Below are 72,089 nucleotides of genomic sequence, written 5' to 3'. Positions count from 1 at the left end.
TTCTGGGTGGTGGCAGATATGTGTGGGCTGGCATGAGGAAATTTAATTACATGTGGTCGTCACAGGTGTTGAATTCCTCTGAGATCCATGCCTCATTCATTTTTAGAAATGTGAAGTAGTCCACACTGTCGTGAGCTAGGCGAGTGGGCTTATCGGTCACGATATCCCCCTTGCTGCGCTGAACATCCTTTCGGACAGGACACTCGACGAGGGGCAAGCCAAGAGTTCCGTGGAAAATTGTGTCACCTCTGGCCACAGGTCAAGCCTGCACACCCAGTAGTCCAGGGGTTCCTCACTTCTCAGAGCGTCCAGATCGGCCGTTAACCAGATGTAGTTGTATACCTGTCGGTCTAGGCATTCCCTGAGGCTGGATCCAAAGGGCAGCTGTCTATGGGTTGGCTGCAAGAATGATCTCATATCCGAAGTGACCAACACATCTTCAAACCACCCTCTTCTTGCAGGCGCGGTAGGATTGGTACCCGCACCTGTTTCGCTGTGAGTGGAAATTCCTCTGCCAGCACCCTCAACAGCAGAATGCAGCATCTCTCGCAGCAAGGCCTGGAAATGCTGCATTCTGCCAGCCCTCCGTAATGCTAGTAACATGTCCTCCATTTTGTGTTTGTACCATGGGTCTAAGTACGTTGCCTCCCAGTGCTGGTCCTTGCCCTTTATGCTTTTTATACGGGGGCTCCCTCTTCAAACACTAATTTGAGTGCTAGTTAATGTTTGGTAACCTGTCTTCTGTCAGCCTTATGTAAGATTTATCTGTGTATTATATCTGCTTATGATCTGTACAAACAGTGTATTTACGTTGAAAATGCTCAATAAAAAAAGATCTGATTAAAAAAAATAAAAAAGCCCACACTGCGGAGCCATGTTCCGGCATCCTGGGAGCGCCAGATGGGACCATGCATGTTAAATGGCTCGCTCCAGAAACATTTGCAGTCTGCTTTTTGCCTTATGTGCCTTCTCCCTCTCTGCTGCTCCGTCTCTCCCTCTGCATATTTCTAAGGCCAGGCAACTCAGACTCCAATGTGCACTCCTCATGCCGCTAACATTTCTTTCAAAAGATGTACTACTCTGATTCCTGCTACTTTGTTACCAATCACAGATTCAGAAATGGGGAAAGGGGGCATAGAAGGTAGTCCTAAATGACATGATGGAACATGACCCCCAAGAAACGTGAGGAATTAATCATGTACATGAAAACCCCCTTGATAACCCTGATGTTGAATATTTTTTAGATGGAAGCAGGTTCATGGGAGGGGACGGCCGGTTCCACACTGGATAGCTGGTAGGGATAGCTGAACCACTCCAACCTCACATGTCAGCACAAGAGGCGGACCTGAAGGCACTCACTGAGGCATGTAAATTGGCCAAGGGGAAGAAGGTGAACATCTACACGGACTCAAGGTATGCTTTTGGTATTGCACATGACTATGGACCCACATGGCAGGCTAGAAACTTTCTAACATCAGCAGGCTAGCAAATTAAAAATAAAGACTCTGTACTTGAACTTATGAACTTATTACCAGAGAAGGTTGCTATTATTAAGGTAAAGGCTCATATAAGATGTACCACGGTGGAAGCAAAAGGCAATAATCGAGCACACAAGGCAGCCAAACAAGCTGAACTCCAGCCACTAAATGTTGATGCCACACCGGTGAGAACCTTGAGACTGAGTACATTTCAAAGAATGCTCAATCAAGCACCTCCTGAGGAAAAAGAACTTTGGGCAAAACAAGGGGCCAAACCTGATGAACATGGAATTTGGATAAACAAGGAAAAAATTTGTCTACCACGCCCTCTATACCCAGCTATGGCTCAGGAGGCCCACGGGCCCACTCACCTATCAAAAGGTGCCATAGTAATTGTGGTTAAGGCAGGGTGGATTGCTACAGAATTTTCTATTGTAGCCGCTCGGTTTGTACAAGGATGTATGGTCTGTGCATTGAACAATCCCGGTCAAGTGGTGAAGATTCCAATTAAGCACACCCCCAGGCCACTTTACCAGTTCCAGAGACTGCAGATAGACTATATTCAACTGCCTAAGGTAGAAGTATATGAATTTGTCCTTGTGTGTGTTGATCTATTTTCAGGGTGGCCGGAAGCCTTCCCAGTAGAAAAAAAGCAAATGCAAGAAACATAGCAAAGAAGCTGGTCAGTGAACTGGTGTGCAGAATCAGATCCAGAAAAAATACCTGAAACCCACAGCCTACAGCCAGGGGACTGGGTGTTGGTAAAGAAGCACACCAGGAAGACCCTAGAACCAAGATTTGATGGCCAATTCCAAGTGCTATTGACATATCCAACTTCAGTGAAACTATAAGGCAAACGGACCTGGATTTACACTTCACACTGCAAGTGAATGAAGATGCTGCCGCCCAAACAACCGGCTGAAGGATCTTCCCTGAATTACTCATACTAATGCCCCCTTGTGCCCCCTTGTGCCTTCCAGTGCCCCTGTTTGCCATCCAGCGCCCCTGTTTGCTATCCAGTGTTCCCTTTCGCCATCCATTGCCCCCTTGTATCATTCAGTTCCCCCATTGTGCCAACCATTGCTCTCTTGTGCCATCCAGTTCCCCCATTGTGCCATCCATTGCACCCTTGTGCCAACCAGTGCCCCCTTGTTTGCCATCCAGTGCCCCCTGGTTTGCCATCCAGTGCCCCTGTTTACCATCCATTGCCCCCTTGTTCCATCCATTGCCCCCTTGTGTCATCCTTTGCCCCCTTGTGCCATCCAGTGCCTTTATTGTGCCATCCAGTGCCCCTGTTTGCCATCCAGTGCCCATTTGCCATCCAGTGCCCCTGTTTGCCATCCAGTGTCCCCTTTTACCATCCATTGCCCCCTTGTGTTATCCATTGCCCACCTTGTGCCATCCAGTGCCCTTTATTGTGCCATCCATTGCCCCCTGTTTGCAATCCAGTGCCCCTGTTTGTCATCCAGTGCCCCTGTTTGCCATCCAGTGCCCCTGTTTACCATCCATTGCCCTCCTTGTGTCATCCATTGCCCCCCTTGTGCCATCCATTGCCCCCTTGTCCCATCTATTGCCCCCTGTTTGCAATCCAGTGCCCCCTGTTTACCGTCCGTGCCCCTGTTACCATCCATTGCCCCCTTGTGCCATCCATTGCACCCTTGTGCCATCCAGTGCCCTCATTGAGCCATCCAATGCCCCCTTGTTTGCCATCCATTGCCCTTCTTGCTATCTATTGCCCCCTTGTGCCATACATTGCCCCCTGTTTGCCATCCAGTGCCGCTGTTTGCCATCCAGTGCCCCCCTTGTGCCATCAAGTACCCCCTTGTTTGCCATCCATTGCCCCTTGTGCCATCCATTGCCCCCCTTGTGCCATCCATTGCCCCCTTGTGCCATCCATTGCCCCACTTGTGCCATCCATTTCCCCCCTTGTGCAATCCATTGCCCCTGTTTGCCATCCAGTGCCCCTGTTTACCATCCATTGCCCCCTTGTGCCATCTATTGCCCTCCTTGTGCTATACATTGCCCCCTTGTTTGCCATCTATTGCCCCCTGTTTGCCATCCAGTGCCGCTGTTTGCCATCCAGTGCCCCCCTTGTGCCATCAAGTACCCCCTTGTTTGCCATCCATTGCCCCTTGTGCCATCCATTGCCCCCCTTGTGCCATCCATTGCCCCCCTTGTGCCATCCATTGCCCCCTTGTGCCATCCATTGCCCCACTTGTGCCATCCATTTCCCCCCTTGTGCAATCCATTGCCCCTGTTTGCCATCCAGTGCCCCTGTTTACCATCCATTGCCCCCTTGTGCCATCTATTGCCCCCCTTGTGCTATACATTGCCCCCTGTTTGCCATCCAGTGCCCCTGTTTGCCATCCAGTGCCCCCTGTGACATGCACAGCATAGCAATCAGCCTCTGTGGCTGATCGATATGCTGTCATTCCTGCACAGCGCTTACAACGCACTGTGTAGTAGTCAGTACAGGCTTCATATAGAAGCCTGTACGATACAGAGACTGACGGCCAGCCGGCGGTCCTGCACATGCGCACTAGCATTCAGCCTAGTGCGCTCTGAAGACAGGGATGTTAGCATATGCCAGAGACTTTTGTAAGTCTTTAGTTGACACTCTAGGGTTCTTCTTCACCTTATTGAGTAGTCTGCGCTGTGCTCTCACAGTCAAAAAGCAAACCCAGAACTGGTGTGTGTTTTTTATAGGGCAGGGCAGCTGTAACCAACACCTCCAATCTCATCTCATTGATTGGACTCCAGTTGGCTGACACCTCACTCCAATTAGCTCTTGGAGATGCCATTAGTCTAGGGGTTCACATACTTTTTCCACCTGCACTGTGAATGTTTACATGGTGTGTTCAATAAAAACATGGTAACATTCAATTCTTGTGTTATTAGTTTAAGCAGACTGTGATTGTCTATTGTTGTGACTTAGATGAAGATCAGATCACATTTTATGACCAATTTGTGCAGAAATCCATATCATTCCAAAGGGTTCACATACTTTTTCTTGCAACTGTATAGGCCGATGTATTAATCTCCAATTGGAGGAGTCCATGTATGACCCTCCCCTCAACTAAGGGTATAGAATGCTTGTAACTTCATAATAAAGTTAAGCTTTGACCTGATACAGTGTCAGTGTAGTACTTCCGTGCACATATTACATATTACCTATTTGGAGCAGGTGAACAAAATTAAGCTCTGCTTGTGAGCATCGATATCACTGGCTAGATTCATTTTTCCATCACATTATACACTGCTCGTTTTCATGGTTATGACCACTCTGCTATCCATCAGCGGTGGCAGTGCTTGCACACCAAAGGAAAATGAACCGGCCTCTTTGGTGGCCAGGACTGTGGGAGCACGCATAGGAAAGTGCTTTTTCCTATAGCATGCAAGCACAGCCACCTCTGATGGATTGCAAGGTGGTCATAACCATGGAAATGAGCAGTGTATAATGTGATGGAAAAATGAATCTAGCCAGCAAAGGAAGCAATATGGACACAGTAACTTAGTAAGTGTCCTGTATTAACTTTGTATACATGATAAATGCCATTTGCTGAAGTGGACAACCCTTTTAAATGACATCAAATTATCTGATGTCATGAATCATAACTAGCTCCATGACAAGGAAAATACTGTTTGCCTGTTGACCTTTGGTGATAACATTGAGCGTGCCGTCAGCGTATACACAAGACAGACATATATTACTGCAATTTCTCTACCACTTATAGTTAAATAGTTTTTTCAATGCTGCAGTAAATCAAACCTGTTAGACTGGAAATCACATGTAGTAGGCCAGTTTAACATGAGCGTGTTCGGTCTGGGAAACACGGTCCTTGTGATGCCCACATTTTCCAGCCCTAGCACTGCTCTTCTGACCCAAACTGAAAGCATCATTATTTAAGTGGTAGACTGTAGAGAAAAAGATATGGGTCGCACACCCACGTCATGCATTTACCTATTGTTTCTCAGCATCATTTGTGAAGATCTCTATTGAGGCACTTAAGTATACGTTTTGATCAAAATGCGTAGCTTCTTACTTGGCGTAGTGCCACATGGCAACCACTGAAACACCTGCAGCCGGTGAGACCCAGCAGCCCAACAAAACAACTGCTATTAGACTAAGGCCTCATGCACACCACCGTTGTGTGCACCCGTGGCCGTTGTGCCGTTTTCCGTTTTTTTTCGCGGACCCATTGACTTTCAATGGGTCCGTGGAAAAATCGGAAAATGCACCGTTTTGCAGCCGCATCCGTGATCCGTGTTTCCTGGCCGTGAAAAAAATATGACCTGTCCTATTTTTTTCACGGCCAACGGTTCACGGACCCATTCAAGTCAATGGGTCCGTGAAAGAACACGGATGCACACAAGATTGGCATCCGTGTCCGTGATCCGTGGCCGTAGGTTAGTTTTTATACAGACGGATCCGAAGATCCGTCTGCATAAAGCTTTTTCAAAGCTGAGTTTTCACTTCGTGAAAACTCAGAACCGACAGTATATTCTAACACAGAAGCGTTCCAATGGTGATGGGGACGCTTCTAGTTAGAATACACTACAAACTGTGTACAAGACTGCCCCCTGCTGCCTGGCAGCACCCGATCTCTTACAGGGGGCCGTGATCAGCACAATTAACCCCTTCAGGTGCGGCACCTGAAAGGGTTAATTGTACTATCATATCCCCCTGTAAGAGATCAGGGCTGCCAGGCAGCAGGGGGCAGACCCCCCCCTCCCCAGTTTAAATATCATTGATGGCCCCCCCCCCCCTCTATTGTAATAATTTGTTGGTGGCACAGTGTGCGCCCCCCCCTCCCTCCCTCTATTGTAATAATTCGTTGGTGGCACAGTGTGCGGCCCCCCCCCCCTTCTATTGTAATAATTAGTTGGTGGCACAGTGTGCGCCCCCCCTCCCTCCCTCTATTGTAATAATTCGTTGGTGGCACAGTGTGCGCCCCCCATCGGCCCCCCCTCCCTCTATAGCATTAACAACATTGGTGGCCAGTGTGCGGCCTCCCATCTCCCCCCCCCCCATCATTGGTGGCAGCGGAGTTCCGATCGGAGTCCCAGTTTAATCGCTGGGGCTCCGATCGGTAACCATGGCAACCAGGACGCTACTACAGTCCTGGTTGCCATGGTTACTTAGCAATAGTACAATAGTAGAAGATTCATACTTACCTGCTGCTGCGATGTTCGTGTCCGGCCGGGAGCTCCACCTACTGGTAAGTGACAGCCTCAGGTCTGTGCGGCGCATTGCTAAATGAACTGTCACTTACCAGTAGGAGGAGCTCCCGGCCGGACACGAACATCGCAGCTCCCAGGTAAGTATGAATCTTTTACTATTGTACTATTGCTAGTAACCCGCTGCCACCAATGATCAGGGGGGGGGGGGGGAGATGGGAGGCCGCACACTGTGCCACCAATGTTGTTAATGCTATAGAGGGAGGGGGGCCGATGGGGGGCGCACACTGTGCCACCAACGATTTATTACAATAGAGGGAGGAAGGCGGGGGGCGCACACTGTGCCACCAACGATTTATTACAATAGAGGGAGGAAGGGGGGGGGCGGGGGGGCGCACACTGTGCCACCAACGAATTATTACAATAGAGGGAGGAAGGGGGGGGGGGCGCACTGGCCATCAATGATATTCAAACTGGGGAGGGGGGGGGTCTGCCCCCTGCTGCCTGGCAGCCCTGATCTCTTACAGGGGGATATGATAGTACAATTAACCCCTTCAGGTGCGGCACTTGAGGGGTTAATTGTACTGATCACGGCCCCCTGTAGGAGATCGGATGCTGCTAGGCAGCAGGGGGCAGTCATGTACACAGTTTGTAGTATATTCTAACTAGAAGCGTCCCCATCACCATGGGAACGCCTCTGTGTTAGAATATACTGTCGGAAATGAGGTTTCACGATCTAACTCATATACGACAGTATATTCTAACATAGAGGCGTTCCCATGGTGATGGGGACGCTTCAAGTTAAAATATACCATCGGATTGGAGAAAACTCTGATCCGATCGTATAAAAGGGACTCCAGACTTTACATTGAAAGTCAATGGGGACGGATCCGTTTGAAATGGGACCATATTGTGTCAACGTCAAACGGATCCGTCCCCATTGACTTGCATTGTAATTCAGGACGGATCCGTTTGGCTCCGCACGGCCAGGCGGACACCAAAACGACTTTTTTTTCATGGCCGTGGATCCTCCAAAAATCAAGGAAGACCCACGGACGAAAAAACGGTCACGGATCACGGAAAAACGGGACCCATTTTTGCGGACCGCAAAAAAATACGTTCGTGTGCATGAGGCCTAAGCCCCCATGGCACTGGACCCCACCAGCCCACAAGACAGAGCAGCAAAAGCCACCATACAGCACTAAATCATGAACAGATTTCAAAAGCTCCACGTGGTCTCAGAAGCCAGACAGACTAAATAGGAGTTTATTAAGGGCTCATTCACACAACCGTATGAATGAGTCTGCATCTGTTCATTTCAATGGGACCGCAAAAGATGTGAACAGCACACCGTGTGCTGTCTGCCTCCGTAGTTCTTTAAGAGGGGGACCCGAGGGAGCCCGTTGAGATACAGTGAACCACACAAGAATGAATGCACGGACAGTGAGCTGTGTGAACCAAAATAAATTTACTGACTCTAGAGGAGAAAACTATATACAATATAACGTACACCGAGATCCAGCCGGACCACACGGAGTGAGGTGCGCTCCGGTGTACTGAAGTGGTGGTACAATATTGTCCAAAGTGGGACCCCCAGCTAGGAATTCCCTAATTTAGGTACCGTACCTTTAAGGATTTATATTTTGCCTAAATGCCGCTAAATACAGCAGGATCTCCTAACCAAACACGGAGAACCGGAACCACTGGGAATCAACACCAAATTTGGGGTCTGTGTACCTGGGATCCCGGCTGCCCCAAAACTTGTCCTCACCATGATTGCAGGGAGGGACCTGAGCTCAGGAATTAAGCCTCATTCAAAGTGCGCACTAAAGCCTCATGCACACGTCCGTGGAACACGGACCATGAGATACCGGCCTGGATTCCTGCTGAGTGCAGGAACGCACAGCCTCATTAGTTGCTATGATGCCGTGCGCTTCGTGCTGCTGCTGTACAGTAATAGATAGATAATAGATAATACGAGTGTATTACTGTACAGCAGCGGGCGCACAGCGTCATAGCAACCAATGACGCCGTGCGCTCCTGCACTCCTCGGGAATCCAGGCCGGTATCTCACAGTCCGTGTTCCACAGACGTGTGCATGAGGCTTAACCAAGTGGACAATGCTTCAGGCTGAGATCTCCTGTGCAGGCCTGAATGGCAGCTTGGTTTTCTTGATGGATGATCCAACGCTGGCCTCAGGGCAGGCCTCTGATCTCCTCAGCTCCTAATTATAAATGAAGACTACAGATCCTCTTTAGCAGGCAGCAGATCTTCAACAAGCATCCCTTGCTCACTGTGGATGAAGCCTTGGATCTCTGGCTGATCATAGGACACCTCAGGTAAACAACTTAGCAGACACGTCTGAATCCTGCCACTTCCTCTCCCCAGCCCATCTAGCTTTTCCCAAGAAGTCAGGCAACAAAATAACACAATGCACAAAATAAATAAATAGCTACTTTTAAGGCCCCATTCACACGTCCGCAATTCTGTTCCGCATTTTGCGCAACGGAATTGCGGACCCATTCATTTCTATGGGGCCGCACAAGTGCTGCCCGTATACGGAATTCCGTTCCCGAAAAAAATAGAACATGTCCTATTCTTGTCCGCAATTGCGGACAAGAATAGGCATATTCTATTAGTGCCGGCGATGTGTGGTCTGCAAAATGCGGAACGCACATTGCCGGTGTTCGTGTTTTGTGGATCCGCAAAACACATTACAGATGTGTGAATGGACCCTTACAGACCATTTCAATAAGAAAGCAAATCCTGTGCAGCTATAAGATTACTTTTCTTTTTATATTAATTCAGTGGGGGGATGTGTACCAGGTCAATACACAAATGTGATACCTCTTGGCGCAAACACGACTTCAATGGATGTTTATAAAATCTTTTTTTATTTAGTAATAAGCGACAACGTGTTTTGGAGTAAGTGTACTCCTTTCTCAAGTCTGTGGGGTCCATGCTGATGCAGATAGCGTGGTTTTTCACATGTGGATAGTCAAAGCTGTGGGATCCATGCAGATACAGGCAGCGCGGCCAGTATCTACATGGATCCCACAGCTTTGACTATCCACGTGTGAGAATCCACGGATCGCAGCTGGGTCAAACAGTTGTAGCACACTCTGACAGTGTTACTTCACACTGTCTGCCTTTTCTCCAGACTGAGACACACCTAAGATCTAGCAGCAGGATTAAATAGTATCCCTGGACATGAGCATGCCTCAAGTCCCGGACTGAAACGTGGGAAACAGGCACCTACCCAACACATTGCATGTTCCCAGTAAAAGCCCACCCTGAACTTGCTGAACCAGCTACACTATCTATTTTCTGTGTCCACCAGCTAACTTAGTGGACACCTGAACTAGGGCTTTTACTCCACCAAGGCCGGGAACCTTGGTGGCACATTCCTGGTAAGCAAGCCGCTTTAGAATGCTTCCTGCAACATTCTGGGTGACACATATTGCCCCTCATAGATGACTCCTGTCACCACCTCACAGGCCCTATAAGATCTGTGTATGTCGCTGGTTGGAGGACAACCCCTTTAAGGGCTCTTGTACTCAACCATACAGAGTTGTTTTTTGTCTGATTCATATTGAAAATCCAGTGGAAAAATACTGGCTTTATCTGATGTGATACTATGGACATACTGGGGCACATTTATTAAGACTGGCGTTTTAGACGCTGGTCTTAATAACCCCTATACATGGTGGTGGTGGATCTGCCAGAGTTTACAAGACGTTCCGGCTTCTACACAACTTTGGCAGATTCACCGCCACTTCTTAATTTGCACCTTTGTAAGTTGCAACACCATAGGGGTCGTATATTTTGCACAATGTATATGTGGATTAAAATACGTGGGGAAGACATGTAGAATGTTCAAGAAGAGAATTTTGGAGCATATTGGCGACATATGTAATAAACGGGATAAACCACTCGTAAGACATATATGGCAACACCATGCTGGTAATATCAAATCAGTACATTTTTCTATGATTGAAACAATCAAACACTCGATTAGAGGCGGTGATCTGGATAAAATCCTAAAACAAAAAGAATCAAGATGGATCTATACTCTTAGTACAGTAGCACCTTTGAGATTAAATGAATGTAATGATTTTGCATGCTTCTCATTATTTACCAGCCAACTAACCTTTTTAGGGGGGGGCCTTATTTTCTTCCATTTTTTTCATCTTTTATTTTTTATTTTTCCTTTAGTAGATAGGCAGTTTCTAGCCACTCCCCGTAAGAATTTAATTTTGGCCCCCATCATACAATTAATAACTCCATGATTTTTGATACATATATTTATTTTCTGATTTCTTTCTACCACCAGTTTTATATCTTTGCTTACCCTGAGGATTATGCTGGCTTTTTTTTTTTTTGCCTATTTGTTCCTTTTTGTCCACCCTATTCTTTGTTTACCTTTCGTTTATTCATCTATTTAATAGATCATGTGACTACCTCCATTATCCATTATCTGGATGTGCTGCTCAAGGACCTTTCTGTCACGTGATCGGGTCTCCGAGTCACATGACCACTGACGTGTTCTTTACGTGACCGGCTGTATCCCGATCACGTTCACATGGCGGTCACGTGACACGCCGCTCGCCCGGGCGGGCGCCATAAATCGAGCGTGCCTCTCATTCTGAGGAGGGACACCATCGTGAACGCCAGCCGTATCTGGGCCCCCTCCTCCTTCTGATGAGCTGGCCGCCACACGCTATCCTTGGGCAGATAAAGTCATTTATCTATAATGTAATCTATGGACATTGCATGTCCGTTTATAAGGCATGCATCTGCTATTCAACCTTTGGATACTATTATCTGCCTCTAATTCCTGAGAATCAAACCCATTTGGATATAAGCATTTTCCAGGAACGGGGGAGAACTATATTTGGCACTATTTATATTTAGATCTACATCAAATAGCTGGCATCTATCTGCCTCATTGTATCACCGTATTTTGCTGATTGATATTCCACCCAAAGGACAATTATATTGTAAAGAATTGGAGACACTTTTATGTATACTCTCCTATCAAGTAAAAACAATGTCCCCTGATGAGCCCTGTAATTAAATGGGCGAAACGCATTGAGACAGGGTTATCATTATAAACCATCTAACATATTGAAATTATCTGATATTTCAATAAGGCATTACTGTGTGATACTGTTTTGTGGTGGACTGTATACTCTTTGAGGTCAAATACCTAATTTTGTTTATTATTTTTGGTATTTATGGTAGTCTTTTTGCCAACTTATATTAGCTGGTTCTTCATCCCTTTATCAGGGCCATCCTAGGGGCTTATAGGAGGTTCCTGATACGGGATCGCCCCTATCGGGGCGGCCATTCCGTTTTGTAGGCAGGGCGTCAATACATAGGGCAAGACTTAGGGATAGAGACCCACAAAGAAACCAGTCTATACCCATGAATTACTGCCCCCTTCTTTGTTATTTTTTGTTATTCTATGTGTTGAGGAACGGTTGAGACGTATGCATATATCCATGCATGCCTGCAAACACGTGCGGGCATGTATGGTATATATCTGCATACATTAACCACAGCATCATGGGACGATGTGCGCAGATGTGCCCAGCATCTGCGCACGTCTGCCCATGGTGATCCCCAGGGGCTCATGGTGGCCCTTGTGGGAAATATGTGGTCCCTGGAAGCTGTGCCCCCTTATAATCCCCCTTATATTAGTATATATATGTGCCCCCTTATATGTGTCCCCTTATAGTTAGTATATATTTCCTGTATGACCGTGTATATATTGGCCCTGTATGGCAAGTGGGGACATATGCATGTCACCTGTATGTGATGCCCCAGATATATGCGAGGGTGTGTGTATATATAGATATGTGTGTATGTACTTGCACAGTGTCTATGTATATACACTTATGTCAGCATGACAGTATGTATGTGGGCTTATTGCTGCCCATTCATACCCCCAGTTTTGTATGTGTTTATAGATGTGCCCCAAGCATCTGTGGATATATATATGCATATATGCAATTCCAACTGTTATCAACAGAGTTATTTAGAGAAAAACTTGTGTTGATAGCCTGTAGGATAACAGCTGATTAGCATCTAGTCCCCTTTTGTTCAGGCCCCTTACAATCAGACTCTCTGGCACCGTTAGGGCCTTCTAACCAGAGACATCATAACCGGTTTTCCACACCTCTGCCCCATGGCCATGCCCATTACTCCCAGCATTTTTGGGACTAGGAGGGGGGACTAAGGCACACTATGATGTCACATGCCTGAGGAAGGAGGAGGGGGTTGCTTTTGGGCTATAAAACCCCAAACCGGACAGAGGTGCCCTCTCTTGCAACCAGACTAGATTCAGAGAAGCATGGGAGAGAGGAGCTCCATGATGACCGCCTGGAAGAGGCCTACTCTGGAAGGATTAAGTATATCCCCTGACCCCCGACCGCTATATCTCTCCCCTGGTTAACCCACACCCCTGGTCCTGTAACCCCTATCCCCCAAACCCTTGCCTTATTGTATCCTTGTTTGTACCCCTGATCCTGTGCCACTGGTTGTATTTGTGGTTCAGTTACACCCCCCTGATGACCCCCACTGTATCTCCACCGTGTAACCCTTTCCCTACCCTGATTAACCCCTGGTGGTAACCCCTGCTCAAACCCTGCCACACACCCCCCCCCCCCACCTCACTGTACACTTGCAGGGTATTCACCCTTGCATTGCTGTACAGTTCTGATATAATCCCCATTGTGAACCCTTTGTGTTTGTGGTCGGTTTACACCCCCGTAGGGACAGTGAATAGTCAGGTGGGGTGGGCGGTTATTACTTGTATGTGTGAATTGTCTAGTTAGTTGATGCGTGGAATTGGGAACGTGTAGTGTAGTTTAGGACTGTATATTTAGTGCTGTATTGTTAGTATTGCGTGCATAGTGTATTGTTAGTAATAAATACTGTGTTTGGTTTATAACTATCTGTGTGGCGTGTAGTTATTGGCGATAGTTAGTTTAGTAAGGCGCATGCAGCTAGCGTAGTGATTTAGTGTAAAGCATAGCGAAGGTATTGTTATTATTATATAAAGGCATAAATAGGCGGAGTTATCACTAGATGGCTCCTCCCATTTATGAATATTAATTATCGATATTTGCATAAATATTGGTGATTAATATTCCCCCTTTACATTGGCGAGCCAGGCCCACTGCTTAGATTTTGAAATCTGTGTTTGGTTTTGGGGTTAGAGGTCGGTCATCCTGTGAATTGTCAGGCAAGAGAGACGTGGTCAGCGGTCTGAGCGTCTAGGACCTGATAATTCGGACAGGTAACGTGACTCTTCCTTACGGCACCAAGCGCAGATCAAAATCTTTAGCAGAGAATCTATAATCTGTTCTGTGAATTAATATTTTGCTATTTGCTTTGCACGGTCACTGCATCGCTCAAGTGATTGCAAGGGAGAAGCGGACACGTCACTGAAGGAGATCCATCTTCGTGGGAGCGGCGTACAAGTCCAGCTGGGGAAGAAGCGATCCGGGAAAATGGACTTCTTCCAAGCAGCTGCGAGGTACGGCGCCAAGGAGAAGATGGACACTCATCAAACGGTGAGTATGGACTTCCCCACACTGCAAAACTTGAGCAGACACAGCACATTTAACCCCATCCTCCCCACTACATACAAGTCAGCAGAAATGCTGTGGTCCGATTTGTTAGCACAGGCTTGTAGTTACGACAAGCTTTGTGTTAACAAACGGACGGTTTTGAACAAGGCCACCAAACGGCTTCGGATGCTAGCCAAACTCGTTCATACGTTTGAGGCTAGCATCTGTAAGCCAAAGGAAGTGGCGCTGGTGTCTCAGTCAACAGAGACAATTCCTCCGGCCATTCACTGCCAGTGCTGTGCCAGTAATTCGGACCAGGTTTCGGCATTGCAGGCACAGCTGGCAGAGAATGTGCAGTCTACTGTTGACCGAGATGCGCAGGTGGCTAGGATAGAGTCACAGTTGGTAGAGCTGCAGAGGCAGAAGGAGGAAATTGAGGCTAAGTTGACTCAGTCTTATACTGAGGTCAAGGCCTTCAAGGAGCGGACTGCCTCTACTGACGTGACGGTAGCCAAATTGAAGGCTCAGGTTGCTGTAAGGTCCCAGCTAATGTCTGGCATGCAACAGGTTATCACCAAGTTGGTGCCGGCCCTTTCTTTTTCCGTAAAGCCAGGGTCGGAATCTCCCAAAACGTTGCCCTGTGCAGGGCCACAAGGGGGGAGAGTAGTCTGTGACCGGTCTGATCATCAGGTCAAGCCGGTCCAGACTAACAGAGATTTTTCCCTGACTTTGGGAAAAAGAACTGTGAAGAGTGCGTCCCTGAGGATGGTACAATTCAGGAGAAGGGAGCACGGCTGCAGTGTAGATGGACCTGGGTCATGCAGAGCAGGCATCAGATGTTTTGCATGTGGTGGCCTAGGTCACATAGCGAGACACTGCAAAACACACAGGACAGGAAACCAAGTCACGTGTTTCAGGTGTGGGAACAAAGGACACATTGCAAGGAATTGCCCTTGTGCAAGTAATTGCAATGTGTCCAACAGTATCAGCCAGGTAACAAATTGTGCAGTGGGGTCTAGTCAGCTTGGCCATAAAGGGGTTACCTCTCGGCAGCATCACCAGCTGCTGAGGGGTCAGAGTGGCCAAGCTAGGCTAGGCAACATTTGACACCCCTGTACTATTTGTTACACCGTTTGTTCCCTGTGTATGTCCATGTTGTGTGTTTTTGTTATCTGTTTGTAAGTTTTTCTTGATGTTGATGGTGGTAGTCCTTGTCTACGGATGTGTTCTACCATGCTGATTTATGTAGTCTTGTAAGTCCCGTCTGCTGTCTTGTTTCATTCTGTGTCCCCTTGGAGTGGAACAGTGTTATACTGTGGATCGAGAACGTATAGGTTTGCGCGCAGATAATGTCACACGGGAAATCCTGCTGGTCGGGAGAAGGCATGGACCTTCTCCATGCAGCACACAAAGGATGATGTGATATTATTCTGGGCAACCAGGGTCTCAGATCGATACAGATAACACTGTTTTGCTCAAGGTTTTCGGTAGGGCTGTGTTGCGCTGGGGACTAGGGCGGACAGACAACATTGGTGTAATGTTGTGCTGCGCACTTAATTCTAGTCCGAGCAGGCAACACAGCTCTGATAGGGATTGGATGCAGAGTGTTTGGCAGCAGAGTGTGGACTGTGTTCTTGTGTTGTGGGGGCCTGGGGAGCCAGGGCATGCCTATGCCATTGGTTCTGCGGGCCTCCACAAGATGGGATCACAGGGGGAAATCGGCCTGGGTACACACGAGTGGACGGGGATACGGTGCCATCAATAACAAGATGGTGCTTTGTCCACAGAACTCCAGTTATCCTAACCTAGTAGGGTGGCCATCCTTATCTGTTGGTGCAGAGGGACACGCTCCTCTGAAGGTAGGATGTTCAGACACCAGTGTTGGGATGACGAGGGGTCCTGTGAGATAAAGGGCAGCCCAATACCTTTCTCTACCCATGGGTCAAAGGTATTGGTGCTGGGAATTTTCACATTTAATTGCACTGTTAGGGGAGAAATTCCCCTGGGAGCGCCTGGTGTTTTCTTCTGCCATAGGTGTGATTTTATATGGAGCGGAAGAAAAACCTAGGAGATGCCACAGAAGAGGCCAGCTATTCCCCCTGACACTGTTGTGAAGCTCCAGAGGATCCCACTGGATTTTGGCAATGAAGCGACCTCTACCTAGAGGTGTTATAGCAATGAAGACTGTGCCACAATCCAGCGGGAGCATTATTTAAGGCTCTGGAGGAAGACTTGGGAGACGTTCGTGTGGAAGAACTTATTCAATTGTTTCACCCAGTGAAACTTCTTCTGGTTCTGGTCATCGTAATCGGAGGGTCAAGGGACTTACTGACCAAATACACCAGAACCAGACAGAACTTTACAGAACTATCCGGAGGAGGAGGCTCAGGACATAACTCAAACATTGTTCCTGTAGCCAAATATTGTATGGACACACTTTGTTTCCTATGAGGGTTCGGGACGTATAACTTGTACTACCCCGAAACCCCATAGCACATTGTATTTATTGATTGATTGTGTTTGTTGTTCGATGGTGTACCCATAGACACTCTAGGTACAAATGTGTGACAGCCTATATTCGGCTGTACACATTTGCATCCTATAGTCGTTTCCCATTGACACAGGGGTCTGCGACCTACCTGTGTCTTTGGAGGTGTAGAGATATGCCAGGTTGCATGAGTCTCTATGGGTACACATACATATAATGATTTTGGTGGTGTTGGGAGGGATGTGACATGTGTTTTGTGTGAATGGGGATAAGGTTAGGTCACGATAGGGACAGGCATCATTCATTTGCCACCTTGAACCCTGGAACGGTGAGGTTCTTAAGGGAAGGGCTGGAGGTGTAGTGTGGCGGAGGTGTTCTCCGCAGTAGAATTTAGGTACTATGACATCACCGCTTAAGAGTCTGACCTGCCTTGTAAAGACCTATTAATCTGTCCACGGGAGAACCGCACCCATCAAGATGGAAACAGACATTGGATAGAAGAAAGTTGGGACAAAGACTGTAAGGGTGAACCCGCTCCAGAATTGGGGGGGGGGCGAAGATACCTGAAGATCGGCAGAATTACCGAGAGACTGTGGGGGTGTGGCCACTCCAAAGTGGGGGTGGCCAACACCAAGAGACTGTTATAGAAAGGTAAAGACTGTAAGGGTGAACCCGCTCCAGAATTGGGGGGGGGGCGAAGATACCTGAAGATCGGCAGAATTACCGAGAGACTGTGGGGGTGTAGTCACTCCAAAGTTGGGGGTGGCCGACACCAAGAGACTGTTATAGAAAGGCCAGTTAAAGACTGTAAGGGTGAACCCACTCCAGAATTGGGGGGGGGTGAAGATACCTGAAGATCGGCAGAATAACCGAGAGACTGTGGGTGTGTGGTATCCTAAAGATGTCAAGAAGTAGACGGTGTATCCTGTGGACGAAGGAGGAGGTTACGGTGAAGGGCGGGTCGGAGGAAGCTGGATGAGGGATGTCTAAGTACCTAAAGATCAGTGTGCACTACAGTTCTTCCTGAACTTCCACCAAAGATGGGGTTGAAGGGGGGCAAATATATCTCAACCCGTTCTCCCAAGATATTGTCGTATTATAGACCGACAACAGGGGGATTGTTGAGGAACGGTTGAGACGTATGCATATATCCATGCATGCCTGCAAACACGTGCGGTCATGTATGGTATATATCTGCATACATTAACCACAGCATCATGGGACGATGTGCGCAGATGTGCCCAGCATCTGCGCACGTCTGCCCATGGTGATCCCCAGGGGCTCATGGTGGCCCTTGTGGGAAATATGTGGTCCCTGGAAGCTGTGCCCCCTTATAATCCCCCTTATATTAGTATATATATGTGCCCCCTTATATGTATCCCCTTATAGTTAGTATATATTTCCTGTATGACCGTGTATATATTGGCCCTGTATGGCAAGTGGGGACATATGCATGTCACCTGTATGTGATGCCCCAGATATATGCGAGGGTGTGTGTATATATAGATATGTGTGTATGTACTTATGTACTTGCACACGTGTCTATGTATATACACTTATGTCAGCATGACAGTATGTATGTGGGCTTATTGCTGCCCATTCATACCCCCGGTTTTGTATGTGTTTATAGATGTGCCCCAAGCATCTGTGGATATATATATGCATATATGCAATTCCAACTGTTATCAACAGAGTTGTTTAGAGAAAAACTTGTGCTGATAGCCTGTAGGATAACAGCTGATTAGCATCTAGTCCCCTTTTGTTCAGGCCCCTTACAATCAGACTCTCTGGCACCGTTAGGGCCTTCTAACCAGAGACATCATAACCGGTTTTCCACACCTCTGCCCCATGGCCATGCCCATTACTCCCAGCATTTTTGGGACTAGGAGGGGGGACTAAGGCACACTATGATGTCACATGCCTGAGGAAGGAGGAGGGGGTTGCTTTTGGGCTATAAAACCCCAAACCGGACAGAGGTGCCCTCTCTTGCAACCAGACTAGATTCAGAGACGCATGGGAGAGAGGAGCTCCATGATGACCGCCTGGAAGAGGCCTACTCTGGAAGGATTAAGTATATCCCCTGACCCCCGACCGCTATATCTCTCCCCTGGTTAACCCACACCCCTGGTCCTGTAACCCCTATCCCCCAAACCCTTGCCTTATTGTATCCTTGTTTGTACCCCTGATCCTGTGCCACTGGTTGTATTTGTGGTTCAGTTACACCCCCCTGATGACCCCCACTGTATCTCCACCGTGTAACCCTTTCCCTACCCTGATTAACCCCTGGTGGTAACCCCTGCTCAAACCCTGCCACACACCCCCCCCCCCTCACTGTACACTTGCAGGGTATTCACCCTTGCATTGCTGTACAGTTCTGATATAATCCCCATTGTGAACCCTTTGTGTTTGTGGTCGGTTTACACCCCCGTAGGGACAGTGAATAGTCAGGTGGGGTGGGTGGTTATTACTTGTATGTGTGAATTGTCTAGTTAGTTGATGGGTGGAATTGGGAACGTGTAGTGTAGTTTAGGACTGTATATTTAGTGCTGTATTGTTAGTATTGCGTGCATAGTGTATTGTTAGTAATAAATACTGTGTTTGGTTTATAACTATCTGTGTGGCGTGTAGTTATTGGCGATAGTTAGTTTAGTAAGGCGCATGCAGCTAGCGTAGTGATTTAGTGTAAAGCATAGCGAAGGTATTGTTATTATTATATAAAGGCATAAATAGGCGGAGTTATCACTGGATGGCTCCTCCCATTTATGAATATTAATTATCGATATTTGCATAAATATTGGTGATTAATATTCCCCCTTTACACTATGTAAGCACAATTATTTTTCCTTTTTGGATTGGGGGTTATTTTAATTTGATATTGAATAAAGGCTATGTTTTAATGGCGGTCATCTGTGAGTATTTGTATTTTTAGACACCATTTTTGGGACCACACCTTCTGGCAGGTTATTGTCTTAGATGTGAAAATACTTCTGAATGTAAGACAGCCTCCTAGCTGTCTTACATTTAGACCATTTCTGAACCTAAAACAGGTGTAGAAAGTGGTAAAGGGTCCTCTTCCCCGCCCATGCCCCCTTTTTTAGACCTATATAGCGAAGAATGACCGGCACTCACTTTCTTGATGATATGAAGAGACATTTATTCAAGGCATGATAGCATCATCAGTGACTAGTTTTGGCTCAAGCCTGACCCTTTTTCAAAGTGCAAAAAGTTTGCTGTTTGAAAAAGGCTCAGGCTTGACCTGAAACTAGTCACTGATGACGCTATTATGCCTTGAATAAACGTCTCTTCATATCATCAAGAAAGTGAGTGCTGGTCCTTCTTCGCTATATACTAGTGGGACGCCTTCCCTGGATGCGTGCACTATGTGCAAACTGCAGTGCCAACCCATCTTCTTCAAATACCCTTTTTTAGACCTGGCGTGAGCAGGGAGAAGTCACAGATTGCGGCACAAAGGATCATTGTGCTACAATCTGTGCCAGAAATACGCCTAATTTAGGCGTATTTATGATTGATAAATGACCCCCACTATTTCCCAATAAGCAGTGAAAATCAATTTATAAGGTACTGTGCAGAGGTACTATATGGCTGGAGTTATATCCATCTCCACCTCTGTCTAATCTATATGATCTGTTAAGAACATTTATTTTTAAATATGTGCACTGGCTATTCCTCTTTCACCTTTGGACCACTGTATGTTCAACACAGGGATTTAGGTATCCTGATTAGTTGGGGCTGATCCACCTAAGTGCTTGATGGGTCTATGTTTATTGATGACATTTCATTTTTATTAACTGAAAAAATAATAATAGAACCCTTAAAAAATATACTTTTATTGATATCCTTAAAACGACCCTTATTGGTCAATATAACTAAATAATGAAAAAGAGAAAAAAAAACTTATTCAGATACACAATGGGTCCAGAAGTAGGTATATGCGAGGATACCACCATGGGAGGCAAGGTCCTTTCCCTAGAAAGGTCCTAATTAGTCCTCAGCCCGGAGGCATCCCCTGATGGTGGGAATCCTCCATCCCCGTGCCTACCCTAAAACGCCCTAAAAAAAACACAATAAGTACACTGTTACCCCAACGCATTTCCCCCACAGCATTTGGGTTCATCAGGGGGTACATACACAGGGTAAAGAAAGAACTAATCAAAGGCAGTAACTGTCCCACCCTCCACTTCTCCAAAATTGTGGCGGAAAGGAACAAGTGACGCCTGAAGGTGGGGCTGGTTGATACCTAGATATCCCATGTGGACATATGATCCAATATGCAACGTTTTTGCAGATCCATGACGGATCCAGCGAAAACGCTGGTGTGAAAGTAGCCTAAAAGTGAAGTTTTATTTACTTATTGTTCCTACTTTGAGCAAGTATCTCAGGTGGTATGGCACATTTGTGAACAATTTCTGCATTTTGGTGTGACAACCACCTATTTAAGTTGTGTTTTCTGTATTATATGGCACCACACACTGTGTGCATGAGAACTAAGAAAGTATCAAACCATTAAAACCAATATAAGGACTAAGAAGACATTCATTGATTTACATTTACCATGTATCAATATGCAATGAAGAGAAGAATCTGTCGGACAGCTTAGCAATTAAAAATATGAATAGACTAGGGGGTAAAATCAAGGCTGTGGAGTCAGAGCCATGGAGCCAGAAAAAGTTTTGGAGTCAGAGTAAGTGACTAAAAAAAAATCTCAGATCTGGCACACGGATTCGTGTTAATAGCCCCATTGACTATGGGTCACTGTCCTTTCAATTTCTAAGGATAGCACACTGAAGAAAAATATGGTCATGTGCATGAGACCTAGATTTGGTATAAGCTATTATTATACCAATATGAGCAAAATGAATGAGTCAAAGTGTGGAAACTTAGAGAATTTAAAGTTAGAAGTTTGGCTTACTTCACAGCCCTGGTATTATCCCGTTCATAAAAAGGTTTATATACATCATATACTGAATGATCATCAACAAAGCTATGTATGTATGCCTGTAAGTATCAGTCATAATGACCAAGGAACGTGTTCCCATGTTCAACTGTTTAAACAGTCAAAGTACTTTGGAAGTGTCTAATTACAGATCTTGTCATAAATATGAACATCCAAGAGTGTCCAGAGATGTAGATCATCAGACTCAAAGCAATTGTTTGACATGTATCACGTTCTATTGTTTTTATTGCACTGTTAGAAATAGGAAAGTAATGTCACATCACATGCAGCTAACTCCTCCCTATTTCCACGCCCAAAACAAAAGAAGAAGAACAAGAACAGTCATTGCTTTCAACTTTTATTAGCTGACTGTCTGTGATCTTCACAAATCAGAAGCAGATGACACTGGAGTGAGGAACATCACTTGTGGTTTGCATACAGGTATGTACCCAGGCTTAGATTTGTCTTCTTCAGGAACGTAGCTGGATCCAAGGTAAGATCATAGGCTGGATAAGAAGACACAAACATAGACATTCAACCAATGAGGATACAGCCACACGGCCAGGTTTCTGCATGCAGTTTTTGGAAGCCAAATCCAGGAGTGAATTAATAAAAGAGTTTTCTCAGTCCTTTCTACTTTCTCTCCATTTATGATCCACTTCTGATTTTGACTTTGAAAATTGAATGCAGAAGCCTTACCTTGTGGTCGTATGCTAAAGGTACCCATAAACATTAGTCTAAAGTCGATTAATTAAAATGAATAATTTCCACCAAATTAATTATTCAATAGGTTCTGCGGGTTACTATTTCTCCTTGTGGAAAGCACCTAGTAAGTATAAGGAGTCTTGTAGGTCACATAGTGCTCCTATGGGAAAAAGGTATGCACAGTAGCTCTCCAAAAATAAAAAAATAAAGCTGTACCTCTGCTGGTAGATATCTATCCAATAAGACAGGGTCAGACATTGATTTATAGGATAGCTACTAGAGATGAGCAAAGCTTTGAAAAATTCGACTCGGCAACTTCACTAAAGCTTGCCAAGAAATTTGATTCATTCTGAATTAATTTGTCAGGATTCGCTATAAACCAAGTATACCCAGGCCACTCTGCCTTACGGTATGGCCACATGGAGAGGCCATGCTGTGGGCGGGTTGTGGCCATGCTGCGGTGAAGAGCCGCGTGGCCAATTAGCCCCCAGCTGCCTTTTATTTAATAATAACGACTGCACTGTATAGTCCTTCTTCGTTGTTAATGGCCACGCAGCACCTGGGTTTCTATCACTTTGTATCACATATTTAGGTGTCAGACACTAGCGATCCGCTAGTGTCTGCTCTAACAAACCATCCTAATATGATAGGTTTTGGGGCAGCCGTTTTGCTAAAATAACAACTTATATCTATATGCTAATGAGCCTCTAGGTGCTATGGGGGCGTCATTAGCACCTAGAGGCTCCGTCTACCTTCATAAACTGCCGCCGCCCAGCGCATCCCTCCAGCCCGCCCATCTCCTGCTGAATGCGATCCTCCCCGTGCGCGTCTCTGTTCGGCGCATGCGCAGTGAATGTCTGACCGCTTCCCTGCTCAGACATCTCCACTGCGCCTGCGCCGATGACATCATAGTGCTCCGAGGAACAGGCGCAGTGGAGATGTCTGAGCAGGGAAGCGGTGAGACATTCACTGAGCATGCGCCGAACAGAGACGCGCACGGGGAGGATCGCATTCAGCAGGAGATGGGCGGGCTGGAGGGACGCGCTGGGCGGCGGCAGTTTATGAAGGTAGACGGAGCCTCTAGGTGCTAATAACGCCCCCATAGCACCTAGAGGCTCATTAGCATATAGATATAAGTTGTTATTTTAGCAAAACGGCTGCCCCAAAACCTATCATATTAGGATAGTTTGTTAGAGCAGACACTAGAGGATCGCTAGTGTCTGACACCTAAATATGTGATACGAAGTGATAGAAACCCTTTAAACAGGAGCTATTGCTGGTATGGCGTTCGGCTGGTTAGGTTTATTTGACAGTAAACACAGAATCAATATTAATCAGCTCTAGCATACCCACTTCTCCAACCCCAGAGCTCTTCTGCCCTACAGGTGGGAGCCTTTCTTCGCCATCTGCTTTTCCTCCTTTTTATATCACCTAATATTGATGAGAATATGTTATCAGAAACATCCAGCTCCTCCTCTCTCTGCATTTTGCTGACTTTCCTCTCATCATCTTGCTGTCGACTTTGAAGGATGATTTGGAATAAGTAAAGGCAGCAAAAGATGAGGATGGTCATTATTAAGACGTGGCCCCCCTAAGGGGTGCAGACTGGAAGGTACTGGTTGGCACAATGGCAGTGGAATAATAAAGGCATCCATCTTATTAATTTTGAATTACATATCTTAGTTTACAGCTGATGTAGGAATAAGTAATAGGAACAAATAAATAAATCTGATGCAGAATAAGTCTCCCTGCACTTTCCCTCTCCAATATTCTTCGATTAATCGTCTTCAGCAACACTATCCCTGACGTATGAGTACTTGTCACGTCTCACCCTATGCTCAGCTCAGAGGACAATGGTGGAGACTGCATGGGATGAGGGTTTTATAGAACTGTGATATCACAGGGGGTGGCTATCTGCAGACTGGATGGCTGAATGGCATTATGGGTGATCTTGCGTTCCTGGACTTGTCTCTACACTTAGTTTTGCTTTGTAACACATGCAGCCCACATTTTAGAAAAACCTGATTCATTACCACGAAGTGCTCAAAGATTTCAGACAGAAATACTTCACTTCCTTCAACACTAATAGCTACCTTCCAAATGGTGGCACTAGAGGCACAATATTCTCTTCCTTTTTGGAAGAGAGCCAATTTGCATATCATTCATCAGGTGAAATGTAAATGCTATGCACACCTTCAGGAGCAATTCTTTCTTATTGCATTTTGCTAATTTTAGGCTAAAAATATTATTTCAATTGGTCTTTAAAAAAAAAAATGTTTAGCCATTTCTAAGTAACAAGGGTTAAAAATCAGTCTGGTTGCAAGCTGGCACAGTCTGTTTTCTTTAAATCCTGTCATCTGACAGTTCATGTATAGTTCTTATTTCTGATCTCTTAACTTCAAAAACACGTATTTAAGCCCTATTCTTATCAGTTTGATACGAGTTGAGCTATACTGAGCAGGGGCATAGCTAAAGGCTCATGGGCCCTGATGCAAGAGTTCAGCTTGGGCCTCTTTCCCTTTGCTTTGTGCAAGGGGCAGGGGAGCACCTAGCCTTTCTGCTGCCTGAGGTAAAAATTGAAACGGCAACCCCCCATGCCAAACTCTTAATTTAACCCCTTCCCTCCAGTCTTACTGTTAAAGATATACTTAGAAAACATTGCATACCGCGCTACAAAACATACAGGGTAATACAGCACCACATACCTCATACATCCAGTGAAGTCTGCTCCCTTTCCTGTCACCCTCAATACTGTGCCCCTGTGCTCCCCAATATGATATTGCAGAAACAGTCCCCCTGAAAATGCTAGTACCCCTCAATAACAATTTGCTCACAGTGCCCTAAAAAATACCCCCTAATGTGTTCCAGTACAAAAATACCCACTTATAGTGTATGCCATCACAAAAATACCCCTATAATGTGTACCAGTACAAATACCCCCTTACAATGTGCACCACTGCAAAAAATACCCCCTTACCATTATGATCAGACCCCCATATCAGATCCTCAAATTAGACTGCCATCATAGATCCTCAGAACCCCACATCAGATCCTCAGATCAGACCCCCATATCAAATGAGACTTCATCAGACCTTCATGTAATACCCCCCCATTTCAAACCTCAGATCAGCCCCCCATTAGATTGTTATGTCAGACCCCCTTCCCTAATATCAAACCTCAGATCCCCATTAGACCTTCATGTCAGAACCCCCCATTTTAGAACTCAGATCAGATCCCTATTAGACCTGCATGTCAGACCTTAGATCAGGACTCCATGTTTGATCCCCTTTAGACCTCCATGTGAGACCCCCATATCAGACCTCAGATCAAACCCCCTTTAGACCTCCATGTGAGACCCCCATATCAGACCTCAGATCAGGAACCCATGTCAGAGCCCCCCTATATCAGACCCGCTTTAGATCTCCATGTGAGACCCCCATATCAGATCCCCTTTAGACCTCCATATCAAACGCCCCATCAGACATCAGATCATGACTCCATGTCAGACCATCCCCCCATATCATACCTGGGATCAGACCCCATTAGACCTCCATGCCAGACCCCCAAGTATCAGACCTCAGATCAGGACTCCATGTCAGACCCCCCCCCCCCATATCAGACCTCAGATCAGAACCCCATGTCAGACCCCCCAAGTATCAGACCTCAGATCGGACTCCATGTCAGACCTGGCAAAATCAGGCAGGGTGGCAGCATCAGTGGGGGGTACCCCGCAAGTAAAGGTATTTATCTTAATTAATAAAAAAAAACATGAAAGATCCTCTTTAAAGTAACTCTGGAAAAAACCTAAAAAGTGACATCCTGATCCCAGCATTACTGTAGTGCAGCACAAAATACTGCCCTAACAGAATCAAATACCACAGTCCAGCATAAAATACTCTTCCTCAGCCTGTGACATCATATCCATTGGTTACATGGTCTTCCTGCAGCTCAGTCCCTTTCAAGGGAATGGTATTGAGCTGCAGTGCATATGACGAAGATATTGGCCATCATGCTCACTACCCTGACCCCCCACCCCCAACCCACTGCCATGTTCCAAATAACGACACAAACACCCGGTTGGATTGAATCGGCCACAGCAGCCGTTTTATTATTATATATTTAAATTTACCAATAAATTATCTGCGCATATGACACCACACCCCCCAACATATGTATAACATATAATAACGACGAGGGAGGTCCTCGAAGCCCCAACTGTTTTGTTAAATCCTTCTCCACGGGGTACTCCATCTTGCCCCCAGCCGATGAGCGCCAGCTCGGAGGCACCACTGATGGATCTAAAAACCTGCCCCGAAAATACAACCATGGGAGTCCAGCCCCAACCATGGAGCCCTTCCATCCTCCAGAACCTGATATTCCACCAACTCCGAGGACCTCCCGCCACCAGAACGTGCAGGCTTGAGCCCTTATGCCTGCGCGTCCCTCCACACTCCCAAAGCCGTTTCTATGCCCCCATGCAATCCAAGACACCATAGAGCTATGCCGACTGCATTAAGATGGACCCCATCGCTAAGCCAAAAAGCCCCTGACCCTTGCTCCAAATCAGCATGCCTAACTGCGACAGCCCCATTTCGTGCCATGAACCTTCCCACCGCCCAATTCACCTTGATCCGAGCTTTCTTCACACGATCTGCTGACCGTGCTCCCCGCCACACATGCCTGTAAACCAAACCAAAAAGTGACATCCTGACCCCAGCAATACTGTAGTGCAGCACAAAATACTGCCCTAACAGAATCAAATACCACAGTCCAGCATAAAATACTCTTCCTCAGCCTGTGACATCATATCCATTGGTTACATGGTCTTCCTGCAGCTCAGTCCCTTTCAAGGGAATGGTATTGAGCTGCAGTGCATATGACGAAGATATTGGCCATCATGCTCACTACCCTGATCCCCCACCCCCAACCCACTGCCATGTTCCAAATAACGACACAAACACCCGGTTGGATTGAATCGGCCACAGCAGCCGTTTTATTATTATATATTTAAATTTACCAATAAATTATCTGCGCATATGACACCACACCCCCCAACATATGTATAACATATAATAACGACGAGGGAGGTCCTCGAAGCCCCAACTGTTTTGTTAAATCCTTCTCCACGGGGTACTCCATCTTGCCCCCAGCCGATGAGCGCCAGCTCGGAGGCACCACTGATGGATCTAAAAACCTGCCCCGAAAATACAACCATGGGAGTCCAGCCCCAACCATGGAGCCCTTCCATCCTCCAGAACCTGATATTCCACCAACTCCGAGGACCTCCCGCCACCAGAACGTGCAGGCTTGAGCCCTTATGCCTGCGCGTCCCTCCACACTCCCAAAGCCGTTTCTATGCCCCCATGCAATCCAAGACACCATAGAGCTATGCCGACTGCATTAAGATGGACCCCATCGCTAAGCCAAAAAGCCCCTGACCCTTGCTCCAAATCAGCATGCCTAACTGCGACAGCCCCATTTCGTGCCATGAACCTTCCCACCGCCCAATTCACCTTGATCCGAGCTTTCTTCACACGATCTGCTGACCGTGCTCCCCGCCACACATGCCTGTAAACCACTCGCCATAATAAAAAATGTTCAGGTTACTCTTGAACCATAGACATCAGTGGAAAGAGGTTGCCATCATTCTGATTTATTAGAGGGCAAATAATCAAAGCTGATTTAATCATGATTTTTATGTGTTCTAAGCCCTAATAAGCACCAACAATTATTTTTGGTTGTATTTCAGTTGCCAGATATTAAAGAACAATGATGTGGATTCCCTGTCTCACATTCCTTCTGTTGACCCTGTCCACCATATGTTTTGGAGACAATCCCGGGGCCACGGTTCAAATCACAGACTATGGCCTAGAAGGTGGTACGTATCAAACTTGTGATGTGTCTATTTTGTAGTTATCCAGTGCAGAATCAAGTTTTTCCTGAGCTAAAGGGCTCATATCTATAAGGATTTGAACGTACTGTAGAAACTAACTATGGTAGAGACATCACACAGAAACTGCGCTTGGCTTCGAGACCCAAGTGATCGGATACAACACTGGAGTCACCATTAGAACATGCCCCAATTGATTGTTTTTTGCCCCATTTATGCTACATGTCCACGTAGTATGAAGGGTTATAGGCAGCTTGATAATATATGTTTTTGTTCTGTGCCGTTTTAACTCTTTCTGAAGCCAAATCCCCTTGTCTTTCACTTCTTTTCTCTGGACAGCTTCACTGCTCCCATCCCTAAAATGACAGCTGATGAAGGGGCATGTGATGGCCTGTCCGTCTGTGTATCCACGTGAGACATAGTTGATAGTATGTCTGCGCCTCCTATTAAAACAAACTGGTACAGGTTCAGATATGCTACTCTCAGACAAGGGAGCATAAATCACCAGACTTGTTCATATTAAAGTGATCTTCCAGTACAGGGAAAAAAATATATACTGGGGAATAAACAGAACACTTAGGTTAGTTTCAGACTAGCAGCAAGGAACTCCGGCAGGCTGTTCTGGCAGGTGAACAGCCTGTCAGATCCGTGCTGCCGCTCGTGCATGCGTGCCCCCGAACTACCGCTCTGGCCCCATTGACTATAATGGGGGCAAGCCTGAGTTCTGGCGGCAGCATGGCAAACATGCCGAGAGGCGACCGGAATAAAACTATGACATGTACGTCCTCCTTTTGTATTTTCAGCTTCAGATCCGCTGATTCATGGCCTCCTCTTCTGCCATCCAAGATGGCCGCACCACTTCTCATTCTACCTAGTGCACACTGTGCATTTGGTAGTCCAAGAAGCTTCCTGCTGCCTTCAGACTAGCCAGCAATACTCACGTGGTCTCACAGTCTGGACATGCTGGAAGTGTACTACTTAAAAGGGTTGTCCAGGTTCAGAGCTGAACCTGGACATAACCCCTACTTCACCCCGGAAGCCCCTCTGAGTTGAATATCTGAGCACTTCACTTGCTCTCACTTGCCCTGAACTGAATCACCCAGGGCAAGGGCTTTTTCAGCAGATCCGGTGACGTACCAGGTCTCACCATGGGAATGCAAGATGGAGGATTCCGCCTAGCAGTGAGCCCGGTGACGTCACCAGTAGTGTTTATCGAGCATGCTCGGCCGAACACCAGTTTTGGCTCGGCACATCGCTGTGCTCGGCCGAATACCGCGTGTGCTTAAGCGCGATGCTCAAGTCTCCTCCCCGCATGTTTGTTGGCAGCTACGCAGCCAATAAACGTGTAGGTGAGTACTGCCACTCATTGTAATGCCGTAGCCATGTTGGTTACTGGCATTACAGTGATTGGCTCGCTGGAACGCATCATCTGGTGCTATATAGCACCATATGACACATGGTTCGGGTCAGTGTTAGTCAGGGAGAGCTGTGCTGTAGAAGGGACAGATAGTGTAGGGAATTGATTCAATTGAATTTAATTTTTTGTTAGGCATGGTTGGTGTTAGAGATCCAAAAGTCCTTTTAAGGACTATTGCTGTGTCTGGCAGCAATATATATTTTTAGCGCAACCTGCGCTAAATTGCGTGCAATTATTTGGCCGCTGCATTACCACCGCGACATTACCTGCGCTACATCTCCAGTATAACGTTAGCGCATCCGAAATATCAGTGACATTCAGTGTAATTTTTTCGTCGCTGGTGGCAGCGACATTAACTGTGCTACATCTCCTGTATAACGTTTGCCCATCCTAAATATCTGTGACATTCAGTCAACATTTTTCGCTTTATTAGGCTGCCCTCGCTCCTAATGTTTTAGAAGGTCAGCTCAGCAGCAGACCCTCAACAATAATTTTTTCTAAGGTCTGCTCAGCAGCAGGTCCACACCCATAATTTTTTCCATGGTTAGATCAACAGCAGGCCCTCGCCCCTAATGTTTTAGAGAGTCGGCTCACCAGCAGACCCTCAACCATAATTTTTTCGATAATCAGCTCAGCAGCAGGCCTTCAACCATAATTTTTTCAATGGTCAGCTCAGCAGCAGGCACTCGCCCCTAATGTTTTAGATGGTCAGCTCAGCAGCAGGCCCTCACCCCTAATGTTTTAGATGGTCAGCTCGGCAGCAGGCCCTCACCCATAATGTTTTAGATGGTTAGCTCAGCAGCAGGCCCTTGCCCATAATTTTTTCCATGGTCAGCTCAGCAGCAGACCCTCACCCCTAATGTTTTAGATGGTCAGCTCAGCAGCAGGCCCTCACCCCTAATGTTTTAGATGGTCAGCTCAGCAGCAGGCCCTTGCCCAAAAATTTTTCCATGGTCAGATCAGCAGCAGGCTCTCACCCTTAATTTTTCCTCTAAAATCTATTTTATCTTCGGTTTTGTGTTTATTATTGCCAGTCTGTAAAATTGGCGTACTACTCTGACAACATCGTTCCTAGCAGCGACCTGGGAGTCCAAGATGCATCCAGACATCCTCCCCATGCTGTTCCCAAACCGGTTCCATCAATTTCTGACCTTTTCATGTGAACCAGACACCCTACCCTCTTCAGAGCAGGGGGTGACTGGTTTCTCCCATTGACTTCCATTGTGCTCGAGCACCCGAGCACTTTCATGCTCAATCAACACTAGTCACCAGCACTAATGGGCACACCTGTCCATTTGCTGTCTGAAGGGAATTTCATTGCTTACTAGGCACAATTCCATACTCTGTAATAGTGCTTGTGCCTGGTATTGCAGCTCAGTCTCATGCACTTAATTTGGACAAATTCTCAGTAAAACTGCAATACCAGGCACAACTAAGAGTACAGAGCCGTGCCTGGTAAATAATGAAGGGGGGTGCACCACTGTCCCTTCTAAAAACTGACTGGCAGGGGTTCTGAGAGTATGAGCCCCACTGAACTAATATTGATAGCCATCCTAAGGCTAGGCTATCAATTTTAAGGAATGTATGATGATTGTATTACACAAGCATGCACCACTATGACAGGTATAAAGAACAAAGCAACACCAATCCTGTTGGGCTACTTTCACGTTTCCAGTAAAGGTATCCAGCAGGCTGTTCCAGCAGAGGCCGTGTAGCCAGATAGGGCAGTGCACCGCCGGAGGCCACTGATATGCACTGGTTTTTGTCCGGCTGAAGCCCGGCACTCATACCGGAAACCAGCCGAATCCCCACCAGATCTCATTATAGCCAACTGCAGTATGCGGCTAGGCCATGTCCAGTGAACTCCAGGGGGATATATCATGAGGGGAAGATTTTAAAGTCAGTTATGCTTGAGTCTGTGTTGGAGTACTTTATGCCACATTTATCAAATGTCTCATGTTACTTGATAAATTTGGCTTATCCTTAGACCTAAATTTGGAGTGAAACTCATTAACAATGCTTACCACACCTACTTTTCCACCCACATTACAAAATTGGAGTTGGTGTAAAAATGTAAATAGTCGCAAAAGCCTTTTTTTTTTTTCAACTTTTTGACGCCAGAATTCTGGAGCGAAGGTATGATAAATCGGGGGCCAGGCGTCTGTTCCTCGGTCAGAATAAACTGTCAGATGTCAGATGTGAAATTATGTTTATTGTGCACATACTGTATATTGGGGTTGCTCTAAAGCAGTTCTCTATGTGCCAACATATTCTGCAAGAGTGTAAAGAACCTGTCCTTAATGGGGCACAAAATCAAATTTCACTAATAACATCAATATACCTATGAAAAATGGAAGCAGGGCTCCCAGAGGAAGGCCTCACAAACAATATGCAAATGTTCTTGCACTACAAATATACACCAACATACAGATGTGTCCTTCCTTACCTTTTTTCTTGGCTTGAGATATCACAAGATGATGTGGAGCGAAATAAATGTCTTAAAAAATACTCTGTTGATGTTTATCTGTGGCCACCTTGTGGTTGCGATGTAAATTGCAGCCTGCAAAGTGTTTTGCTAGCCTGTTGCTATATTACTGTATATTGAATTTGTATAGTGAGAAATTAGAATCCTTAACAAAATTATTATAAAGGTAATAGAGGACACATCTGTAAATGTTCTTAAGTTGAATAAATACCGGCAATGTTCAACTTTTATTTTTTAAATGTACTCACCTTCTTCAGAGGTTTATTTTTTTTATTTTATTTTCAATTTTTTCTACAGGAGTGCAATATCTAGTGAATACATTGAAGTCAAATAATACAGAATACCAGCTACCAAATGTGACCGGAACTGAAAACATAGCAAACGAGGACATGACATATGAGTTCACACAGTGAGTAACTGTAGCTGTCAAGGTTACTGTTTACATATAAGGAACAGCATTAATGTGGTTGCATTAGACAGATATCCCCCAATGCAAGGCTTGCCAGGTATATGACTGTTATTGCACCATTGAGAGAATGTAATAAGCAACTTGCCCTATTTCAAACGCCACGCATAGAAAATGTATTGTCACTTGAGATCAGCAGTGTAGGGCTTATGTATAGTTACACAGAGAAGTGCCTAGTGCTAGAACATCACACTCGCATGCTGCCCACGTCCGTACAATAGCCATTGTTAGGCCTCTTTCACACGGGCGAGATTTCCGCGCGGGTGCAATGCTTGAGGTGAATGCATTGCACCCGCACTGAATCCAGACCCATTCATTTCTATGGGGCTGTGCACACGAGCGGTGATTTTCACGCATCACTTGTGCGTTGCGTGAAAATCGCAGCATGCTCTATATTGTGCGTTTTTCACGCAACGCAGGCCCCATAGAAGTGAATGGGGCTGCGTGAAAATCGCAAGCATCTGCAAGCAAGTGCAGATGCGGTGCGATTTTCACGCATGGTTGCTAGGAGACGATCGGGATGGGGAACCGATCATTATTATTTTCCCTTATAACATGGTTATAAGGGAAAATAATAGCATTCTTAATACAGAATGCTTAGTAAAATAGGGATGGAGGGGTTAAAATAAATAAATAAATAATTTAACTCACCTCATCCCCTTGTTCGTGCAGCCCGGCTTCTCTTCTGTCTTCTTTGATGACCGGGAGGAAAAGGACCTGTGGTAACGTCACTGCGCTCATCCCATGGTCCGTCACATGATCCATCACTATGGTGATGGATCATGTGACGGACCATGTGATGAGCGCAGTGATGGCACCACAGGTCCTTTTCCTCCTGGTCATCAAAGAAGAAGACAGAAGAGAAGCCGGGCTGCACGAACAAGGGGATGAGGTGAGTTAAATTATTATTATTTTTTTTGTAACCCCTCCATCCCTTGTTCGTGGAGGGGTTACACGCGACGCCCGTGTGAAAGAGGCCTTAATCTTCCCAACTTCCACATGCATAACCAATCAAGTATGCATTTTCAATAAAGAAAGAGGAATCTTCCACAGGAGCAAAGGATTGGGCATGCTGGAATCCAACATGGCTAATCCTTCGTTTCCCTTCCATCTAATGTGTCACTGTCAAACTTTTTAGCAAAGTTTTTTTTCTTTTTGTGTTCAAGGATGCGCTTGGTAAAGTTTCATCTTGGAAATTTGTCTTCACAATGGTTGCCTGGGACTGGAATGCGTGTATCAATGAAAAATGGCAATGCTACAATAAACTGTAACTGGAAAATAGACAGCTGGCTAATGTAAGCATCTTGATACTGGAAAATGACACACACAAAAACACCACGTTTGAAAAAAAATACTGAAAATTATTTTTATTTTATTTTCAGAAACGACAGTGGGACAGGTGTGGTGACCTTAACTGGATTATCTATCTCCATGATCATGGGAGTTAGTCGAATCGATCCAGGTGTACCATCTGTACACCTTCTTGACTGCCAATCAAGTGTTCAAAATGTTGATGTCCAGATGTTGGGTGGAGTTAGGTAATTGATATAATATGGACATAGCTTTTAAGTAAAAAAAATAAGCAATGTTAATGTACATGCTACACTTCATGTTGCCACAGTGTTAGAATAGACATCGGAGAGATTCCGAAAAGCGATATACTGTATAAAGTACATTTTTGGCCTTATGCCTCACCGATTTACAATGGGCACTCCTGATTTGAATCACTAGCAGTGAATATGACCTTCATCACACCAAAAATGAGTACAGAACTCCTAAACTAATACAAACTCCCTAAATAAATACAGACCCCCCCAGACCAGACGCTTATTGATCACAAACTAGATTCCCCATACATACAGAACTCTATTCCTAAAATATACACCAAAAACCAAACTGTCCTCAAAATACACTACAGAAGCATACCCTATTTTTCCTTGTTTACTGATCCATCACGCCCATTATATTCTATGGGTCCACGAACACAACATGGATGCCATTGTCCGTTTTGTCCATATTTCACGGATCGTTACAAGTAGATGCTTTTGAAATTAATTTTCAACCTAGCAGTGTCCATGGAATATGGATAACACATGGAGGGCAAAAAACGGGCACACTGATCAAATATGGATCCTTCACAGAGGAACCACTGACCATCTTGTCACTGATGTCATTACAGATACGGATGTGTGAATGAGGCCTTAGGCTTTTTTTTTTCCAAGATGAGCAAGAACAATTTTTATAGAGACCTTCCCTCCTATTTAATAATCTGGTCATCTGCCCTTGAATCCTCTCAAGCTCTCTTACGTCCTTTTCAGTACGAGGAGCCTAAAACTGAATTCCATATTCAACATAAGGCCTTATGAGGGATTTATAAAGGGGTAATATTACATTGGAATCACGGATTTTCATCTCTCTTATTACACATCCTAAATTCTTATTTAGCATAGGAGACCTGACTACAATTTTCGAAAAGATTACACCATGTGACTCAAGAAATAATTTTTTCTCCTTTTCTAGCTATATCTATGAGAGTATAAAAGAATCCATTCAAGATGTGGTACGAAGAGCTGTTGACCAGCAGGTAAGAACTAGTGTGGGTACAATATTCATATAGAGAGAACTAAGAACTAAAGGGGTCATTTATCAAACTGGAGTAAAGTAGAACTGACTTAGTCGCCCCTAGCAACCAATCAGATTCTGCTTTTCATTTTCCAGAGGAGCAGTCCAAAATGAAAGGTGGAATCTGATTGGTTGCTATAGGCAACTAAGCCAGTTCTACTTTACACCAGTTAAACGACCCCCTAAAAGTTTAGGTGTGGGTACAGTATTCATATAGATACATCATGGTGATCTTATTCTTAAAGGGAACCTGTCACCCGGATTTTGGGTATAGAGCTGAGGACATGGGTTGCTAGATGGCCGCTAGCACATCCGCAATATAATAATGGCCGCCCTGATAATAATGTTCAGGAAGTAGAATACAAAAATCTACAATCAGAAAATAAAAACAGATTAGATAAAAAGGAGACATGTCACTATCTGATTTCAACTGGCAGATAACATTTTTGGTGACACATTCCCTTTAAGAGAAGCTGGATCCACAGGGATCAGTTGAATTATTTCATGAGAAGATAACATTTTATCTGTCTTGTGTAAATGACGTGCAGTCTTATTATTTAATATGGGAGGGTTTGATGTGATAGAAGTCCCATCATAGGAGGAAATTAAAGAGCCAGGATAAAGTAGAATTTACATAGTGACTTCAAAAAATATATCCAGAAAACTATCCGCCCAGTTTTTTGTAAAGTACAGAGAATATTCACATACAGGTTGTTCATATGTGATAAAAAAAAAAATAATAATTAAAAAATGATGGAAATGCCCCTTAAAGTGGTTGTCTGATTTCCTTTGTTAATAACCTATCCTCAGGATAGGTCATCAATATAGGAAACTGGCCATGCCCTTTAAAATGGGTTATCTCATGAAGGTAACTTCATATTAAATTGAAGCCAGCCTGTTGACAATATGATCACCAAAGGCCCTTGACTGAGCATGTAATATATGGAAGGATCAGGTCTATGGAAGCCAATCATTTTGGGTAGCCCTCTGCTCTAGCTAATATATAATACATGAGTAGGGTCCTAAGCAGGGTTGGTGCACACACACACTTTCAGATATGCAGAGGAGATTTATACTTTAGGCCTCAATACACCCAGTGTATGCCAAAAGAGTGTCCCTTTGGCATATGATGGCCCCATATCCATTGGCATACCCAGGGGCGTAGCTAAAGGCTCATGGGCTCAGGTGCGGGAGTTCAGCTTGGGGCCCCCCTCCTCTGTGCTTTATGGTCAGGGGAGCACATAGCCTTCTTGCTGCCCTCTGCCATGCCAAATTCTTGACCTAACCCGTTCCCTCCAGCCAGAGATGTAACTTGACCAGCATGCACTTTCTATAATACCAGTATCTTCTTATGTGGCACAAGGGTCTTTGGGCCACCTCAGGCTCCTGGGCCTGGTAGCGACTGCTACCTCTGCACCCCCTATAGCCAGGCCCCTGGGTATACCCTTTTTTTGTATTGTAAAGCATAGTCTACTGCACTTTCCTATATAGATAATACAGTAAAAGCATACTGAGCGGTGTAAGCTTTTTTACAATGGAAGTCAACGGCCGGCATATACCACAGTACCTATATAGTGGCATACAGTACATCAGAGGTATCCATCAAGGAATATTCCTGACTTATAGCTTTAACAGAAGCAAGAATCGAGTTGTATACTGCGCCTAGTCTGTGTACAGTAGACATGGATTACTATATTGATTATGATATGCTAAATGATGAAATGATCACTATTATCTTTATTACAGCTGTGTTCTTCTATTAGAAATGAAGCTAAGAAATGGGATCAGTGGTTAAGTGATTTAAAAAGTGAGTATAAGGGCATACTCTCCAAAATGGGTCCAAAATGACTGGTATGACACTAGTGGCCCAAAAAATGTGCATCATAGCAATTAGAGATGAGGGGCTCCTTTGCCAAATTTTAAAAATAATTTGCATAGTGACAAATTACTTTGTCACGAAGCACATTTCTTTGTAAGTAGTGGGCGCAATGACGGGGAACGGCGATTGCGACAACCAACCGTCAATGAACCCCTCAGATGCCGCTTTCATCGCTGATCGCGGCATCTGATGTAAAAATGGAGGCCTTCCAGGGCTTAAAAAAATTATACTCACCATCTTGTGTTTGTGATGACATAATCACGCTGGCTAGCATGGTGACGTCATAAGTCACCTAGCATGAGATTTCATGCGGGATCTTCAAGCAAGATGGCCGTGGCGGCCTCTTCGTGCTCAAATGGATAAGGTGAGTATGATTTTAAAAAAAATTTTTACCGCCATTTCAGGAAAAATTCATTCGTTACCATGAAGCATGAGGAAATTTGGCTTTGCGGTGAATCGACTTTTCACTGAAATTCGGATCAAAATCCACTCCGGATACTTCTATTCGCTCAACACTAATAGCATTAGTCATATGCAATTAGATTTTAGTGCCAAATGTTACAGTTGCATTCACATCAGAAGTGGGGGCCAGCTGTCAGCTTTTAGAATGCTGGTACTGTTTGGCAATATAATGTGATTAGAGATGAGCGAATTTCCGCTTATGGAATTCGTTCACACTTCGTTTTGGTGGTAAAAGGTGAATTGCGTTATGGATTCTGTCACCATGGACCATAATGCCGTCAATTCTATGACGGAATGCATGACAAAAGGTATTCCGTTATTCATTCCGTTCCGTTTCCGCTATGCAGGGGAGTCCTCTCCTGCATAACGGAAACGGGACGTATCCGTTTTGCAGCCCATAGACTTCTATTATGACGGAATGCCTCTAAAGGCATTATGTCATAGAATTGCGTTATGGTCCGTGATAATTGAATCCATAACGCAATTCACCTTTTACCACCAAACAAAGTGTGAACGCATTTCAAAATATGAAATTCGCTCATCTTTAAATGTGATTATAGTCTATAGCAGCCTGTAGGCCCCCAGATTGTACACGATCCTACTACAACCCCTCTACCAGTAATTTCTTGGGACAGAGCTACAGTCGTCCATTTTTTCCCCCCACTTATTTCTGAACTTTGTGTGATTTTTTGCATTTTCTTTTATGAATAATCATTTTTATTGAGTTTTACAATAAGTAATCAACAGACAGTAAAGTATGTTCATTGTAACATAGAGATTAATTTCAGCGTACATGTACAAGTGAGGGAGAGAGTGCAAGGAGCACTAAAACATGCTCTGGGGTGTCCCCCAACAGTAACATTGAGGCAGTTACAAAGATCTTTCCGAGGGGGAAGATTGTTCTTCCAGTGTACTTTCCCTCAGACGGTAAATACAGCATGTTAGCAAACATTTTTGTAAAGGCAAAAGTAAAAAAAGGAAAATAAACATAATGTGTGTTAGACCCCATTCACACCCCCGCAAAAGGGTCCGCACCTGTTCCGCATTTTTGCGGAATGGATGCGGACCCATTCATTCTCTATGGGCCCGGATGTGAAGCAGAGAGCACACTATGTGCTCTTCGCTTCCGCATTTGCGGACCGCGGCCCCGAACTTCCGGTCCGCAGCTCCGCAAAAGATAGAACATGTCCTATTCTTGTCCGCAGCTGCGGACAAGAATAGGCATTTCTATAGGGGTGCCGGCCGGGTGTGTTGCGGATCCGCAATTTGCGTGGTCCGCAACACACCACGGACGTGTGAATGGACCCTAAGGAACATTTCTCTCAAGCAATGTGGCAATATCTGGAAATATCATAAAAGGCATAGATTCTACTTTTCTTTTAACAAGCATTGATTGACATATTCTTTTATTACACTTATTTTTAGTGAAATTGCCAGTAACTCGTTTAATGGAGCTTGACTTGTCTCTTGTGGGTAATATAGAAGTTACAGACTGCCATGCTAATATAGGATTAAAGGTAAGAGTTTTTTCATCATCAGCCCAAGTTTGGTAAGATACTGCACGATCCAAATGGTTATTTGTAATTCCATAAAAAGCAGCTGTCAGAAGGATCAACCCAATTAAACTAGGCATACTGCTGATTAAAATGATACCTGTCTTGAGAAAATCAGTTGCAGCTTTCCTGAGACAAAAGACTTTAAAAACTTTAACTCTTTATGCAAATGTGGGCTTCAGTGCACCGAGGGGTGGGGCCAGCACTGGAAAGCTGAGGTTGCATGGACGGGTTAGGCCCCACCCCGCGAGGCACTAAAGCCCTCAATTGCATAGATAATACAAAATATTTTTTTCTTTGGATTGTTTTAATCAGCAGGATCAACTCTACCAAGCGGTATGTCTGTTTTTCGAGGGCGTTGATCCTGCTGCCGGTGATCTTTAAGTACAAAACCTATTTTGGGGTTAAAGAGAATGTGTCATCAGAAAAATGAGCTATTGTTTTAATCAAGTTTATGTTAAGTATATATTTTTTAGAATTTTTGGAAAAAATTAGATTTTTAATTTTTTTTTCCATTATATATAAAATATCCTAAAATGGTACAGTCTAAGCACTGGCCACTAGGCTTAATAATATGCTGAGACTTCCTATCCATAGGAGAGATGATAAATATCAGATCACAGGGGGTCCGACTGCTGGAGCACACTGTGATCCCGAGAATTAGACATTACCTCTCAGTCCATTGCTTCATTTACTTCTATGATACTAAGGGCTCATGCACACGACCGTATGCCCTCCGAGACATACGGTCCGTGAGCGGGCCATATGTCCCGGAGCGGTATACATCGTGCGCACCGGAGCGCACAGCATCATAGGTTACTATGATGCTGTGCGCATCGGGCCGCCCGCCGGACTATTGTCCTGCACTGATATGATATTATGAGTGCAGGACAATAGTCCGGTGGGTGGCCCGATGCGCGCAATATCATATTAACCTATGATGCTGTGTGCTCCTGTGCGCATGATGTATGCCACTCCGGGACATATGTGCAATGAATCGGACCGTGGTACAGTTAGGTGGACGCCAAAGTATGCAGTGGGTCCGGATATGGGTATAGTTAATAGTTTTTGTTTGTGACGCCAATTGCAGCGTGCGCAGGGTACAGTCTCAGGGCCCTTTAAGGTGTTGCAACCCACGTACCAGGTGAGGAATGCCAGAGTGGGGATAATGTCTCTGTGTAGTGTCAACAGTGTCTCCTACCTGGGTACGGCTGGACTCCTGGATCCTGGCTCACTTGCAATAAATGAGTATTGCTAGTAGGAGTAATTGAGGAACTTGGTAGCAATAAATGAGATCCAGACTTGGAATATAATTAAACTTTTCTTTACTGGAGGCAGCATTAATCCATATGAGATTCAGCAATAGTCTTGGGTCCCAGCATGTATTGGCAATGTATGGCAGGGATCAATATCTCTTCTGTTCCTATCATGTGCCTGGAGAATATGGCAGGAATCTGTGTCTTCTGCTCTGTCTATCTTCTGCTGTGTATGGGACTGACTAGCTGAGGTGGAATTTGGCTTCTCCTGGTCTCTGGATGTTACTCACAGTTATGCTCACAGGGAATGGCTCTTCCTGGAGATCTGGAGGTGCTGCTTGCTTGTCAACCATCTGAGGCTGAAGGGCTCAGACTGGGGATGAAGATCTTTGGTCTCAACCGAGACAAGATCCTGGTTTGGGATCCCTGGAACTGGGAGCTCCTACCAGCACAGCCTTCCCCTAGCCGGGGTGGCTGGCACACACTAACTGTAACTTCCTTTCCTCCCCATGAGGCAGGACATGGGCGAGCCCACTCTGCTCAAAGAGGGGAGAGCTAAACTGGAATGTACTATTCCAGTCTACATATGCTAAACTGAACTAAGGTCCTGCTAAACATTGCTGCCACCTGCTGGTGTACATGGAAATTACAGCAAATGCATGTAACAGGCTTAGAAAATGCACATTTGCGAGGAATATTATGTAAAATCACATTAGATGACAAGGCACATGTTACCAACAAATAGTAGCGGGGAAAAAGAGTTTAGTAACATAACTCTGGGATGTTACATATGGCCCGCTCACGGACTGTATGTCTCTGAGGGCATACGGTCGTGTGCATGAGCCCTAAGGCTCCATTCAGACATCTGCACTTTGGGTCTGGATCCGTTCCGCAATTATGCGGAACTGGTGCGGACCCATTCATTTTCAATGGGGACTGAAAAGATGCAGACAGCACACAGTGTGCTGTCTGCATCTGCATTTCCGGTCCGCGGCTCCGCAAAAAAATAGAACATGTCCTATTCTTGTCCGGGCCGGACGTGTGAATGGACCCTTACCTAGATAGTGTGTCATAAGTCACATAAAGAGTACTGGAGCAGGCACTCAGAAACACTTATTCTCGGGATCACAGGGAAAGCCAGATTAACCACCTCCGGACCGCTGTACGCACAGACGCGTCCTGGAGGTGGTTGTTTCATTCCGAGTGGACGCGCCGGCGCGTCCTCTCGCGAGACGCGAGATTTCGGTCACAGCCGGCCCGCGCATGCGCATCGCGGGCCGGCAAAAGTTCGAGGAGAATTGCATCAGCAACCTGCCAGCCAATGATCGTCGCTGGCAGGTTGCTGATTTTTAAAAAATCGAATCACAAGCCATATAACAGATCATATTAGTAAATATGATCTGTTATATGGCTTCTCTGCTCCTCTGCTGGTCCTTTTCGTCGGTTGGATCCAGCAGAGGAGCAGACTTCACAGTGAGTACACCAAACAGCACACCTTAGCCCCAGATCAACCCCCTGCACCCCAATTAACCCTTTGATCACCCCTTTGATCGCCCCTGTCAATCACTAGTGAAAGACAAAAAGTGATCAGTGTAAACTGTCACTTTTTTTTTTCACTAGTATTGGCTGTTAGGTTTTAGGGATAGTTTAGGCCCCTTGGTTAGGTAGTTAGCGTCAGTTAGCACCCACCCCACCGCACCGCAGTCACTTTTATTCGCTGATTAGCGTATCGCTAATCAGCATTTGTACTTTTATAGTATCTGTAAGTGATCAAAACTGATCACAGTCAGATCTATAATAGTATTAGTGTCACCTTAGTTCGCCCTCCACCCAAAACGCAGTGTTTGCCCGATCAGGCCTGATCGGTCGCCCACACGTGCGTTCACCCACGCCCGCCCCACCGCAGTGACAAAAATTTTTTATTTTTTGATCACTGCACATTCACTTTACACGCACTGCGGCGATAAAAAAATCAGTTTTGATATTTTTTATCAACCGCAGCAGCAGCCTCCGGTACTTCGCTAGCCTCCCCTTTGTAAGACAGGCTTGCTTTTTTTCTTGGGTAGTCTCAGGGAATACCCCTAAATTTAGTAGTCCAAAATGTCAAACAGGGGGTATTCTTCTGAAGAGGCCTACAGGATTCTGACCCAGTCGGATGAGGAGTGGGAACCCTCATCTGACGAATCTAGCGGGTCAGAATATGAACCTGTGGAAAGCAGTGGCTCTCTGACCCAAAGTTCGGACGAGGAGGTTGAGGTCCCTGGCAGCACCAGGCGTACCCGGCCCCGTGTCGCTAGACCACAGGTTACGCAGGATCTGCTTCAAGAGCAGCAGAGTGGGGCTGTCGCTGCCGGATCACGTGGTGAGGCATACACCAGCAGCGCAGCCCTTCCTGGACCTAGTACCAGCACTGCCGTACAACCTGGTGAAGTAGCGAGCACCAGAAGGGCAGTTGAAGCTGGTACGGTGGCACGTGCAGTAGTTACCCCGTCGCAGCCACCGCGCAGACAGGCCCGTAGACCCCCTAGAGTCCCTGAGGTGCTGGCAAACCCTGATTGGCAGTCACCAACTTCAGCCGCACCTGTAGTTCCCCCTTTCACCGCCCAGTCTGGAGTTCGTGTTGAGACGGCTCAAATCGGTTCGGCCCTGGGATTTTTTGAGCTGTTCTTGACTGCGGAGCTCTTGGACTTAGTCGTGGCAGAGACAAACCGGTATGCCACACAATTTATAACCGCAAACCCGGGAAGCTATTATGCCCAGCCTTTCCGGTGGAAACCAGTCCAAGTTTCCGAACTTAAAATTTTTCTGGGCCTTCTCCTCAACATGGGCCTGACAAAAAAGCATGAATTGCGGTCATATTGGTCCACGAACCCAATTCATCACATGCCCATGTTCTCTGCTGCTATGTCCAGGACACGATTTGAGACCATCCTGCATTTTCTGCATTTTAGCGACAACACCACCTCCCGTCCCAGAGGCCACCCAGCTTTTGACCGGCTCCACAAAATTCGGCCCCTCATAGACCATTTCAACCAGAAATTTGCAGATTTGTATACCCCTGAGCAAAACATCTGCGTAGACGAGTCCCTAATACATTTTACCGGGCGCCTTGGCTTCAAACAATACATCCCAAGCAAGCGTGCCCGGTATGGGGTCAAATTGTATAAGCTCTGTGAAAGGGCCACAGGCTATACCCACAAATTTCGGATCTATGAGGGAAAAGATCAGACCCTGGAGCCGGTCGGTTGCCCTGACTACCTGGGGAGCAGTGGGAAGACAGTCTGGGACTTGGTGTCACCCTTATTCGGCAAGGGGTACCATCTTTATGTGGACAATTTTTACACAAGTGTGGCCCTCTTTAGGCATTTGTTTCTAGAACGGATTTGCGCCTGTGGCACCTCGCGAACTAGTCGCGTGGGCTTCCCCCAACGGCTTGTAACCACCCGTCTTGCAAGGGGGGAGAGGGCTGCCTTGTGTAACGAAGAACTACTCGCGGTGAAATGGAGAGACAAGCGTGACATTTACATGCTCTCCTCCATTCACGCAGACACGACAATCCAAATTGAAAGGGCAACCCGTGTCATTGAAAAGCCCTTCTCAGTCCACGACTATAATGCGGTCATGGGAGGGGTGGACTTCAATGACCAGATGTTGGCTCCCTATTTAGTTTCCCGCAGAACCAGACGCTGGTATAAGAAGGTGTCTGTATATTTAATTCAATTGGCGCTGTATAATAGTTTTGTTCTCTACAGTAAGGCTGGGAGAACAGGATCCTTCTTCAAATTCCAGGAAGAGATCATCGAGAACCTCCTTTACCCAGGAGGTTCCGTGGCCCCATCCACCAGTGTAGTTAGCCGTCTACACGAGCGACATTTCCCCAGTGTCGTTGCTGGTACCTCAACCCAATCGCCACCCCGAAAAAAATGTTGTGTCTGTAGCAGGAGTGGAATAAGGCGTGACACCCGCTATTTCTGTCCTGACTGCCCTGACCACCCTGCCCTATGCTTAGGAGAGTGTTTCCGGAAGTACCACACACAGGTACACCTAGCATAGGGATTGCATCTCACAGGACAGGCACACAGGGCTATTAGGGCCCTTTTACTCACAGCTGCTGCAAACCTCTCCTTTCACCTGGGATAAAGTGCATAACGTACTTCGCCACATCTTTGGGCGATTTGCGCTTTGCACATTGTCCCATGGGGAAGGAGAGGTTTGTTCTATAAAGGTAAAAAAAACGAAACAAAAAAAAAATTACCGGTAAGTAAAAAAGTTAAAAAAAGTTAATATGTTCTGTTCTGAAATTAATAAATTTATTGCGTTGCGGCCTGGTTTTTTCTTTTTTGTTTTGTTTTTTTTACCTTCCAGGTGGACCAAGCGATCGACTAGCTGCAGCACTGATGTGCATTCTGACAGAAGCATTGCGCTGCTGTCAGATTACACGCAAGTCGGTGTATGCGGCGCTGCAAGACGAGATTTCTCCTCTGCAGTAAAAGATACGTTTGCCGAGGCATATGAGCTGAGGAGGTGGCGGTGTTCATATACTTTGGCAAACACTTTGTATATATATAAAAAAAAAAATCCCGGCAATGATTTATTCATCCACATCGATTGATGTGAATGGAGAAATCGGGTTTGCCAGGGCATACGAGCTAAGTGGGTATGGATGTTGGGCGGAGCTCCTATGTCCTGGCAGACGCCTTTCCCCTCGTTTTTCTTTTTTTGGCAGAGATTTTTTCATCCACATTGATCGATGCGAATGAAAAAATCTGTGCCGGTTAATTTTTTTCTTTCAGCCCAGAGGCTGAACGGAAAAAAAAAATCTCATTACCCGTATGCTCAATATAAGGAGAATAGCAGAAACTCCTAATGCTGGGCATACATGTAATGATTGCGGAGACCCTCAAATGCCAGGGCAGTACAAACACCCCACAAATGACCCCAATTTGGAAAGAAGACACCCCAAGGTATTTGCTGAGGGGCTTATAGAGACCATGAAAGATTGAAATTTTTGTCCCAAGTTAGCGGAAAGGGAGACTTTGTGAGAAAAAAATAATAAAATCAATTTCCGCTAACTTGTGTCAAATTTTTTTTTTTTCTATGAACTTGCCATGCCCCTCATTGAATACCTTGGGGTGTCTTCTTTCCAAAATGGGGTCACATGTGGGGTATTTATACTGCCCTGGCATTTTAGGGGCCCCAAAGCGTGAGAAGAAGTCTGGTATCCAAATGTCTAAAAATGCCCTCCTAAAAGGAATTTGGGCACCTTTGCCCACCTAGGCTGCAAAAAAGTGTCACACATGTGGTATCTCCGTATTCAGGAGAAGTTGGTGAATGTGTTTTGGGGTGTCATTTTACATATACCCATGCTGGGTGAGAGAAATATCTTGGTCAAATGCCAACTTTGTATAAAAAAATGGGAAAAGTTGTCTTTTGCCAAGATATTTCTCTCACCCAGCATGGGTATATGTAAAATGACACCACAAAACACATTCCCCAACGTCTCCTGAATACGGAGATACCACATGTGTGACACTTTTTTGCAGCCTAGGTGGGCAAAGGGGCCCACATTCCAAAGAGCACCTTTCGGATTTCACAGGTCATTTACCTACTTACCACACATTAGGGCCCGTGGAAAATGCCAGGGCAGTATAACTACCCCACAAGTGACCCCATTTTGGAAAGAAGACACCCCAAGGTATTCCGTGAGGGGCATGGCGAGTTCCTAGAATTTTTTATTTTTTGTCACAAGTTAGTGGAAAATGATGATTTTTATTTTTTTATTTTTTTTTCATACAAAGTCTCATATTCCACTAACTTGTGACAAAAAATAAAAACTTCCATGAACTCACTATGCCCATCAGCGAATACCTTGGGGTGTCTTCTTTCCAAAATGGGGTCACTTGTGGGGTAGTTATACTGCCCTGGCATTCTAGGGGCCCAAATGTGTGGTAAGGAGTTTGAAATCAAATTCTGTAAAAAATGTAGAGTGAAATCCGAAAAGTGCTCTTTGGAATATGGGCCCCTTTGCCCACCTAGGCTGCAAAAAAGTGTCACACATCTGGTATCTCCGTATTCAGTAGAAGTTGGGGAATGTGTTTTGGGGTGTCATTTTACATATACCCATGCTGGGTGAGAGAAATATCTTGGCAAAAGACAACTTTTCCCATTTTTTTATACAAAGTTGGCATTTGACCAAGATATTTATCTCACCCAGCATGGGTATATGTAAAATGACACCCCAAAACACATTCCCCAACTTCTACTGAATACGGAGATACCAGATGTGTGACACTTTTTTTCAGCCTAGGTGGGCAAAGGGGCCCATATTCCAAAGAGCACCATTCGGATTTCACAGGTCATTTTTTACTGAATTTGATTTCAAACTCCTTACCACACATTTGGGCCCCTAGAATGCCAGGGCAGTATAACTACCCCACAAGTGACCCCATTTTGGAAAGAAGAGACCCCAAGGTATTCGCTGATGGGCATAGTGAGTTCATGGAAGTTTTTATTTTTTGTCACAAGTTAGTGGAATATGAGACTTTGTATGAAAAAAAAAAAAAAAAAAATCATCATTTTCCACTAACTTGTGACAAAAAATAAAAAATTCTAGGAACTCGCCATGCCCCTCACGGAATACCTTGGGGTGTCTTCTTTCCAAAATGGGGTCACTTGTGGGGTAGTTATACTGCCCTGGCATTCTAGGGGCCCAAATGTGTGGTAAGGAGTTTGAAATCAAATTCTGTAAAAAATGACGAGTGAAATCCGAAAGGTGCTCTTTGGAATATGTGCCCCTTTGCCCACCTAGGCTGCAAAAAAGTGTCACACATCTGGTATCTCCGTATTCAGTAGAAGTTGGGGAATGTGTTTTGGGGTGTCTTTTTACATATACCCATGCTGGGTGAGATAAAGTCAAATGCCAACTTTGCATAAAAAAAAATGGGAAAAGTTGTCTTTTGCCAAGATATTTCTCTCACCCAGCATGGGTATATGTAAAATGACACCCCAAAACACATTCCCCAACTTCTCCTGAATACAGAGACACCAGATGTGTGACACTTTTTTGCAGCCTAGGTGGGCAAAGGGGCCCATATTCCAAAGAGCACCTTTCGGATTTCACTGGTCATTTTTTACAGAATTTGATTTCAAACTCCTTACCACACATTTGGGCACCTAGAATGCCAGGGCAGTATAACTACCCCACAAGTGACCCCATTTTGGAAAGAAGAGACCCCAAGGTATTTCGTGATGGGCATAGTGAGTTCATAGAACTTTTTATTTTTTGTCACAAGTTAGTGGAATATGAGACTTTGTAAGAAAAATAAATAAATTAAAAAAAATCATAATTTTCCGCTAACTTGTGACAAAAAATAAAAAGTTCCATGAGCTCACTATGCCCATCAGCGAATACCTTAGGGTGTGTACTTTCCGAAATGGGGTCATTTGTGGGGTGTTTGTACTGTCTGGGCATTGTAGAACCTCAGGAAACATGACAGGTGCTCAGAAAGTCAGAGCTGCTTCAAAAAGCGGAAATTCACATTTTTGTACCATAGTTTGTAAACGCTATAACTTTTACCCAAACCATTTTTTTTTTACCCAAACATTTTTTTTTTATCAAAGACATGTAGAAAAATAAATTTAGAGCAAAATTTATATATGGATGTCGTTTTTTTTGCAAAATTTTACAACTGAACGTGAAAAATTTCATTTCTTTGCAAAAAAATCGTTAAATTTCGATTAATAACAAAAAAAGTAAAAATGTCAGCAGCAATGAAATACCACCAAATGAAAGCTCTATTAGTGAGAAGAAAAGGAGGTAAAATTTATTTGGGTGGTAAGTTGCATGACCGAGCAATAAACGGTGAAAGTAGTGTAGGTCAGAAGTGTAAAAAGTGGCCTGGTCTTTCAGGGTGTTTAAGCACTGGGGGCTGAGGTGGTTAAGTGCATCATAGGGTCGGGCTGTCTACCCAACTTGGTCCCCTTCCTTCCCTTTCCCCTGACAACCCCCCCTTCTGTGGGCCGCTCAAATAGTTTTTTTTTCTGTATGAAGAGGCTACGGCGCTCCGTGAGTGCTGCAGCTTCTTCCTACGCCATGTGACATCACGTTCATTGGTTCACATGACCTAGGCGCTGCTCAGTCCCATCCCAGTGAATAGGGCTGAGCTGTAATACCAAGCAGCTGCTTGGTATGAGCTGCTATCATATGGACAGCACTATGCTTGGTAAGCAATGAGGAGGCAGCACTCACTGGAGCACCATGATCTCCTCAAACTGCTGATCAGCAGCGGTGCTGGGAGTTGGACCCCTCAATCCTGGACCCCTCAATCCTGAGGATAGGTCATCAATGTGTAAATCCTGGAGAAATGTATGTTATCTGTACTATTACTTATAATCTAGTAGATGTTCCCTGCAGTCCAATGTAAAACCCCAAATAACACAGTGATTACCTTGTGGGTACAAGTAATGTAGTAGATGTTCCCTGCTGACCTACAAATAACACGGTACCGCAGGGAACATCTGAGTACAGATAATGCAGCGAATGTTACAGTACCTGCATTCTGGTGCTGCCTCCTCCTATTTGTTGCACTGCTCCTCTGACCTTCTCCTTTTTTTGGCTAGAACGCAGGAGTGGTGGCAAGAGGGAGGAGACAGGGACTGTCAACAGCAGTCGGATTCAGGGATGGGCAGCCTGCGGTGCTCCAGCTGTTGTGAAACTACAATTACCAGCATTTATTTCTATGAGAGTTCTGAGAAGAGCAGAGCAAGTATGCATGCTGAGAGTTGTAGTTTCACAACAGCTGGCGTGCCGCAGGTTGCCCGCCCCTGAATTTAAAATGTGTGCATGTGGGCGTTTGGGGCGGTGTTGGGCCCCACAGAACTGTCAAACCCAGGGCTGCTGATCCAAGCTGCCCTATTATAATCCGCCATTGTCACAGAGGTCCCTGCGGGTGGATCCGATATTTATGACCTATCCTGTGAATCAGTGATAAATAAATTTTGTTCAAAACCTTTCTGCCCAAGCTCTAAACTTACAGATTTTTTTTACATTATCATTTTGTATTTCTTTTAGTTTACTGTGTACCTTCTCCATGTCTGTTCCCCTATTTTATTATAAAAAAAACAGCAGAAGGACCCGACTTGGCACGGGTATATTTTATCTATTTCACTTAATGTTTGTTTGTATCGTTAAAAGATATCGACAGTATCCACTATAACAGTGAACGCCACAGTGCCCACCTTCTTAACAGTGACCTCCACAGTGAACACCCCTTTAACAGTGTCCTCCACAGTGCCACCTCCCTTTTAACAGTGACCTCCACAGTGCCCGCCCCTTTAACAGTGACCTCCACAGTGCTTGTCCCCTTAACAGTGACCTCCACAGTGCTCATCCCCTTAACAGTGAACTCCACAGTCCACGCCCCTTTAGCAGTGACCTTCACAGTGCCTGCCCCTTTAACAGTGACCTTCACAGCAGCTGCCCCTTTAACAGTGACCTCCACAGCAGCCTGCCCCCTTAACAGTGACCTCCACAGTGAACGCCCTTTAACAGTGACCTCCACAGTGCCCGCCCCTTTAACAGTGACCTCCACAGTGTCCGGCCCACCCCTTTAACAGTGACCTCCACACCGTCCTGCCCCTTTAATAGTGGCCCCTGCCCCATTAACAGTGACCTCCACAGCAGCTGCCCCTTTAATTGTGGCCCCTGCCAACTTAACAGTGTCCTCCACAACACCCTGCCCCTTTAATAGTGGCCCCTGTCCTCTTAACAGTGACTATCACAGCGCCCTGCCCCTATAAGGCTAGGGATATATGACGACATGTGTCTCGCGTCATTTTGCCGTACCAATGTCACGCAACAATTTTTATAATGATAGGCTATGGTGTCGCACTGTGACATGCGACATGCAGCGACTGCGACAAGACAGTCGCAAAAAAATCATCCAAGATGGATGCATGTAGCAGTGTAGTTGTGCCCTATGTGTCAGCCCTAGCCTAAAGCTGACCTACTGCAGTGGAGAAAAATGGCTGGGTTGTTATGGAAACCTGGAGTAAAACTGTGTGTATGTGGAGACTAAGGGCCTGCAAGCTTCTATTGGCTGATAAGGGACATGTGACTGTGTGTATGGCAGTTGGGATATGAAGAGAAAGACTTGCAGGCTTGTATTGGCTAATGCAGGTCATTTTTTGGGAATCTCAGGAACGGTACGTCCTAGAGAGCTGAGACCAAGGGATGTGTATACAGAGTTTTGTTGAAATCGATGGTTGCGTTTTTGAGTGATCGCGGAACATACATACATATGGCCTTCTTTTTATTTATATATATGTATATATATATAGATGAATAAGAGAACTGAGACCTAGTTTACCTGAGCTAGCCATCAGTGAACAATGTCTGGCCTAACTATTTGTTCCCAGTATCTGTGAGAATTAGGCCAGGCACAGAGGATACAAAATAGCACAATTCAATATGAATATTCCTAAAATGAGATTATTTCCTCCACACAGGGCTTTTTCCAATCACTTATCAAGTCACATGGTGAGACTGCTTTCTCTCCAGCACCAATGACACTCCCAGTCCAGCATGACGCCATGTTTTATGTTGGAGTGTCCCAGGCTTCCCTGGATTCCCTTAGTTTTGTTTACTACTCTGCTGGATTTTTTACTTTTGAGGTCTCTCATTTGGTGGTAAGTATGAATGATCAGGAGAGTAAGTCACGCATATTATCCCATCCTCTTCACTTGTCAATGATGATATAAATATCTTGTGCAGGGCTCCAAAGACTTGACAACCTCAGAGTTGGCTGCTTACATGCCAGAGGTGAGTGCTATATATTAATGTACTGATTGGAACATGTTTTTAGTAGTTCATGTGGGATCTTCAGAAAGGCAAAGCTGTGATCTACTGAGATGCCCTATGGCAGGGCACTGCTCAGCAACCTCCAGCACTCCAGCTGCTGTAAAAAGTATAACTCACATCATCCTCTGTTCACTTTTATGGGTGTTCCAAGAACAGTCAACTAGGTGTGCAAGCTGGGAGTTATGGTTTCACAACAGCTGGAGTGCTGAAGGTTACAGACCTCTTCCATATGGCCTTCAGGGAACCTTTTGGGATGGCACACTGAATGTTATGTAATCCCACGCAGCTGATGCAGCAGATAGGGATGCACTGCTTCTCATGCAGCATGTGCTCTGGTCAATTCATTAAACAGTGTTTGGGAGGTCACAGAGTGGGTGCAATGCGACCCATTAACATGGTCTGTATATCTGCTTCAGAGGATCACAAAGTGTAGCCCTAGTCATAAGTTGGATAAAAATAAACTGTTAAAGTAAAGTTGTTAAAATTAGAACTTTTGGCAATTTAATGTATATGGACATGTAAATGTAAGGTTACGTTTCATATTAGTCTTGCTGTACACATGACTCATTGTCATCTTCCTCCAATATCCATATGGTGTGCTACTGGTGGATATGGAGGACTCCTGTGAGGCCCTCAAATACAGTAGCCTCAGCTAAATGTTGTTTGTCTTGTCATTGTATGGGTTCTAGTGTTTTGGAGGTTCTCCTAACTAGGACTTGCTTGTGCCCTATGTTAGATGCGATGAGGAAGTATGTCTCCGGGTTCCTTGAATGGTGGGGAAGAAGCTCTAGAAGCATGAGAATGCTTGGGGGTCAGAATGCTACACTGATGGGGCAAATTAGCGTTTAGGGCTCATTCACATGACCGTATGGTTGCAGTGCTCTTATTGCAGACCGCAAATAGCGGTCAGCAAAACACTGGCACCAGCGGTGTGAACTTCGCATCACGGATGTGGACCTGTTGGCTTGAATGGGTCAGTGATCTGCAAGATATGGCAAAAGTTGGAAAAAGTCTTATCATTTGCGGTACGGAGACACAGATCCGAAGCCCACAGAAACACTCGCAAGCCCTTCCATGGGCTTTCGGGTCCACAACCCTGTCTGTGATGCACCATAGCCACTCAATAAATATTTGGGCTTTAGAGCCGAGTCTGATGATGCAGCATCCTGGTGCCATATTCAGTTAGTTTTCATGGATGCGGCACCTAGCACGTTTGCCAGTGTTTCTGAAAGTTCAAGAGGGTATTCTGGAAGACTTGGAAAGAATGCTGATTTTAAAGTGTAACTGTAATGTTTTCATAAAAATAAAAAACATTTTTAGCATATGTTACTGCTGCAGAAGCATTAAGCATAAAGCAATCTTTAATTTCTTTACATACCACTGTTTTCCTTAAGTTTTTCCGTTAGTTATGGTGGTTTAAACATTTACAATATGAGGACCTTCTCAAGATGGCTCCTCTGCCAGTTCTCTGAGGCCAAAACTGCTTTCCCTCACTTCCCATACACACTTGCTGTAGCCAGCAGCTCCCTGCCAGCCAATCAGATTGGATTACTGAGAGCAACGCCTCCTCACTCTGAAGCCTAATGCAGGCATGCAGTGTGAAGGACCGCCCCTCCGTCTTCCTGTCCTCTTAGCCGGAGACAGACAAGCCATAGCAACTGTCTTTTAAGGGAGCAGTTGAAAGGGACGGGGACATTAATGAAAGCTGTTATTATAAGGTAATTACAGATCTTTTGACAATCATTGACAGACTAACTCAGGTATAATAAACTAGCTCTAATAAACTAGCAAATAAAAAAAATATGACAGTTACATTTTAAGGTCAGTTTGCATCCCATAGACATTAACTACTGTGCTATGATTTCTAGATTTCTCAACATTTTCCAAACCCTGCACCAGTGAAAATCAAGATGTATGCAACAAAGTCTCCACTGGTATTTCTTCAGTCAAACAATTTGACTATCCAGTTTAGTGGAACCTTGCAAACATATGTCTATCCTTCAAAGAACCAAACCGAGAATCTTTTCAGTGTTAACTTAGTAAGTATCCTGCATTTCCACTAGAAATGATTGAAGAATATAATGCAAACATGAAAGTCTGTAATGTGTGTTTCTTGTATAGGTGGTTAACTTACAAACCAATATTTCCTTGTCGCAAGCCAAAGGAGCTCCGGGTTTGAATCTCACAGGTTCTGTGATCTTAGACCGGTAATTTCATTCTTCCTTTTCTATGCCTTGTTCATTTAGACACCATCCTTGTATGATTCTTCTACATTTCATGATGATAGAAGAATATAGGTTTCCACATACGTACTACTAAGGGGATTCACTAAGAATCTATAAATGGTGTGTTATCTGACTGTCTATGGTAGGTTGTCTAGTCATAGGTCAATGAGGTGCAGCCTACTATACGAATAAGGCTACTTTCACATTAGCGTTATCAATTCTGCTATTGAGATCCGTCATAGGATCTCAATAGCGGGAAAAAAACGCTTCCGTTTTGTCCCCATTCATTGTCAATAGGGCAAAACTGAACGAAATGGAATGTACCAAATGCATTCTGTTCTGTTTGGTTGCGCTCCCATCGTGGACAGAATAACTCTGCAAGCAGCGTTTTTCTGTCCACGATGTGGTGTGGAGCAAGACGGATCCGTCCTGGCACACAATGTAAGTCAATGGGGACGGATCCGTTTTCTCTGACACAATAGAAAATTGATCCGTCCCCCATTTTCTTTCAATGGTGTTCATGACAGATCCGTCATGGCTATAGAAGACATAATGCAACCGGATCCGTTCATGGTGGATGTATGCGGTCGTATTATGGTAACTGAAGCGTGATGGATCTGCAAAAACCGCTAGTGTGAAAGTAGCCTAAGGCTGTCACCGCCTTAGCCATATAGTCTAGGTCGCAACTATTTCTTTTCCACTAATGTATGCATCACTGTTCTTCTCTTCAAGAAGAAAATAAATAAACGGCATGAAGGATCATGTCTTGAGGAACACTTCCATGGTTTCTTGTGCACTTTAGGGTCAACGCTTTTTTAAAGTAGCTCTGTACCCATTCCTCATGAGAGAGGGAAGTCCAAGATTTCTCTAAGAAATGCCTTATGGACTCAGCAGAGACATGTGCAGGAGGTTGTACTAGGGAGCAGCGGGGACTACACTACATGGTGCTCCTTCAGGTACTATATACCCATAGATATTCCCATATATGGTAATTTGGTATTAGATGATGGCTGTTTAAAGAGGACCTGTCACGTCACAACCTTGACAGTGCATGGCCTCAATAGCATATTGGGAGCCAAAACAACCAGCACCAATTGCTCGGGAATGGGGGGCTCGGGAATGGGGGGCCTAGAAAAAAAAGATAGTGGTGAATCTGTGGAGTGGCAGCCACAGCCAGCAGATGGCAGCTTTTAGAGGATGTGACAGGTTCTCTTTAAAAAGCTACCATGTAATACCAGATTAGGATCTGGGGGTATCTATGGCACCATACAATGGCAGAAGGAGCCCCGGCTGCTTCCTAGTACAACCTCCTGTGCATGTCACTGCCAAGTGCATAAGGTCTTAGAGGCATTTTTAAAAGAAGTTTTGCACATCCCACTGTCTTCAGAAAAAGGATAAGGAGGGCAAAGCCATAACAAGTTAGTTCATGATCTGAATAAGGATAACAATACCGCTGATAATCAGACTGTATTACAGCCTACGTATGTGACAAAGGATACTAAAGTTATAATTTGCCGTCCTACAGGTTACAAATCGAAGGGAGTGAAACTGTCATTAAAGTAGAAAAGGTAGGTTAAATACCCACCACTCTGTCATCAATACAGAAGCTGATATGACTCATGATATTGTACGAGTTTCCATACAGGATTTCAGTTGAGTCATGTCTATTAATTGCTTCATTGGTGATGCCATGATGATGACAAACGTATTTGTATTCAGCACCAGTCAATCACATCCTGAGGGGCAGGCAGAGCGCCCTCCTCATGAATGCACCGCACTCAAACTATTAAAGGGATTATTTGAGTAAAATTTTAAGGCAGTAAATGTATTAAACGAATTAAAAAAATTTTACTCATCATCCTGAACCCTCTCTGTTCCAGCGCTGTTGCTTCAGTGTTCCCCACCAATGCAGCTAATCGGCAATATAGCGAAAAAAATGCTGAGGTCAGTGATTGACTGCAGCAGTCACACATATATACAGTACAGACCAAAAGTTTGGACACACCTTCTCATTCAAAGAGTTTTCTTTATTTTCATGACTATGAAAATTGTAGATTCACACTGAAGGCATCAAAACTATGAATTAACACATGTGGAATTATATACATAACAAACAAGTGTGAAACAACTGAAAATATGTCATATTCTAGGTTCTTCAAAGTAGCCACCTTTTGATTTGATTACTGTTTTGCACACTCTTGGCATTCTCTTGATGAGCTTCAAGAGGTAGTCCCATGAAATGGTTTTCACTTCACAGTTGTGCCCTGTCAGATTTAATAAGTGGGATTTCATGCCTTATAAATGGGGTTGGGACCATCAGTTGCGTTGAGGAGAAGTCAGGTGGATACACAGCTGATAGTCCTACTGAATAGACTGTTAGAATTTGTATTATGGCAAGAAAAAAGCAGCTAAGTAAATAAAAACGAGTGGCCATCATTACTTTAAGAAATGAAGGTAAGTCAGTCAGCTGAAAAATTGGGAAAACTTTGAAAGTAAGGGCTATTTGACCATGAAGGAGAGTGATGGGGTGCTGCGCCAGATGACCTGGCCTCCACAGTCACCGGACCTGAACCAAATCGAGATGGTTTGGGGTGAGCTGGACCGCAGAGTGAAGGCAAAAGGGCCAACAAGTGCTAAGCATCTCTGGGAACTCCTTCAAGACTGTTGGAAGACCATTTCAGGGGACTACCTCTTGAAGCTCATCAAAAGAATGCCAAGAGTGTGCAAAGCAGTAATCAAAGCAAAAGGTGGCTACTTTGAAGAACCTAGAATATGACATATTTTCAGTTGTTTCACACTTGTTTGTTATGTATATAATTCCACATGTGTTAATTCATAGTTTTGATGCCTTCATAGTCATGAAAATAAAGAAAACTCTTTGAATGAGAAGGTGTGTCCAAACTTTTGGTCTGTACTGTATATATATATACAGTTGCAAGAAAAAGTATGTGAACCCTTTGGAATGAAATAGATTTCTGCACAAATTGGTCATAAAATGTGATCAGATCTTCATCTAAGTCACAACAATAGACAATCACAGTCTGCTTAAACTAATAACACACAAAGAATTAAATGTTACCATGTTTTTATTGAACACACCATGTAAACATTCACAGTGCAGGTGGAAAAAGTATGTGAACCCTTGGATTTAATAACTGGTTGAACCTCATTTGGCAGCAATTTACTTCAACCAAACGTTTCCTGTAGTTGCAGATCAGACGTGCACAACGGTCAGGAGTAATTCTTGACCATTCCTCTTTACAGAACTGTTTCAGTTCAGCAATATTCTTGGGATGTCTGGTGTGAATCGCTTTCTTGAGGTCATGCCACAGCATCTCAATCGGGTTGAGGTCAGGACTGACTGGGCCACTCCAGAAGGCGTATTTTCTTCTGTTTAAGCCATTCTGTTGTTAATTTACTTTAATGCTTTGGGTCGTTGTCCTGTTGCAACACCCATCTTCTGTTGAGCTTCAGCTGGTGGACAGATGGCGTTAAGTTCTCCTGGCAATCACATCACATCAGGCAATGCTTCTTGTGAAAAGCAAACCCAGAACTGGTGTGTGTTTTTTATAGGGCAGGGAAGCTGTAACCAACACCTCCAATCTCATCTCATTGATTGGATTCCAGTTGGCTGACACCTCACTCCAATTAGCTCTTGGAGATGTCAGAGTCTTGGGGTTCACATACTTTTTTCACCTGCACTGTGAATGTTTACATGGTGTGTTCAATAAAAACATGGTAATATTTAATACTTTGTGTGTTATTAGTTTAAGCAGACTGTGATTGTCTATTGTTGTGACTTAGATAAAGATCAGATCACATTTTATGACCAATTTGTGCAGAAATACATATCATTCCAAAGGGTTCACATACTTTTTGTTGCAACTATATATATATTAGTGACAACTCTGGGTCACTTAGCTCTCCAGGATCGCTGTCTTCTCCGCTTAGACGATTGGCACAACTCAAGAAGTCACTCCAACACTGCAGATTTGGGTGCAAACTGGCCACGGCCAGCTTTATTATCACTTTTTACAGCAGACCAAAACATAAAACATAAACATAAAACCTTTGCCGTCTGGCCACTGACTATACATGAGTTCTTCCTCTCTATCGGGATCTGGGTCTACCACCCAGCTCCCCAAAACACAACAGTGCTTACCCCACACAGGGTTAGAGGGTGCCGGATCCCACAGGCCTTGGCGCAGCCTTCTCCTTCCCCAGACAGTGAGCCCTGATTGAGAAGCTCAGCCCACATTTACCTGAGCTCCTCAGCTGGCTGCTAATTCTCTTAGTTACCAGCCTGGCTGCTTCAGACAGTGGGAAAAAAACATTTTCCCAGCCTTTCCTACTCTTACCCAGGCTCATTTCCAATGAAGTTCTGATTCCATAACTATACAGAGGTCAGTGCAGGAGCTCTACGGGTATATGCATAGGATGTGTATGATGTGTTTTGTCTGCGCTGATTTTTTAGCAGAAAGTCTGCAACACAAGGGCTCATTCAGATGGCCGTATGCTGTCCGCAAAAATGCGGTTGCGTTTTTTTTGCGGATTAGATGCTGTCCACAAAAAAACTGATACACATTTTTGTGGACAACATACGGCGGTCTGAATGAGCTCTAAGGATCCCTGGACACGGTAGAGACTTGGAGCTGCAGACTTGTGTGCAGAAAATTTGCATTAAATTTGCACCAAAATTGCACAAAGTATGCACATAAAACCACACTATTTATTGCAATTTTTGTGTGTTTTTTGTTGCGGATTTTCTGTTTATATTAACAACCCCATTGAAATCTATCAGGAAAACCACTCTAAAGAAGGTGCGGAATTGCACAAACAATTGACATGCTGCAGATTTTAAAAAACCGCACAACAGATCAATTTCCATACGGAGCAAAAACGTGTATGTGTAATTGAGATTTGTCATATCGCATACGCTTTGCTGGTAACTGTATTACGGTGTGGTTTTTCCACACGAAAATCGCACCTAATCCGCGTTGTGTGCTGGTGGCCTCATAAAGTACCGACAAAGTTAATGAGATTTTCCAAATCTCACTTATATGGAATGACCTACAGATTTTGAAATCCACAGCATGTCGATTGTTTGTGCGCACTTGCAGTGCAAAGGGTGAAATCTGGGGCAAATCCCTGTCAAAATCCGCAAGTTACACATGCAGATTTGGGTGTGGAAAAGCAGTGAAATCCAAGTGAAAATCTGTGAGGAAAACCTGCATAAACTATACTGCTGTGTGGATGTAGCATACATCTTCCCTGAAATGCTCAGAACTCTGTAATAAGTAACCATACTCTCGTTGTACCAGGGGGTCGTGACAGAAAATGGAGTCCAGCAGCTCTTCCAGGAGATAGTATTACCAAATGTGAATGGTAAGAACTCCAATCCAACTCTAATTGGACAATTCCTCACCACTGTCCACAAGTCTATTCACGTATTCTAATATTTTCATTTGTAGAACAATTAGCAAGTGGAATTTATATTCCCATCAAGTTCGTGATGAAGACGTCTTTCCATGTTAAGCAGGTGAGAAGCTTCTCGATGTGTAAAGCAATGTTCATTCACGTCTCTACTCTCTCCATTAGGTCATTTATGGTGCATGGTGACTATAGTTGGCTCTATTCACATCACTTTATGTTAAAGGATTCAATGTATGAACAGGGAGAGCTCTTAGGACATACACCGAATGTAGCCTTAAGCCCCTTTTACTCAATGGGAGGACAAAAGGGTGGCCATTTGTCCAGGGGCTATGTATCGGCACGCCTTTTTTAACTGTATAGGAAAGAGTAGCAGACAAAAAAAAAACTAAGTGTAGTCAAGTGCATGGTATATGTATTTTAAATTTTTTGGGCTACTACAGGGAGTGCAGAATTATTAGGAAAGTTGTATTTTTGAGGATTAATTTTATTATTGAACAACAACCATGTTCTCAATGAACCCAAAAAACTCATTAATATCAAAGCTGAATATTTTTGGAAGTAGTTTTTAGTTTGTTTTTAGTTTTAGCTATTTTAGGGGGATATCTGTGTGTGCAGGTGACTATTACTGTGCATAATTATTAGGCAACTTAACAAAAAACAAATATATACCCATTTCAATTATTTATTTTTACCAGTGAAACCAATATAACATCTCAACATTCACAAATATACATTTCTGACATTCAAAAACAAAACAAAAACAAATCAGTGACCAATATAGCCACCTTTCTTTGCAAGGACACTCAAAAGCCTGCCATCCATGGATTCTGTCAGTGTTTTGATCTGTTCACCATCAACATTGCGTGCAGCAGCATTCACAGCCTCCCAGACACTGTTCAGAGAGGTGTACTGTTTTCCCTCCTTGTAAATCTCACATTTGATGATGGACCACAGGTTCTCAATGGGGTTCAGATCAGGTGAACAAGGAGGCCATGTCATTAGATTTTCTTCTTTTATACCCTTTCTTGCCAGCCACGCTGTGGAGTACTTGGACGCGTGTGATGGAGCATTGTCCTGCATGAAAATCATGTTTTTCTTGAAGGATGCAGACTTCTTCCTGTACCACTGCTTGAAGAAGGTGTCTTCCAGAAACTGGCAGTAGGACTGGGAGTTGAGCTTGACTCCATCCTCAACCCGAAAAGGCCCCACAAGCTCATCTTTGATGATACCAGCCCAAACCAGTACTCCACCTCCACCTTGCTGGCGTCTGAGTCAGACTGGAGCTCTCTGCCCTTTACCAATCCAGCCACGGGCCCATCCATCTGGCCCATCAAGACTCACTCTCATTTCATCAGTCCATAAAAGCTTAGAAAAATCAGTCTTGAGATATTTCTTGGCCCAGTCTTGACGTTTCAGCTTGTGTGTCTTGTTCAGTGGTGGTCATCTTTCAGCCTTTCTTACCTTGGCCATGTCTCTGAGTATTGCACACCTTGTGCTTTTGGGCACTCCAGTGATGTTGCAGCTCTGAAATATGGCCAAACTGGTGGCAAGTGGCATCTTGGCAGCTGCACGCTTGACTTTTCTCAATTCATGGGCAGTTATCTTGCGCCTTGGTTTTTCCACACGCTTCTTGCGACCCTGTTGACTATTTTCAATGAAACGCTTGATTGTTCGATGATCACGCTTCAGAAGCTTTGCAATTTTAAGAGTGCTGCATCCCTCTGCAAGATATCTCACTATTTTTGACTTTTCTGAGCCTGTCAAGTCCTTCTTTTGACCCATTTTGCCAAAGGAAAGGAAGTTGCCTAATAATTATGCACACCTAATATAGGGTGTTGATGTCATTAGACCACACCCCTTCTCATTACAGAGATGCACATCACCTAATATGCTTAATTGGTAGTAGGCTTTCGAGCCTATACAGCTTGGAGTAAGAAAACATGCATAAAGAGGATGATGTGGTCAAAATACTCATTTGCCTAATAATTCTGCACGCAGTGTATAGGGCTGGCTGTATGCCTCTGCATGGTCATGTAGTGACATAGTATATGTTGGAGCTTCCCCTCAGAGATATATGTCAGGGAATACTCCTGATGTATAACCCCCCACCTAAGGCTCTGACTAGATGTGAAAAGAGGGAGGATGGATGCCCCACCGCTCTGAGTACTTTTTCCAGGGGTTTTCTCCATGAAGATATACATTCACCTAAAGAATTATTAGGAACACCTGTTCTATTTCTCATTAATGCAATTATCTAGTCAACCAATCACATGGCAGTTGCTTCAATGCATTTAGGGGTGTGGTCCTGGTCAAGACAATCTCCTGAACTCCAAACTGAATGTCAGAATGGGAAAGAAAGGTGATTTAAGCAATTTTGAGCGTGGCATGGTTGTTGGTGCCAGACGGGCCGGTCTGAGTATTTCACAATCTGCTCAGTTACTGGGATTTTCACGCACAACCATTTCTAGGGTTTACAAAGAATGGTGTGAAAAGGGAAAAACATCCAGTATGCGGCAGTCCTGTGGGCAAAAATGCCTTGTGGATGCTAGAGGTCAGAGGAGAATGGGCCGACTGATTCAAGCTGATAGAAGAGCAACGTTGACTGAAATAAACACTCTTTACAACCGAGGTATGCAGCAAAGCATTTGTAAAGCCACAACACGCACAACCTTGAGGCGGATGGGCTACAACAGCAGAAGACCCCACTGGGTACCACTCATCTCCACTACAAATAGAAAAAAGAGGCTACAATCTGCACGAGCTCACCAAAATTGGACTGTTGAACACTGGAAAAATGTTGCCTGGTCTGATGAGTCTCGATTTCTGTTGAGACATTCAAATGGTAGAGTCCGAATTTGGCGTAAACAGAAAGAGAACATAGAAACATAGAAACATAGAATGTGTCGGCAGATAAGAACCATTTGGCCAATCTAGTCTGCCCAATATACTAAATACGATGGATAGCCCCTGGCTTTATCTTATATGAAGGATGGCCTTATGCCTATCCCATGCATGCTTAAACTCCTCCACTGTATTTGCAGCTGCCACTTCTGTAGGAAGGCTATTACATGCATCCACTACTCTCTCAGTAAAGTAATACTTCCTGATATTACTTTTAAACCTTTGCCCCTCTAATTTAAAACTATGTCCTCTTGTAGCAGTTTTTCTTATTTTAAATATTCTTTCCTCTTTTACCTTGTTGATTCCCTTTATGTATTTAAAAGTTTCTATCATATCCCCTCTGTCTCGTCTTTCTTCCAAGCTATACATGTTAAGGTCCTTTGATCTTTCCTGGTAAGTTTTATCCTGCAATCCATGTACCAGTTTAGTAGCTCTTCTCTGAACTCTCTCCAAAGTATCAATATCCTTCTGGAGATATGGTCTCCAGTACTGAGCACAATACTCCAAATGAGGTCTCACTAGTGCTCTGTAGAGCGGCATGAGCACCTCCCTCTTTCTACTGGTAATTCCTCTTGCTATACACCCAAGCATTCTGCTAGCATTTCCTGCTGCTCTGTGACATTGTCTGCCTACCTTTAAGTCTTCTGAAATAATGATCCCTAAATCCCTTTCCTCAGATACTGAGGTTAGGACTGTATCACTGATTTTATATTCTGCTCTTGGGTTTTTACGTCCCAGGTGCATTATCTTGCACTTATCAACATTAAATTTTAGTTGCCAGATTTTTGACCATTCCTCTAGTTTTCCTAAGTCCTTTTCCATTTGGTGTATTCCTCCAGGAACATCAACCCTGTTACAAATCTTTGTGTCATCAGCAAAAAGACACACCTTACCATTGAGGCCTTCTGCAATTTTGCTGATAAAGATATTAAACAATATGGGTCCCAGAACAGATCCCTGAGGTACCCCACTGGTAACAAGACCTTGGTCTGAATATACTCCATTGACTACAACCCTCTGTTACCTGTCCCTCAGCCACTGCCTAATCCATTCAACAATATGGGAGTCCAAGCCCAATGACTGCACTTTATTGATAAGCCTTCTATGTGGGACAGTATCAAAAGCCTTACTAAAGTCTAGATAAGCGATGTCTACTGCACCTCCTCCATCTATTATTTTAGTCACCCAATCAAAAAAATCAATAAGATTAGTTTGACATGATCTCCCTGAAGTAAACCCATGCTGTTTTTCATCTTTCAATCCATGGGATTTTAGATAGTCCACAATCCTCTCCTTAAGTATGGTTTCCATTAATTTCCCCACTATTGATGTCAGGCTTACTGGCTTATAGTTGCCCGATTCCTCCCTACTACCTTTCTTGTGAATGGGCACAACATTTGCTAATTTTCTTCCTTTTTTTGCTTTTACTGACAAGCCTAATGCAATCTTCTGTTGCCTTCAATTGTGCCACTTTTAAGTAGTCCCATTTCTCCTGGACTCCAATGAAACTGTTCCAGTCTGAAAGGGACATGTATCCATCCTCTGATGGCTACTTCCAGCAGGATAATGCACCATGTCACAAATCTCGAATCATTTCAAATTGGTTTCTTGAACATGACAATGAGTTCACTGTACTAAAATGGCCCCCACAGTCACCAGATCTCAACCCAATAGAGCATCTTTGGGATGTGGTGGAACGGGAGCTTCGTGCCCTGGATGTGCATCCCTCAAATCTCCATCAACTGCAAGATGCTATCCTATCAATATGGGCCAACATTTCTAAAGAATGCTATCAGCACCTTGTTGAATCAATGCCACGTAGAATTAAGGCAGTTCTGAAGGCAAAAGGGGGTCCAACACCATATTAGTATGGTGTTCCTAATAATTCTTTAGGTGAGTGTATGTCCTGTAGATGTAATGGTACTACTAGGATATGGAAGCAATGTCTGCTATGAGGTTCCACTTGCTATAGCCCTGCTGATCACTTGAATGATACTGACGTTAATGGTCCAATCATATGGCCTCGAAAAAAACTGACTGGTGCCAACAGGAAACAAAATGGCATGGTGCCTTCAACGCCACTTTATTCTAGCACTGCTAGGGTTGTTAATTGGTTGCTCAAATGTACAGTAAATTCCTGCTAGTAGACAATAATACAGGACCATGGGGGAGATTACAGCGTTGAATGAGGATTTAGAGGGGCTAGTGAGGCCTGGGCCAACAAGCCATATGATAGATAGCCAATTATAGATAGACTTGATGACTCTAGACCAGCTTCTCACCATAGATAGTTAGCATTGTTGAATGGATGGAAGCTTTGAGATTATTGCATATAATTAGGAATATCATTTCTTTCAGGGATTTGTGATGTTGGCAGCTGATCTGAAGTAGTGGTCTACATGCCTGATGATCCAGATGACATATAATTGGATGTGTTCTGCATCTTCCCAGCAAGCATTGCATGATTTTCGCTGAGTGCTACAAGTGTGGGACATTGTGATATGCATTGTACCCCGGCTGTATATATAGAATCATTTTATATTTATATACCTCAGGATATCTTCATTATCTACCATATTAAACTGAATAGAAATGATGGCTGGACGCTCTTTTTACCGACTCTAAGGGATGTCCAGCAGCTGCCATTGACTCTTGAATATATTTGCTTGGCTGTCCTCCATGTACATGTTAATGGAGAAACTGACATCTTAAAGGGGTTGTCTCAGATTAGAAAACAGGTCAGATTTTTTTTTCACAGAAACAGCGCTACTGTTGTACAGGGACTGTGTATGGTGATGTCCCTTTTTTTTTCCTCTGCATATTATTTTCACATGGACCATTGCCACCAAGTCTCCATATACAGCTAGTTCTACCGCCTAAGTTATGTTTTAAAGGGGTGATCTCACAAAACGTATTTATCTGTTGGATAGTAGTGTGATCCAATTGGTGGGACCCCCAAGAAGGGTCCCCACTCTGAAAAGAGTGTTAGTGCACATGTTGGTCCACTGCGCCATTTCCTTTTAGAGGACTAATGGAGTGCTGTCTGTGTCAGACCCATAGAAGTAAATGGAGGGGTGGGCCGACATGTGCACTACTGCTCCATTCAGAGAGGGGATCCAAATTCGCTTAGAGTCCCAGCTGTTGGTTAAACCACCCCCACCTGGGCAATCTGACATTTATCACCTATGGGTTGGTGACAAATACTGTGGGATAACCCCTTTAATTGTATGCTGAGTGATCTCACAATAAGGGCTCATACACACGACCATGCTGTCTGAAAAACACTTAGGCCGGTCATGTGCATTCTGCAATTTGTGGAACTGAACAGGGTGCCCATGATAGAAATGCCTATTCTTGTCCCCAAAATGGACAAAAATAGCACGTTCTATTTTTTTTTTTTGTGGGGCCATGCAACAGAGCATCTTTTGCGGCCCCATTGAAGTGAATAGGTCCGCATCAGAGACACAAGAAATGCGGACCCAAACAACGGTCATGTGCATGAGCCCTAATACTCTACATTTAAGTTCCCCCCGTCCCCAAAAAATTTGTCCTTTATTCAATGATACATAAGACTTCTATATTAAGTATTCCTGTTGTACATATTTCATGTAACAAATGCAATTATTTGTATATACAGTAAATAAATGTGTTTCACTTATGTGTGATGTATACTAATAATAATTTTTATCGATAAAACGGCAACATATTCCGCAGCGCTTTACAATCAGGGGGTTCATGTACAAACAGAGTCATAAATAACATAGCTGCAAACAGGTCAACAATTAAAACAGGAATGAGGGCCATGCTCACAAGAGCTTACAGTCTATGAAGAGATAGGGTGAGACAAGCAAAGGATAACAAGTGCTTGATTTGTACAATGGTCTGGCCATCTTAACACAGTAGTGGAGTAAATCTAAAGGTGGATTTTAGAGTTGAGCGGACACCTGGATGTTCGGGTTCGGCAGGTTCGGCCGAGCTTGAAAAAAAAGTTCGGGTTCGGGACCCGAACTTGACCACGAACTTGACCCGAACCCCATTGAAGTCAATGGGGACCCGAACTTTTGGCCGCTAAAATGGCTCTAAAATAGTCCTGGAAAGGGCTAGAGGGCTGCAAAAGGCATCAAAATGTGCATGAGCATGGCAATTGTTCTGCAAATAAATGTGGATAGGGAAATGACTTAAAATAACATAAAATAAAGAAAAATTAAAAATTAAAAATAAAAATCTGGATCTGGATGTGGCGGTGTAGGTTAACGTGGCGGTGTAGGTGGAAGCGGCGGTGAAGGAGGAATAGGTAGCCAACACTGATTTGTGTTGTTTTTTATTTTTTAATTGGGGTATCCCCCAAAATATTGGGACATATAACAAAATAAAACAAAGAATAAGTGCACTTGAGTACAAGAATGGATGATTGAGGCTGGTATAATTGTCTATTCTGCACAAGGTACGGACAAGTCCTGTGGGATCCATGCCTGGCTCATTTTAATAAACGTAAGCTTGTCCACATTGGCTGCGGCCTGTGATAATACTCTCTGCCGTGCTAAACACACGTTCACACTATACACTGGCTGCAGGGCAGGTCAGCACCTCCAAGGGTGACAAAGCTTTTCCACATTTGGGCCATACTAACCCTGCCTTCTCAGGTGCTGGCGGTGCCCCAGCTGCGTTGGCGACCTCTTCCTCCTCCTCTGCCTTCGCCTTGTGCTTCCACTTTGCCTCCGCTGTCAGGTGGGAATGCTATCATCAGCGTGCGCTTGTAGTCGCGCATCTTCCGATCAGTAACAGATGTTTTCACTAAATTTAGTTCCCTGTCAGCAATGCAGAGCAGGGGTTCATTCACGGCAAAAGGGGGTTCATGTTACCCAGCAATAGAACAGAGGATTTTGAGAGAACGAGGCCCATGTCACCCAGGCACAGCAGGGGTTCATTCACAGCAAAAGGGGGTTTATGTCACCCAGCAATAGAACAGAGGATTTTGAGAGATTTAGGTCCCTGTCACCCAGGCACAGCAGGGGTTCATTCACGGCAAAAGGGGGTTCATGTCACCCAGCAATAGAACAGAGGATTTTGAGAGATTTAGGCCCCTGTCACCCAGGCACAGCAGGGGTTCATTCACGGCAAAAGAGGGTTCATGTCACCCAGCAATAGAACAGACAATTTTGAGAGATTTAGGCCCCTGTCAACCAGCCAAAGCAGGGGTTCATTCACGGGAAAAGGGGGTTCATGTCACCCAGCAATAGAACAGAGGATTTTGATAGATTTAGGCCCATGTCAACCAGGTACAGCAGGGGTTCATTCACGGCAAAAAGGGGGTTCATGTCACCCAGCAATAGAACAGAGGATTTTGAGAGATTTAGGCCCCTGTCAACCAGGCACAGCAGAGGTTCATTCACGGGAAAAGGGGGTTCATGTCACCCAGCAATAGAACAGACGATTTTGAGAGATTTAGGCCCCTGTCACCCATGCACAGCAGGGGTTCATTCACGGCAAAAGGGGGTTCATGTCACTCAGCAATAGAACAGACAATTTTGAGAGATTTAGGCCCCTGTCACCCTGGCACAGCAGGGGTTCATTCACGGCAAAAGGGGGTTCATGTCACCCAGCAATAGAACAGAGGATTTTGAGAGATTTAGGCCCCTGTCACCCAGGCACAGCAGGGGTTCACTCACGGCAAAAGGGGGTTCATGTCACCCAGCAATAGAACAGACGATTTTGAGAGATTTAGGCCCCTTTCAACCAGGCACAGCAGGGGTTCATTCACGGCAAAAGGGGGTTCATGTCACCCAGCAATAGAACAGACAATTTTGAGAGATTTAGGCCCCTGTCAACCAGGCACAGCAGGGGTTCATTCACGGCAAAAGGGGGTTCATGTCACCCAGCAATAGAACAGAGGATTTTGAGAGATTTAGGCCCCTGTCACCCAGGCACAGCAGGGGTTCATTCACGGCAAAAGGGGGTTCATGTCACCCAGCAATAGAACAGACGATTTTGAGAGATTTAGGCCCCTGTCACCCAGGCACAGCAGGGGTAAAATGTCACCTGACAATTGAAATAAGAATTTTTTCAATTTAGGGCACTAAAATGGGCACTTTTTTGCATTAAAATGGCTCTAAAATAGTCCTTGAAAAGGCTAGAGGGATGTAAAAGGCAGTAAAATGTGCTTAAGAGCATGGCAACTGCTCTGCAAACAAATGTGGATAGGGAAATAACTTAAAATAAAATAAAATAACTAAAAATTACAAATTATTAACCTGCAACTCAGAGAAGGAGGTCGATATGGAGTCGGAGGTTGAGGAGGCGGTGAATGTGATGTTGTAGGTGGAGGCAGCCAACAATGTTTATTTTTTATTGGGGTATTGGGACAAATAAAAAAAAAGAAAACAAAGAATCATTGCACTTGACTTGAGTACAAGAATGTATGTTTGATGGTGGTATAAATCTCTATTCTGCACAAGGTACAGACAAGCCTTGTGGGATCCAAGCCTGGTTTATTTTAATGAACGTGAGCTTGTCCACGTTGGCTGTGGACAGGCGGCTGCGTCTGTCTGTAATGATGCCTCCTGCCGTGCTAAATACACGTTCAGAGAGTACATTGGCTGCAGGGCAGGCCAGCACCTCCAAGGCATACAGGTCAAGCTCTGGCCATGTGGACAATTTTATAGACCCAGAAGTTGAATGGGGCAGAACCATCAGTCAGTACGTGTAGGCGTGTGCACAGGTACTGTTCCAGCATGTTGTTCAAATGCTGCCTCCTGCTAACACGCTCCATATCAGCAGTTGGCCAGATGTCGGCCATGCTAACCCTGCCTTCTGAGGTGCTGGCGCTGACACAGCTGGGTTGGCGACCTCTTCCTCCTCCCCTGCCTTCGCCTTGTGCTTCCACTTGTCCCCCGGCGTCAGTCGGGAATGCTCTCAGGAGCGCGTCTACCAGCGTGCGCCTGTAGTCACGCATCTTCCGATCATGCTCCTGTGAGGAAATTAAGGACGGCAGATTGTCTTTGTAACGGGGATCCAGCAGGGTGGCCACCCAGTAGTCAGCACACGTTAAAATGTGGGCAACTCTGCTGTTGTTGCGCAGGCACTGCAGCATGTAGTCGCTCATGTGTGCCAGGCTGCCCAGATGTAAGAACAAGCTGTCCTCTGTGGGAGGCGTATCGTCTGCGTCCTCCGTATCCCCCCAGCCACGCACCAGTGATGGGCCCGAGCTGCGTTGGATGCCACCCCGCTGTGAACATGCTTCACCCCCATCCTCCTCCTCATCCTCCTCGTCCTCCAGTAGTGGGCCCTGGCTGGCCAAATTTGTACCTGGCCTCTGCTGTTGCAAAAATCCTCTTTCTGAGCCACTTCTAAAAGACTGGTCTTAAAGTGTTAGAGATGACCCCTCTTCCTCCTCCTTGTCCTGGTCCACATCCTCTTCCATCATCGCCCTAAGTGTTTTCTCAAGGAGACATAGAAGTGGTATTGTAAGGCTGATAACGGCGTCATCGCCACTGGCCATGTTGGTGGAGTACTCGAAACAGCGCAACAGGGCACACAGGTCTCGCATGGAGGCCCAGTCATTGGTGGTGAAGTGGTGCTGTTCCGCAGTGCGACTCACCCGTGCGTGCTGCAGATAAAACTCCACTATGGCCTGCTGCTGCTCGCACAGTCTCTCCAGCATGTGCAGGATGAGAACACCGGAAGCTCGCACAGACGGCCCGCACTTTACGCAGCTGCTCTAACATGTCGGGGTAGTTGTGAATGAATTTCTGCACCACCAAATTCAGCACATGCGCCAGGCAAGGGATGTGCGTCAAACCGGCTAGTCCCAGAGCTGCAACGAGATTTCGCCCATTATCGCACACCACCAGGCCGGGCTTGAGGCTCACTGGCAGCAACCACTCGTCGGTCTGTTGTTCTATACCCCACCAGAACTCCTGCGCGGTGTGGGGCCTGTCCCCCAAACACATCAGTTTCAGAACGGCCGGCTGACGTTTACCCCGGGCTGTGCTGAAGTTGGTGGTGAAGGTCTGTCGCTGACCGGATGAGGAGGTGGTAGAAGAGGAGGAGGAAGCCGAGTAGAAAGAGGAGGCAACAGGAGGCAAAGAATGATGCCCTGCTATCCTTGGCGGCGGAAGGATGTGCGCCAAACAGCTCTCCGCCTCGGGCCCAGCCGCCACTACATTTACCCAGTGTGCAATTAGGGAGATATAGCGTCCCTGGACGTGCTTACTGGTCCACGTATCTGTGGTTAGGTGGACCTTGCCACAGATGGCGTTGCGCAGTGCACACTTGATTTTATCCGATACTTGGTTGTGCAGGGAGGGCACGGCTCTCCTGGAGAAGTAGTGGCGGCTAGGAACGACGGACTGTGGGACAGCAAGCGACATGAGCTTTTTGAATCTGTCCGTCTCCACCAGCCTGAATGACAGCATTTCAAAGGCCAGTAGTTTAGAAATGCTGGCATTCAGGGCCAGGGATCGAGGGTGGGAATTTACGCTTTCTCTCAAAGGTTTGTGAGATGGAGAGCTGAATGCTTCCGTGTGACATGGTGGAGATGCTTGGTGACGGAGGTGGTGTTGTTGGTGGCACATCCTCTGTTTGCTGGGTGGCATGTGCCAACGTTCCTCCAGAGGCAGAGGAAGAGGCCGAGGCAGCAGCAGAAGAGGGAGCAGGAGGGGCCTGAGCCCTTTCTTGGTTTTGAAGGTGCTTACTCCACTGGTCATGCAGGTTGTGCTAAGGTTCAGAACGTTAATGCCTCGCTGCAGGCTCTGATGGCACAGCGTGCAAACCACTCTGGTCTTGTCGTCAGCACATTGTGTGAAGAAGTGCCATGCCAGGGAACTCCTTGATGCTGCCTTTGGTGTGCTCGGTCCCTGGTGGCGGTGGCCAGTAGCAGGCGAACTGTTTCGGCGATGGCTGCTCTGCTTTGGACCCTGCTTCCGCTTTTGCTACTCTGTTGGCTCGGTCTCACCACTGCCTCTTCCTCTGAACTCTGAAAGCCAGTGGCACGACCTTCATTCCATGTGGGGTCTAGGACCTCATCGTCCCCTGCATCGTCTTCCACCCAGTCTTCCTCCCTGACCTCCTTTTTGGTCTGCACACTGCAGAAAGATGACGCAGTTGGCACCTGTGTTTCGTCATCATCAGAGACGTGCTGAGGTGGTATTCCCATGTCCTCATAAGGAAACATAAGTGGTTGTGCGTCAGTGCATTCTATGTCTTCCACCCCTGTGGAAGGGCTAGGTGGATGCCCTTGGGAAACTCTGCCAGCAGAGTCTTCAAACAGCATAAGAGACTGCTGCATGACTTGAGGCTCAGACAGGTTCCCCGATATGCACGGGGGTGATGTGACAGACTGATGGGCATGGGTTTCAGGCGCCACCTGTGCGCTTTCTGCAGAAGACTGGGTGAGAGATAATGTGAACGTGCTGGATCCACTGTCGGCCACCCAATTGACTAGCGCCTCTACTTGCTCAGGCCTTACCATCCTTAGGACGGCATTAGGCCCGACCAAATATCGCTGTAGATTCTGGCGGCTACTGGGACCTGAGGTAGTAGGTTCATTAGGACGCGTCCATGACCGCGACCATGACTGCGTCCCTTATTAGATGTTTGCCTCATAGTTAGCGTTCACAAAGCAAAGTAAAAATTGGTTAAGTATGTTAAAAATAATTAACCGCCAATATAAACCCCTATGTATTCGATGTACGTTAAATCCAAAATGATCAGTATATGAACACACGGTTAATTTAAACCGCAGTAAACGAATGGCCGTATTTGTGGCCAAAATGTGACTGTATTCTATGTACGTTAAATTCAAAATGAGCAGTATATGAACACACGGTTTATTTCAACCGCAGTAAACGAATTTCCGTATTTGTGGCCTAAATGTGACTGTCACCTATGCACGTGTAATCAAAGATGACCAGTATATGAACACACGGTTTATTTCAACCGCAGTAAACGAATGGCCGTATTTGTGGCCTAAATGTGACTGTATTCTATGTACGTTAAATTCAAAATGAGCAGTATATGAACACACGGTTTATTTCAACTGCAGTAAACGAATGGCCGTATTTGTGGCCTAAATGTGACTGTCACCTATGCACGTGTAATCAAAGATGACCAGTATATGAACACACGGTTTATTTCTACCGCAGTAAACAAATGGCCGTATTTGTGGCCTAAAGGTGACTGTATTCTATGTACGTTAAATTCAAAATGAGCAGTATATGAACACACGGTTTATTTAAACCGCAGTAAACGAATGGCCGTATTTG

At 45.1% G+C, this 72,089-nt stretch overlaps 1 protein-coding gene across 1 annotated transcript; it reads left to right on the top strand.

The window, feature by feature from the left end:
• Positions 1-21,994: 21,994 nt before the first annotated feature.
• Positions 21,995-65,221, top strand: LOC121005254 (BPI fold-containing family C protein-like). The gene is made up of 16 exons (XM_040437874.1): positions 21,995-22,116; positions 28,130-28,258; positions 32,470-32,581; positions 33,805-33,933; positions 34,021-34,176; positions 35,159-35,222; positions 37,007-37,067; positions 39,027-39,118; positions 50,917-51,096; positions 51,182-51,229; positions 53,137-53,307; positions 53,390-53,475; positions 55,019-55,061; positions 58,815-58,878; positions 58,965-59,032; positions 64,186-65,221. The coding sequence occupies exons 2-16, from the start codon at positions 28,150-28,152 to the stop codon at positions 64,216-64,218; spliced, it is 1,416 nt and encodes a 471-aa protein (XP_040293808.1). The 5' UTR covers positions 21,995-22,116; positions 28,130-28,149; the 3' UTR covers positions 64,219-65,221.
• The last annotated feature ends 6,868 nt before the right edge of the window (positions 65,222-72,089 follow it).

This window comes from Bufo bufo, chromosome 6, assembly GCF_905171765.1.
Source record: "Bufo bufo chromosome 6, aBufBuf1.1, whole genome shotgun sequence".
NCBI lineage: Eukaryota > Metazoa > Chordata > Amphibia > Anura > Bufonidae > Bufo > Bufo bufo.
Note: the sequence above shows the minus strand (reverse complement) of the source record. Positions and strands in the feature narration are given on the sequence as shown.

What these genes read in the sequence shown, in the direction of transcription:
- LOC121005254 (XM_040437874.1), top strand. Translation starts at nt 28,150, where the DNA reads ATGATGTGGATTCCCTGTCTCACATTCCTTCTGTTGACCCTGTCCACC. An exon ending in ATGCTAATATAGGATTAAAG is followed by an intron (nt 39,119 to 50,916) that starts GTAAGAGTTTTT and finishes TCCTCCACACAG; the next exon opens with GGCTTTTTCCAATCACTTAT. An exon ending in TTGAGGTCTCTCATTTGGTG is followed by an intron (nt 51,097 to 51,181) that starts GTAAGTATGAAT and finishes TATCTTGTGCAG; the next exon opens with GGCTCCAAAGACTTGACAAC.